Source organism: Erinaceus europaeus, chromosome 4 (assembly GCF_950295315.1).
Source record: "Erinaceus europaeus chromosome 4, mEriEur2.1, whole genome shotgun sequence".
In the NCBI taxonomy this organism is placed as follows: Eukaryota; Metazoa; Chordata; class Mammalia; order Eulipotyphla; family Erinaceidae; genus Erinaceus; species Erinaceus europaeus.
In genome coordinates, this window is record NC_080165.1 from 23,741,027 (window position 1) to 23,812,187 (window position 71,161).

At 43.5% G+C, this 71,161-nt stretch overlaps 3 protein-coding genes across 18 annotated transcripts in view; all 3 read left to right on the forward strand.

The window, feature by feature from the left end:
• Positions 1–3,695, forward strand: part of TNRC6B (trinucleotide repeat containing adaptor 6B) — a 289,108-nt gene extending 285,413 nt beyond the window's left edge. For 9 of the 10 annotated variants that reach the window (XM_060189011.1, XM_060189007.1, XM_060189008.1 and 6 more), the window contains one exon: positions 1,149–3,694. In XM_060189011.1, coding sequence (XP_060044994.1) covers positions 1,149–1,536 — 388 coding nt within the window. In that variant the 3' untranslated portion in view covers positions 1,537–3,694. Of the gene's footprint in view, positions 1–1,148 lie in introns of all 10 variants that reach the window. The other variant, XM_060189010.1, reaches the window with a different exon arrangement.
• Positions 3,696–24,699: 21,004 nt separating this feature from the next.
• Positions 24,700–51,579, forward strand: ADSL (adenylosuccinate lyase). Its single transcript, XM_007523401.3, has 13 exons — positions 24,700–24,935; positions 29,724–29,927; positions 33,048–33,092; positions 34,095–34,174; positions 37,560–37,731; positions 37,917–37,963; positions 38,912–39,002; positions 40,806–40,875; positions 40,967–41,114; positions 45,385–45,475; positions 47,596–47,685; positions 48,636–48,812; positions 51,120–51,579. The coding sequence occupies exons 1-13, from the start codon at positions 24,771–24,773 to the stop codon at positions 51,204–51,206; spliced, it is 1,467 nt and encodes a 488-aa protein (XP_007523463.1). The 5' UTR covers positions 24,700–24,770; the 3' UTR covers positions 51,207–51,579.
• A 4,035-nt stretch (positions 51,580–55,614) lies between these two features.
• The window catches only part of SGSM3 (small G protein signaling modulator 3), a 421,214-nt gene continuing 405,667 nt past the window's right edge, over positions 55,615–71,161 (forward strand). For all 7 annotated transcript variants that reach the window (XM_060189023.1, XM_060189022.1, XM_060189020.1 and 4 more), the window contains exon 1: positions 55,615–55,781. The gene's annotated coding sequence lies outside the window, so the exon portion shown is untranslated. The remainder of the gene's footprint in view (positions 55,782–71,161) is intronic.

A 71,161-nucleotide genomic window follows, 5' to 3' on the forward strand; every position in this document is an offset into this window, starting at 1 on the left:
AAGAAAGAAAAATGACATCACTGCATCAGCAATCACTTGGGTGCTAAGGATGATTGATCTTTCCTAGCTATCAAACATGATGGCATAGCCAAACGTTTGTGTGTGTGTGTGTGTGTGTGTGTGTGTGTGTGTGTGTGTGTGTGTGTGTGTCACAGTCCCAAAAAGTAAGGGATTTCTGCGGTAGTGAGTATTGCTACTGTGCTAAAGACTATTAAACAAAGGTAGTATTTATGAAACTACAGCATTGTTAGTGCTATTGCTTTTTGTAAGAAGATCTGTTTGCCTGTACAGGCTTATTTGAGTGATGATGGAGTATTGTGGGTCTTGCTGGCAAGTTGAGGTTCTCTCTGAAGTAGGTGGGACTGGATCAGATTTTGACCACCTCCCTCTGAACTTCAGTCACACAAATGCCACAACAGAAAACTACACCCAGGTTGAGCTCGTGATGGTGTCACGTGGGCTCTCAGCCTGACATAGGTATCAGGGCCTGAATCACCTTAGTGTGCTGTTCTTTTTTTTTTTTTTTTTTTTTTTTGTTAAGCCTCTGATGGGTGGGGGAAATGCCATTTTTATGACATCAAAATTCAATATACCAAGGGGAAATTAATCTGGTATTTTCTTTCCTTCTTTGGATAGCTTGAATTTCTTGATATGTGATTACTTTAAGTCAGAACTTCTCAGTCACCTATCAGTGTGATGAAAAATGTAGACTCTTACTCAGTATACTCATAGATCTGGGGTGGGGCCTGTGGCCTTGCGTTCCGTGAAGCATCCTGAGCAGCCCAGGTGATGGCGCAGTGGATAAAGCCTTGAAGACCTAAGCAGGAGATCTTGAGCTCCATTCTTGGCATCAGATGTACTAGAGTGGTGCCTTGGTACTATCCCTCTAATTAAAAATAAAATATTTATAATAAGAGAAAACACAAAAGCCACTTGCCAGAGGACCAAATTTTGTATATCAAGAACTCAGAATAGGGCTGGTGAGACAGCACAATGGTTAGGCAAAGAACCTTTCGTGCCTGAGGCTCTAAGATCCCGGGTTTAATCCCCAGCGCCACCATACAACAATCAAAAAACAAGAATAACACAATAATCAGTCCTGTGTGTGCACTTCCCTGCAATCCATGCCTCTTTCCTTGTCCTTCCAGGTGTGTGTTGGGAAACACTACCATCCTGGCTGAGTTTGCCACTGATGATGAAGTTAGTCGCTTTCTGGCACAAGCTCAGCCCCCTACACCTACAGCAACGCCGAGCGCACCCACAGCAGGTTGGCAGTCGCTGGAGACCAGCCAGACCCAGTCTGATCCCGTGGGACCTGCTCTGAATCTGTTTGGCGGGTCCACAGGGCTCGGGCAGTGGAGCAGCAGTGCTAGTGGCAGCAGCGGAGCCGATCTTGCTGGCGCTTCCTTGTGGGGGCCCCCAAACTATTCTTCTAGCTTGTGGGGAGTCCCCACTGTGGAAGACCCCCACAGGATGGGCAGCCCTGCTCCTTTACTACCTGGTGACCTTCTGGGAGGAGGGTCGGATTCAATCTGAACTTAGAACTTTCAACTCTGACCTCGTGACCTTTTTTGGAACAGCAGCAGCACTAACTTGACCTTTTCGTTTTTTTTTTCAACTTGCAATAAATACATTTTTAAAAGGAAAAAAGAAAACGGAGAGAGGAAAAAAAAAGGTGGGTCATTGACAGACTGTCTGAGCACATAGTTGCCTCCCTTACAACTTCAGTTTTTTCGTTTGGAATATGAATCCAAAAAGAGAACATATCACTCTTGAAATACTTGAATCATGAACGCCAACCTAGAAAGACAATGTGAAGCAAGTACACATACCATTTAAATTTAAACACAAAAAAAAAATTTAAAAAAATTAGTTTCTAGTTTTTCACTTTTTTCATGTTATATGGAAGTTGTTGCTAAGAAACATATATACTGAAAAAAAATAGCTTTTTAACTTTGTTTGCACTGGGTGTGTTTCCGTCCTTAGGTCTACCATGTTTGGGAGGGAGGGGAATTCAAAAGAATTGTTGGGGTGGGGGGAGGGAAGACTTGACGGAGCCTCACTTTAAAAACAAAAAAACAAAAAATCTTTAAAAAAAAAAAAAGGAAAAATTTGTGATTGGCTGGTTGATAAATACCAGTGTGTTCTGGCACATGTAACTGCCCAGGCATGCTCGTTCTTGTCTGTGTGTGCACGTGTGTTCATGTGCATTTGAGTGCGTCCTTCTCTGTGTGTGTGTGTGAAAGAGAGAGAGAGAGAGACTGTGTCCTCCTCCTTCCCTACACTGACTTCTCCGAAAGCTGCATTGCTAACAGTCTGCAGGCTGGCTGGCCGGCCATCTGCTTCTTCTTTTATTCTTTTTTAACTATGAGAACACACCTATGGGGGGAGCCCCTGCTACTGAAGCAACTCTGTTGGGCTGCATTTAAGATGTACAGAGAGTTTTTTAAATGATTAAAGCAGGAAGCTCCTTTACATTTGCAAACCTGCCCCAGTGCTGAGTTTTCTCTAGCTCTTTCTTTCGACCTAGCAGCAGAGTGGAGCACTGCCAAGTCCAAAAAACTTAGGAGAGCAGGAGGTACCTCTTGGAGCAACCGTGTGTTTACTTTTTTCTGGTTGTTGTTGTTTTTTCTTTTTTTATTTAAATGAATGGCCCTTGGGTACACCTATATCCCTGTTAAGTGTCCTACAAACCTTTCTGTTAGTTTGAGTGGGAACAGACGATAAAGCAGTTATTATTTATGCGGTGTCCCAGAAGCAGAACAGCTGCGCTCCCCCTTTTTATGTAATCAGGTATGAGATGCTCATCAGAAAGTCAGGTTAATACTGAATCAGATATTTCTATTGGTCCTCTTTTTTTCATTTGATGGAAACAGAAACAAGCCGGAAGCAGTCTCCTGGTGGCATCTGCAGCTCCTCCCTCTCTGCTCCTCTCTTGCTGAGTGTTACCTGTGCCAGGCCTCGGCGTGTTACAGCACCAGGCCATCACTGACAGAAACGTTTACTTAACGAATGTTCTTAAACCAGTGTGTACTTCAAGCGTTTCCTTTTGTTTCTGTGTTGTGTATTTCCTGTGTATGTGGTTTTGCTTAGGCAGGTATAACTTAGCAAAGACTTTTAAGTATTGCACCTTTTTTGGTTTTGACCTCTTTTTTTCTTTTTTTCCTTGTAATGTTGCTTTTTAAAAAAAAAAAAACTTTGGTATTTAAAGACTTTTTTTTTAAGCATCATGTAATAGTACTCTGGGCCGAATGGGGGGCAACTTTTAATCCACAGTTATCACCAACATGTATGTACTTATGTTGGAATCAAAATGTATCAAAACTGCTTTTTGTGAAGAGAGTTACAGCAGCCCTAAAGGGGTTTCCCTTTCTACAAAGCAGATGGCTGGTGGGTGGGTGGGTGGGGTGGGGGGAGGGGCGTGTGCCGGTAATGTGCTAGCACTTGTGTGGACATCCCAGTCTGCATTATACTGTTTAACATAAAGTGCCGACATTCTGTACCAGCAAATACCTGCCCATTCCAACCCTTGGTGGGAGCAGACCTCTACTGTCCTCCATAACTTGCTGCTAGTGAGGACAAGGGAGTTTTTCTTTCTTTAGCATCTTCAGTGAAGGATACAACAATGCCTAATGTATTTGACTTTTTTGCTTCTGTCTGTGTGTGTTGGGTGTGTGAGTGGGTGGGTGGGTGGGTATATATAGGAAAAGGCAAAAACATTGTATTTACATCTAAGTGGTTTTGTGAGACAGAGTATGGGAATTCTGTAGACCTCTCGGCTTACCCTTTTCATTATAAACCCAGCCTCAAAAGAGATTGACGTGTAATTCAAGGGAGGGCTTATGAGCCCTTTGTGGGTAGGATGGTCAGACTTGAGATTCTACCATTGGTTTGGTCTCATTGAATGCCTTGTAGAAAACTAACTGTGCCCTCCTCCTGCTCTCTGGTTTTCATCACCACCATGCCCCTTCCAACCCTGTTCATGGACAAAGTATCTCCTTCCAGCCCCACTGACTGCTCTCTGTATGAACCTCCAAGGAAAGAGCAGCTGTGTCCAGACATTTACAAAAGGCAAAATCTTAGTGTCCCTGGACCAGGAGCATGTTCTGAAGCTCCCTTGAGCCAGAGGTGACCCTGTCCACTGCCGCTCTTGATTCCTTGCTGTGTCCTCCCCCACTCCTCCTTCCTGTTTCTTCCTTGACCTGCACTATGGGTTAGTTGAGTTCCTTACGATACTACGGTGAAAGCCGGGTGCTAGAGCCCCTCTTGTTTACAAGACATAATGAGGGATTTGAAATATGTAAAAAAAATAAATAAATAAACATGAGAAGCTAAAATGTTCTTCCATCATAAGCTTAAAGGGAAAAAAATTTAAAAAATTTTTAAAAAGACCAAAAAGTGCATATATATATATTTTAGATGAAGACTAACTCTGGGAGCATTTAACAGTGTTTTTTTTATTTTATTTTACTTTCCTGCTTTAAAATTTGCAAGCATTCTCAGGAATTCTAGGGTAGGAAGCCAGTTTTTGATGATGGTTTATTTAACCGTATCTTATCCTAGATAGGTGGCTGTTACTTTCCTGTTAATAAACTTTTGCAAGTTCCTGAAACTTCAAAAAGCTTAAAAAATTTTTACTTAAAAAAAATGTAAAAAAATAAGTCTCCAAATGTTGTCATACTGGGGATCGCACATTTTAAAACATGTAGGAACATTTTTTTAAAAATTATCAATTTAGCAGCACCAGGGAAATTCATTATCTTAATAAAATATGGGAGAAGGATTAAACTTTATAAGAGCTCAATTGTGGACTTATTTGAAATCATATGTAATTTAATAGGTGTGTTTGGTGTATCCAGATGGGCATGCCATCACTTTGTTTCTATTTAAGACTGAACTGATATCTTCCCTAATAACTTCATTATTTTTTTTTTAGGGAATCCTTCTCCCTATCTACCCCCCCCCAAGCAACAAAAGAAAGAAACAACAGCTTAAAAAAAAAACTTTAATCTGTAAAATAGTACAGCTGGATTGCTGAGAATCTATGTAAAGAGTTAGGAAATATAGGTTAATAATTTTTGGAACAAATTATAGGCATTACTAGAGAAAAAATATCTATCGACTGTTCTGTTAATGAAGAATGTCTGTCTTACCTCCATTTGTTACGAGAGGAGGAGAAAATAATAGAAGAATCTAATAAGGAACAAGTGATTTTACCTTTTTTTTTTTTTTTTTAGCTCCCAGCTACTGTTGTGTTCATTTTAATTGCTGTTTTGAAGATCTGCTGCTTAATTATCCCTGACCCTCAGCCAGAGATGTGGAGTATTTCCTTTCTGTTTTTGGTGATATTGAATTCTCCTTTTGTATTCCCTCCTGGGGCTAGGGGTCAGAATTCCCCAGCATGACCACAGCTTCTTTTAAACATCTAAGCTTCCCAATGGGAAAGAAACTCCAGCTCGACAGGTAAAGGGAATGGGTGGGGTTGCTGCCTGCAATTTCTCTAAAACCGCTTTAGTGCCTTCGTACATACACCCAAACATCCTAAGCAGGGGGGGCATGTGTGTATGTGCATGTGGTCCAGTCACTCCACAGACATTAAGTCATTTGCCCATTAAGGAAATTGGAGTGGTTCTGGACAGGCCCCTATAGCAGTGGGCTAAATATTAAATAAATAAGTAAACAAAACAGAGACCAAGGAAGTTAAATATGCTTTTATGTCTTGATAATGTGGAATGCCAAGATCCTTTCTTGTGTGGCTGCCCTCCATTACTCTATTGTGACAGACCTTCTCCAGGTCTGTCATTGTGACAACTACAGTGATTTGGAAAGTCTGCTTGTGTTGGGCCAATAGAAAAGGTTTCCACTTTTTCTGCTCTTTTGTCCTGCATCGTCTTCTCCCTTTCCTTCCTCCACTCTCTGTTATTCTGTCGACTTGCTGGAAGTTTTGCTTTGTTGGTTGGCAGTGACCTAAGAACAGGATATAGTGAGGATGTAATGGAAAAGAAACACTCTTTTCTTCCCATGGTATTCTTTGGCAATAACGATGTCTGCTGAGAGGTTAGGTGACTTCAGTACAGTTAGCAAGTCTAGTGGGAGTGTCTGCTTTTCCACTACGTTTTAGCATGTATACAGAATCTTGCTGGTCACCTCTCATGGCATAGACTTAGTATATAAGCATTGTCTTATAAACTGGAGTTTTCCAATTCCCACAAATTTCCTTGATTTTCATTTTCACTCCAGTACTTCATTTTTAGTGGCACCCATCTCTGAAACATCACAAACTTAGTTTCCACCACGTGGGTAGCCAGATGAAAAGTACTGGTCAGGGAAGAGATTTCTTCCACCAGGTCAGGGCCCTCTGCTGGCAGTTGAGATCCCGTGCCAGGACCTAATTTTAGGTGGTATTTTGTTTGTTTGTTTGTTTGTTTTGTTTTAAGTTCAGCTCTCCAAGACACTGTGAAGAAAGGGATGGCCTTGTGTCATCTCTGATCCCACAGTTCCTAGCCTTGATATTCTTCACTTACAACATTCACAGAAATTAGCTTAGTCATACTACAAGTTTTCGTACCAAATTATTTCATTGATGTCCCCCAGTAAATCCACATTGGTGGTCGTTGCCATTCAGTTTGTTTTATTTTAAGCAGATGCTCTTTTTATTATGACTATAGCTCCTGCTCCAAGAACTAGCCCCCCTCTTCTGACATGAATGTAGCATAAATTAAGCGATTGATTCTTCCAATTTCCTAGATCTAACAGAAACTGAAATTTCATGGGCTTTTAACTTGTTGCAAATATTTACTCTCACTTTACCATTTTTTGGGGGGGGCAGTTTTTGTAGAGTTAACGGCCAGATTCCATATTGACCTCAGATGCTGTGTACCTTTTTTTTTTTTGTTATTATTTTATATTTATCATCTTGACTCCTAAAACAGAATGAAGATGTTTGTATACTGAGGAAAAACATTTAAGCCAAGCTTGTTTTCCTCTGCAGTGTAGACGGTGATTTCAGCAGACTTGGCTGTATAGTAGCCATCTCTAAAATGAGGGAACAATTGAATCTTGTATAGAAAAAGGCTTATCTCCCCTATCCTCAGCATTTAAATTCAACATATAACACTTTGTAGGTTATTGTTTTTTTTTTTTTTTTTTGGACTGGGGGGGTTAAGTAGCTATAAAGTCTTTAACCACTTTCAGCTGGTTAAAAAAAAATCACTTTGTCTAGTGTTTTTGCCAAGTTTTATCACAGTTCATTTCTATGCATTCACTACTACTACTGCTAAAAGAAGCCTTGTTGCTTTCCTTCTTATATGTACAACTAACACTGCATGTGATAGGGCAGGTGTGTGTATACAATGAATCTTCAGGCTTCCAGCCTCAGTGATCATTCAAAAAATAGGTGCCCTCACCCTCTGCTGCACACCACCCCTTCTCTTATGATCTGCAAGTACAGTTTCCACACAGTCTAGAAACAGGCAAAGAGACACAATTCTGTCAAGGTCATTGTCAGTCTATTCAGATGCATAGACTTTCATCTATATTTCCAGAATTGGTGCACACCCATGATAATGAATGGTCCATGATTAATAGTGCCAAAGGTGTGTGTATTTTCAGAGGTGATCCCCATTTTTCCATAATGATGGTGTTTACTTAAATTTGACAGTGGAGGTGCTGCCATCACATCAACTTCAAGACTCTATGAACATATCACTACCTTAATAAAAACCGAGCAGTAGCCCTCTGTGCCCCACCCACAGCACCTCCACACTGTCTGCACCACCAAAGAAAAGAGGCTGTGGACATCTGCAGGGTGGCAACCCAGATACTGGTTAGGAAACAGCAGCTACTCACTGGCTGGGCGTCATGCTATATCATATGCCTACAGTCGCTGGGACTATATCTAGAGTGATTACTAAATATTCTAACATTTGAGCTGTTTTTAAACTATTAACCTTTGATAGCATGGAGTTCTACCACTATCAAAAAAAAATGTAAAAAACTACAGTGGTGAAATTGACCAACTGCCAGTGTTTGCCTCAAAGAGTTTAGCTAGTGAATTCTCTTTCCACTTAAGTATACCCTGAGTTTATATTTAATGAGATACTATGCACACCAGGAAAAATGGTACTACCTTGACCAAAGGGTTTCTACAAGACTATGTTATAGGTTCTTTGTTATGATAGTTGTTCATGGGGTAAGGAAGAGAAAGAAGTATTCTGTTTCAAATTTTAAAGATGATGTTTTCCTAAAGCATTCTGTGTGCCTCAGTTTCATTTTCAAGTTATCAGCCGTCTTATTGAGAACGTATATTCAGTTGTAACTGATCTCTGTCCAGTCATTAGTAAGCCAAGGTGGTTTTTTCAGAAAGTGAAATTCTTCTTGACTCGAAAGTTGTAAAGGTAGTTCACAGTGTGGTTGTAGCAGAGTTGTCGAGTTAAGTACTTTTCTTTCCCTTTTCCTCTAGTTTCATGAACATCTTACTGAATTTGCCAGTCCTTCTCCACAGACTACAGAAAAGTATGCACAGTTCTTTTAGAAGGCTGGTTGTAGGAAGTGGGATGGAAGAGCCTCATAGCCTTACAGCCAGCCTATATGGGGAGGAAGATAAAGCATCCTAATTGTATTCGCCAAAAAAAAGGGCGAGTATTTATACAAAACAAAGCAAAAATCTTTGGAACTTTTTTTTACAAGTTATATACCTTTTAAAGGTAGTCTAATTTCTCACCAAGTGATGCATTCAACATGACACTTCTTGCCAGAAACTTTGATTTAGAATGCATGTGTTTAAAACACCACCCCTAGCCCCTTTTGAATTTTGTCCAAGGAATTGATGACTAAAGTGTAGTATTTCTGAATGTGCCTTTGTGAGTACAGAGACCGTCTGTCTTATGAAGAAGCTTTCTAGTGGGATAAAACAAAAAGGCGGTCAGTTTAGTGTTTTAGGGAAGGCGGCATTCCTCCTGGCAGTCTCCAGGGGCAGCTGCTGAATTTTCATTTGCATTAATATTGCACAGTGTGGAAGAGATTCTGGGACTTGGGAGAGGAATTAATGAGGTGTGGTGCATAGATGCATAGATGGCAGAGACACAGGTTAATCTTAAGAGTTCAGGCTCTCTGCACTGCGCGCGTGTGATCGTGTGCACGCGTGCGTGCGTGCGTGCGCGTGTGTGTGTGTGTGTGTGTGTGTGTGTGTGTGTGTGTGTATTCAGCATGTGTGGCCGCTGTCACTTTCTTTTTTTTGTTTGTTTTTGTTTTTCTGTGAGCACTGGAGAACTGAAATACGGTGTTGCTTTTGACACCTTCATTCATGTCATGAAGGTGTTTTCTAGTTCCTACCATATGCAGAATAGGCAACACGTCCCCACTCTCTGTGTCAGTGTCCTGAGAAGCCAATTCTTTCCCAAATGGAAGTCACATAATATTGCTGTTTTTGCAAACAAGGTATTTATTGCACACAAGGAAAAAGCATTTGGAAAAAAGAGAGATTAAAAGTGTTTGAGAAAGAAAAGCAAAAAACCCAAATTAGGTTTTATTTCTTCAAAGCTATTATGATTACACATAGAAACCTGCAGTGTCTCTTCATGTGTTTTTATGTTTTTCATGTTTGCTTGAACCCGATTCCACCTCTTCTCCTGACTCCCTATCTTCTAAAGAAACATCAAATGAATGCTAAGGGCCATTTCCAGAATTCCTCAGAACTCCCCAAAGAGGAAAGCAGTCCCTCCCACAAGATTCCTTCAGCTTCCAGGAAGACAAAGGGAGGGAGATGCTGTAGCTCTCTGTGCTTCACTCTCATTCCTCTCTAATGGCCTTGAAATGTATTATTATGCAAATGTGAATTTTGATACTGAATTTAAGAAGAGGTTGTTGGATTTTTTTTTCCATTTTTAAAAAAAAAGGTCCCATATGTGGTCATCATTGCTTCTTTATTTTGTCATGTGAATTGTTAACTATGCATTCTGCAAAGTGGGGGTGGGGGGCAAGAAGGGAAAGGAAGCATTGCATCCTTGTTCAAAGGTTTCTGTGTCCATGGTGTCCCCGTGTCCTAGCAGGGAAGGGACGTAACCAGCATGAAGTGGTAAGGTGGGCACAGTGAAATAACCTCTGAGTCCTCCCACAGTCACCAATAGGCCTAATGACCTGGCCATTTGGGGAGGCAAGGGGGCTGTAGTTCTTCTCAGCTAATATGGTACAGGATTCTCCATCCTAACCGTGCAGTGTTAACCCAGAGCAATGGTGGGGCCCTGGAGGCTCCACTGTTCCCTGGAGGAAGTACTCATTCTTTCCTGAATTCAAACCTTCTCAATCTCAGGAAACCATGCCTCACTCATACTGACCTTAAAGTTCATCTTACTGTTAATTTTTAAAAGTTTGTTCCTTTTCACTTTCTCATTTTAATTATTTCTAAGTGAACTTAATTATAAGGAAATCATCTTGTTCTCTGGGGAGGAATGATACTGCTTGCCAGGCAAAAACAAAAAAAAAACAAAACTCTTCCCCATCTGTTACCCTTCAGCCAAGTGTAATCTCTGCTTCCTTTGCATTTGTGCATTTAGTCAACTGTATATAGCTAGTGAGCCATGAGGTGTTTGCCATGGAAAATCCTATAGCTTCCTCTTTATCCTAACAATTCCTTTATTGATCTTGCCTGTGGTGAATCATGGCACCTGCATTGCTCTGATCTTGGCATTATTTGCAACACACAGTATCATAAGCAAGAGATTCTTCTGCCCACATTCAGTGTTTCCATGTTGCAATTTTTGTTGTTGCTGTTCACAGTACTGTAAAGAGTAACAGACTTGATCATAGTCTCCTTGTGCCGCTCAAGGCTGCACAGGCACGATATTTATCAGGGTTACAATCTGGTAGATTGCCTTTAGATGAAAAAGAAAAAGAAAAAAAAATCCTGGCGTTTCATCTGTCTAACACAAAACAATACCTCGAGGTACATTTCCCTTGCAGTGTAGACCTTAACAACTCTCCTGACATCAGTGGGTTATCCTTTTAAAAATATGAATATGTAAATAGGATACTTTTTTTATACAATTTCTTTGCTGTGAAAGTAACCCCAAAATACGATCTTTTCTGCTTCTCTTTTCCTTAAGCCATTAGAAGTTTCAGGTCTTATTCTTCCATGTTTAAGAAGAGAAAGCAGAACAGGTCAGGGGAGTGAACTTTTATTTGTGCGGTGGTGTTCTCTCTGTTGACACACACACACACACACACACACACACACACACACGCTGAGCTTTGATAAGTGTCCTGTCCTAGCATTCTAGCTCCAGTGTGGGGACTGTCTGAGTTTCTCTTTTGCAGAAGATACACCCCCTCTAGGAACTCCAGTTGGTTGTCAACAAGAGACTGAACTCTCAACCTGTCTTGATACACTCTCTTGCCTTTATGAGTTGATGGGTAGCAAGCAGTCCATAGTTCACAAACGGGAGTCCCTACCATTTCAGTTTGGTACTATGGAATTTATAGTCTTGCCATTGTTAGATCTTGGAAGTGTTAACAACTTCTTACTTAGAAGAAAACTTGTCTAAGGAGCTGTGTAGACACCCACTACAAAGGGCAGATGCACCTTCAGAGGTTCCTCCCTCTATGAGGCTTGAAGCTAACATTGGATAGAGGGAATAACATTTAACAAATCCTGCTTGTAAGGTTCTGCCAGCTCCCACTCTTCTAGACTTGAGCACCCATGAGGCAGGGTCCAAATGGATCATTCTGAATAGCTCTTTCTGAGGCGCCTTCTTTTGTCTCCTCTTAAAGATAAAATTTGTTATCTGTCAAGAAGCTCTTCTTAGCTTGAGCTCACTGATCTTGTATAGTGACGACTTCCTTTGCAGGGAAGAAACTTGGTTATAAATGCACACATATTCCCCACTTACCTTCTGATTTGGGTGCTGTCCACCTCTTGGTTTTATTTCTTTTGTTTATTTGAAGGCTCCTTTGTGATGGGCCTCTTTCCTCGGACTGCTCCTACATTCTTCCTGCCCTTATCTTTCCCAAATGTTCCCAAAGGGCTTTGCTGATTTCCACACTTCTTTCCTGGGATGCTCCCCTACCATCACCCTTTGCACACACCAGTGACCAAAGTGTGTCCAGTGATCTCACAGAAGACATCAAACAATGGTGCATGCACCGTGGATGTGCTCACAGAGACACGTGCACAAGATTCTGCACCCTTGGCCTTAACCTCAGTATGATTTAAGGTGCAGGAACATTTATAACAGGTTTAAAAAACAAACCTTGGGGGGAGGGGTTGCTGGGAGGAGAAGCAGACACAACAGCTCACCTGTGCCCACTCTTAACTCTCCAGTATTTGCTTATAACTTCACATTCTGGACATACCCCACCCAACCCCTGTTTTGAGTAACCAAAAACAGACAACAAAAGCAACCTGAGGAGAAGTTTCTGGACTATTTTATCTTTCTCCATTTGGATGGAGTTATAAATGCTGCTTTGGGTTACATAATCCTAGGGGGCTATGTTTACATAGTAAAATACATCCTACCAAATCAGGAAACCAAGTAATGGAAATCTCTTCAGTGAGCCATCACTGAAGTTAAGAGAAGGAAAGGACTTGGGAGTGGGGATTAGAGGGGAGAGAGAAACTTGTGACTTGTGGCTCCCTTCCTCCTTTTCACTTTCACTTCTCTCCTTGCCCCCTTTAAACAAGGTGCAGAGAAAGGCATCAGAAAGAAGCTGGATTTTTAAAGGCAGCTTTCCAACTTTGCACACAAACAGGTAACAGGAAGGTACAGCAGAAATCCTCTCATCTGAAATACTGTCAGCAGAAACCAGACCTGTAAAAAAAAAAAAAAAAAACATAGCTGCATATACCGATGCTCTCTGCAAGTTACCTAGAAGTGTTTTTTTTTTTTATACTTGAAATTGCTTTTACAATATTATTTTGATGGCATTCTTTTCTCTCTTCTGGCGGGCAATAGAGAAAGTGGATTATGGGATGTCAAGAAGTCTGAGGGGAGAAAAGGTAGGATGTGGCATTGTCTATTTTTGTTTTTCCTTTAAACATAGAGGTTTAATCCAACTCCCATATGCTGACATTGCTCCTCATATTACTGGTTTTACATGGACACAGAAACTAGGCACTTTAGAGGTGCACTTGCATGGCAGGCTGGGCCCCCCTTTTCTATATTTTAATTTTACTTTTTTTAGTATAGTGGTACTTAAAATCACTGGTTCACTTAAAAAAACAAACAATAAAATGTTAAACTCTACTAATGTACAAATAAGCTGAAAAGTTGCATTTTATGTGTATTTTTTGCCATAGCAGGTACTGTATTTCTCATGCTGGATTTAAAAAAAAAATCAAAACAAACAAACAAAAAAAACCTAAAGGGTGGTGTTTTATTGGGTTGTGACAGGTTGAGTAATAAGGAATTAAGTCGTTGTCATTTCATTAAAACTGAGAGATGATGTTAATGCATATATAAGCGTTTCTGAAGGGTTTTTTGGGGGGGGCTTTTGAACAGCTTATTTTGTTTTTGTTTAGTTTTTTATTTTCTTTTGGAAAGATATGATTGTATTATGTGCAACTCAGTTGCTTACATTATAACTACAAAATATTTTTGGGTTCCTGGAAAAAAAAAAGAAAAAAAAAGACTAATAAATGTGTTTGGCTGCTAAGCATTTATTCTGGTTTCCTGTTTTATTCTGCCAATTTAATTTGCTCTTTGCTCAATTGTCACACGTTTATATTTTTTCCTAATTTTCTCTCTTCCTGCTTCATACGTTTGGAAAAAAAATCAGAATTTGAATTCAGACCTCCAGTTTGTCTCCTCTTATTAAGGATCTCTTGTAGGGCTTGTCAAGTTAGCTAGTTGGTTGGTTTGTACTTACCTGCGACAGTGGGTGCAAATTCTCTTAAAAGAAATTGATGTTTTCCTACCTTTTGGGATTTTTGTTGTTGTTCATTTTTTGGTTTTTGTTTTTACCAGAGCACTACTCAGCTCTGGCTTATGGTGGTGTGGGGTACCAAACCGGACTTCGGAGCCTCAAGCATGAGAGTCTCTTTGCATAACCATTATGCTATCTATTCCTCTCCCCACCTGCCCTTTTCCTACCTTTTGTTGTCCACTTTAATCCTTATTTGCACTGGATTGAGAACTGGAGAGGTGACACTAGGGAGGATAGGATGCCAACCTGGGCCTCTGCCAAGAAGAGAAACAAGAAGTTAGCTCCATCCTCAACACCCCCTGCCAAGTGCCCTGCTTTTAGTGCTGCACTAAAGCCTTAGCCTAGTGGCTAGATATCCTCATCCTACAGTTTGTTACCAACTAAAATGAAGAGTTATTAGAAGGTGTCAGGCGGTGGTGCATGTGATTAAGCGCATATATCTCAGCGTGCAAGTACCCATGTTATAGCCCCTGGTCCCCACCTGCAGGGAGAAAGCTTCACAAGTGGTGAAGCAGGGCTGTAGGTATCTCTATGCTCTTCCCCTCTCTCCCTCCCCTCCCATTTCAATTGCTCTGTATCTAATAATAAATAAATATAATTTTAAAAAATTATCAGACGTGATCCTGAAATACCTACGTCTTTAATGACTGACTTTAATTCTCAGAATGTTCTGTGAGAAAGCATCTAATGAAAAAAATTGCAGGTCAGAATAGTCACACTGAGTTATTACTTAACTGTAAGCTAGGTGCTGTGCTAAGCTTGCCACGCATATTCACACACTTAACTGACACTTGTCTCAATCACTGGAGAAACTATAATAGAAACCCAGATGGGATTCAAAAACTGTTGTATCAAATGCTTCTGCTGAAAAACACCTGAATGAGAAAATGGTCTCATTTTCAAGTCAGTCTGCTATGGAAGTGTTAAGTCACTTAATTCTTTTTCTCATCAAGACTGGAAAATGTGAAATGAGAAGAGATGAACTAGATATGCAAAGACATCTTGAAGACCTGCTAGTTGCAAGTAAGTGCTATTTTAAAGTATTGTTTTCATTGAGACTACTGGGTGAGATATCTTTGTAAAATAATTTTTATTAGTAGTAGACTATAAGATTACAACGTATAGTTCACAACACACCCACCACCAGAGTTTTGTATCCCCACCCTCCACCTCCCAAAGATAACCATCATAGTTCTCACAAATTTTACAGTTGCTTTCTTCTGTTTTGTTTGGATTTCTTTTTCTTGGCAAGTTCATGTAAGTCAGATCTCTATATTCCAATATGAGTGAAACCATCTGGTACATGTCTTTTATCTCATTTCCCTAAGCATAATCACCCCCTGTTCCATCTATTTTGCCCCAAAGGACACAAGCCTCACCTCTCTTGATTGCAGAGTAGTAGTCCATGGAACATATGGCCCATAACTTTAGTTATTCATCTGTTGATGGGCATTTAGGCTGTTTCCAGTGTTTGGCTATTGTGAAAAATGCAGCTATGAGCACCATGTTGCATATGTCCCTTCTAATTAGTGTTAGGGTCCACTGGATAAATGTCAAAGAGTGGTATGGTAATTCATTTTTATTTGTTTTAAGGACTGTCCATACAGTCTTCCAGAGGGGCTGTACCAGTTTGCATTCTCATGAGCAATTTAGCAAAGTTGCCTTTTTCCACATCCTTTCCAACACCTGTCATTTCCTGGATTGTTGATGGGTGAGTTTTCTTTTTTTTTTTTTTTTTGCCAGTATCTTTCTTTTTTAATAAAAAGGAAACACTGTAGGATAAGAGGGGTACAACTCCACACAATTCCCACCACCAGAACTCCGTATCCCATCCCCTCCCCTGATAGCTTTCCTATTCTTTAACCCTCTGGGAGTATGGACCCAGGGTCATTATGGGATGCAGAAGGTGGAAGGTCCGGCTTCTGTAATTGCTTCCCCGCCGAACATGGATGTTGACAGGTCGATTCATACTCCCAGTCTGCCTGTCTCTTTACCTAGTGGGGCAGGGCTCTGGGGAAGCAGAGCTCCAAAGACACATTGGTGGGGTTGTTTGTCCAGGGAAGGCTGGTCAGCATCATGTTAGCATCTGGAACTTGGTGGCTGAAAAGAGAATTAACATATAAAGCCAAACAAATTGTTGACTAATCATGAACCTAAAGGCTAGAGTATTGCAGATGAAGACTTGGGGAGTGGGGCTATCTGTTCTGTAGATAGCTAGTAGGCATATTTTAGTTATATTCCAAAGGGCCTGTGGCTATACTAGTTGTTTGTTTTTTTTCCCCTTGAGCCTTAAATCTGATAAGCAGGTGGATCCAAGTTATTGTCTGGGGAGATGATGTCATGGCTGGAAAAAGGTCCAGAAAGGTGGATCTGGGGGAGAGAGTAGCTCCCAAATATGGGAAAGGTGTATAAATATTGTTGACTGTAAACTCCATTGATTTGAGGTGATCTGGGGCCCAAATTCAGCTTAGGAGCCCATGTGACCTCTGTATCCCTGTAGGTACGACCTCACATTCTGTGGTCATCAGTAGGAACATTCCAAGCTGCCCCAATATCAGGACCCATCTTCCTCAGGTGTATCATAGAGTATGTTGTCCATCCTCTCTTCAGAGGATGGAACATTCTCTACCATTATTGATCCAAGTTGAGGGCAGGGTCCTATGGGGGGGTCCACAAAGGGGTCTGTTTTGTTGTTCCTGATAGATGTGACTGGTAACAATGTAAGAGAGGGATTTATTCAAGGTCTAGGCCCATCATGTCTGTTTGGGAATCTCAGGACTCTCCGACTAGGGCCCCAGCTGATGGGATGGCCTGATAGTGACTAAAGAGTCATTGTTAAAGTATGCCAGTCTCTTGCCCTTACTCAGCTTTTGCAGTCCTTGCTTTGATAAGGATAGCTTGGGAGTGAGTGAGGGAAATATAATAGGAAATAGGTGAGGAGGGTATTTAAGTCTAAGTAGACACTATTTCATTATGAACTCACTGCAGAATATTGTGTACTTTTGCTTTCAGGTATATATTTTGCCCTCATTTATGGATACATGTGAACATATGCCCTATCTCATGGGACCTCATCTATATCTAGGTTTTGAGACTTTGTTGGGAAGTGAACCACTTGGAATGGAATTAGAGAATCCTATGAAAGGAAAGGTCGGATGAGCTATCTTCTAACCTCCCCAGAGCTTACCACTTTCTGATGTCCTCTTCTACTATCTCTTGTATATATTACCTATCTCAGTCATGGAAATAGATGCAATCAAAAGTGAGTTCTTTTGGGTAGTTCAATTCCAGGCCCTATGTTTTTTTTTTTCCTAGTGTATCTAATTTGTTTAATTTATTTTGGGTAGAGACAATTGAGAGGGGAGGGGTGATAGGGAGAGAGGAAGAGAGACACCTGCAGCATTACTTCAGTGCTCTTGAGGATTGCCCCCTGCAGGTGGGGACCAGGAGCTTGAAAGCCCTATGGCTTTAGTTGCCACCAATATGCTTATGAATGCCAAAGTTCCATTTGCAGCCCCTACCACAAAGTTTATATATAGTTGTCTGCTCAATATTTTGAAACACCAGTGTATTTTAATAGCACTACAAACTCAGTAGCTCTACAGAAGTCTATCCTGTTTACTTCCTGCTCCTCCAGTACTAGCTATTCAGTGATAAGACCTTGAGGCTCTCTTGATGGCCCTATTAGTTATCACAAAGCTGAGCTGTTATATTAATTTTTTAATTGATCTCTTCATATCCTCTTGTCAATTCCATTGTTCAGACTACCTTAAATATATCACTGGGCCTTACCTGGTTCTACTGGTTTCTCACTTGACATCCCGGTGTCCCTGCTTCCATACTATACATAATAGCCAGGACTGATATTTTCAAAAACAGAAATCTGATTAAGTCACCCTCAGGCTATATGGTCTTTGAAATTATTTGGTTTGGACCTGCCAAGGCAACTGCAGGCAGGACTCAATTCAATAAATCTATGAGTTTCTCTCATAGTGTTAAATGCTGGCTTTAAGTTGCTAGTTTTTGTAAGTAACCAAATGATCCTTGGCAGAGAAAGTTTTGCCACCCTGCTCTAGCTTAGACTTTTTTTTTTTTAATATCTTTTATTTATTAGCTAGGGATAGAAACAGAGGGGAGAGATGGGGCTAGCTGGCGGCACACTTGGTTGAACATACGTTACCATGCGCAAAGACCCAGTTTCAAGCACCTGGTCTCCACCTGCAAGGGACAAAATTCACAAGTGGTTAAGTAGTGCTGCAGTTTTCTCTGCCTCCCCCCTTTTTAAAAATTTTTTTTTATTATCTTTATTTTGTTTGATAGAAACAGCCAGAAATTAAGAGGGACGGGGTGATAGAGAGGGAAAGAGGCAGAGAGATGCCTGCAACACTACTTCACCACTTGCAAAGCTTTCCCCCTGCAGGTGGGGACCAGGGACTTGAACCCAGATCCTTGTACACTGTAATATGTGCACTCAACCAGGTGTGCCACTACCTGACTCCAAGGCTTTTTTCTTTTTTTTTTTATTAACGTTATATGTTTTTATTTATTTATTTTTAAAGATTTTATTTACTAATGAGAAAGACAAGAGAGAGAGAAAGAACCAGACATCATTCTGGTACATGTGCTGCTGGGGATTGAACTCGGGACCTCATGCTTGAGAGTCTAGTGCTGTAGCAACTGCACCACCTCCCGGACCACAGTTTTTATTTATTATTGGATAGAGACAGAAAGGAATTGGGGGAGAAACAGAAAGACACCTGCAGTCCTGCTCCACCACTCATGAAGCTTTCCCCCTGCAGGTAGAGACCAGGGTCTTGAACCTGCAACCTTGCGTACTGCAATGTGTGCACTTAATCAGGTGTGCCACTGCCCGGCCCCTGTGTCTCTCCTTTTCTGTATCCCCTCACCTCTCAGTTTTTGTCCATCTTATCAAAATAGAAGAAAAAAAATAAAGCAGGGAGGGAGAGAGAAAAATACACCTGCCCCGCTGTTTCACCTCTTGCAAAGCTCATCTCCCACCCCCGCAAATGGGGACTAGGGGCTTGAACTTACTTTCTTGAGCACCATAATGTTTGCTCAACTGGGTGCACTACCACCTGGCCCCTAGAAAGTTTTTTTTTAATTTTTTAATTAGTGATTAAATATTGATTTACAAAAATACATGTCAACAGTGGTATAATTCCACACTGTTCTTAGCACCAGAGTTCTGAATCCTCAACCCCTCCATTGCAGTCCACCGTGGTTCTAAGGCTGCAGACATGGGTTCATCATCATCTCTACAACTATCTATCTTCATTTGCATTCATTATAATTGTCTCACTTTTCCTTCCAGATCCAGTCCTCTCTTCCTCGCCAGGCGATAGATAACTTTATTGCTACATCCAAATGCCCCTCCCCTTTTCCTCCTCTTTCTCCTAGTGGAGTTTGGAGTTCAGAGCCCTCTTATCCTCTTCCTCCTGTCACTTCTTCACTGAGAGGATGGATCAATATTGTTTTGAGGCACAGAAGGTAGGAGTTCTGGCTTCTGTAATTGCTTCTCCGCTGTACATGGGCACTGACAGGTTGACCCATACCTCCAGCCTGTTTTTTTTTTTTTTTAAGACTTTAAAAAAAATATTTTATTTTATTTATTCCCTTTTGTTGCCCTTGTTGTTTTATTGTTGTAGTTATTATTGTTGTTGTCGTTATTGGATAGGACAGAGAGAAATGGAGAGAGGAGGGGAAGACAGAGAGGAGGAGAGAAAGATAGACACCTGCAGACCTGCTTCACCGCCTGTGAAGCGACTCCCCTGCAGGTGGGGAGCCGGGGTTCGAACAGGGATCCTTATGCTGGTCCTTGTGCTTTGCGCCACCTGTGCTTAACCCGCTGCGCTACAGCCCGACTCCCCTCCAGCCTGTTTATATCTTTCCCTGGTGGCCTAGAGCTCTGGAGAGGTGAAGTTCCAGGACACACTGGTAAGGCCATTTGCCCAGAGAAGTCAGGGTGGAATAATGATAGCATCTGCAACTTGGGTATCTGGAAGGGATTTTTTTTTTTTTTTTGCTTGCTTTTTTTCAAGAGAGGGGCAGAAGAGTGAATAACCACAGAACCAAAACTTCCTTTTTTCTTTAATTGTTTTTATTTATTTAATGGATAGAAACAGCCAGAAATAGACAGGGGAGGGGATGATAGAGACCAAAAGTCACCTGCAACAATGAGTCACTACTTGCAAAGCTTTCCCCTTGCAGGTGGAGATGGGGATTTGAACCCAGGTCCTTTTGCACTGTAACATATGCTCAACCAGGTGCACCACATGCAGCCCCTCTGAAGCTTCCTTCATTGTGGGGGTGAACTTGGCTTGGACTTGGATCACATACATGGCAAAGTACACGATCCAAGTGAGCTATTTCACCAATCCTAGCCTATAAATTTTTGTAGTGACTTTCCATTGCTCTTTAGTGCTTCTTTATACAAATATAGACAAGGTGCAATGCAGTGGGGCAGCTGGTTAAGCACACACATTACAGTGTGCAAGGGTCTGGGTTCAAGCCTCTGGTTCCCACCTACAGGGGGAAAGCTTCACAAGTGGTGAAGCAGGAGTGTCGATGTCCTTCTCCCTACCCTCTCTATTTCTGTCTATCTAATAACATAAAAATCTAAAAACTTATATTTATACAGATATAGACAGACCCGGTATACAGTTTGGAAAGATTCTTTTATTTACTAGAGGTAATTGTTGGCGGTCAATACAAGTTGATTTGGAAGGAGTGAGAGAAGAGAGGTTGCACAGCAGTATGGAGTTCTGACCAGGGAGCTAGGAAATGAGCTTCTAGTCTTACCTTTATGGCTCATGCATGCCTGCGGAACCTCAGGCAAGTTTCACATGTGGGATTAAAATGCCAAAAAGTTAAGTTGCTGGCTCAGCCTCCATCACATTAGAGGAAGCTTTAGTACTATGGTTGCTCTCTTTCTCTCTCCCCTACTCTATGAGAAACAACTGGAGAGATCAAAGATGCAAGATAAAATAACTGATGGAACTGAGTCCTCTTTAAATGAAGACTTTGGAGATTGGGGGTAGAAACTGATTTTGATGAGTAAAAGTAGAAAAGCAAAGCAGAGGCAAGAGAGAAGACTGGATGACCACGGAGCCAGTGAGTTTGAATTAGAGTGAAAACAGTAAACGTTACAGCAATGCCTTCCCTGAAACACTCCATTCTTGGGTCAGCCTCAGGGAGTGAATTCTCAATCTTTCCAGAACTGTCTGCCCTCACCCCCTCAAAATCAATCCTGTGCAGCTCAAGATGGAAAGAGGAAAAAGACCTCCATGATTCTTCTTCTCCTAGCATTTGCCCTTCTTCCGTAGCCAGTCAACAGCGTCAGGTTGAGCTTGATGTAAAGATTCGAGACCTCCTTTGAATCTGGAGAGGTAGCAGTTGTTGACTATGTGGGTCATAGTCTGTCTGTAGCCGCAGATGATCCCAGGTAAGTAATGGACCAATGTATTTTGGCATGTATGCTGCTAAATTCTGACTACGGATTCTGGACAAGGGGAGGCTAAGGGGAGGTATGAAGATGACATGGAATGAGTAAACGAGGTGTGAAAGAGCAGTCCAGGTTCTGAGTTCAAGCCCAGCAGCACATGTACCAGAGTGATGTCTGGTTCTTTCTCTCGCTCCTCCTATCTTTCTCATCAATAAATAAAATCCTTAAAAAAAATGGGGGCTGGGTGGTGATGCACCTGGTTAAATGCATATATTACAGTGTGTGGACCTGGATTCGATTCCAGTCCCTGCTCACCACCTGCAGGGAGATCACTTCACAAGCAGTGAAGCAGTTCTGCTGGTGTCTATCTCCCTTTATTTTTTAAAATATATTTATTTATTTTCCCTTTTGTTGCCCCCCACCTTTTTTTGCTTCCAGGGTTATTGCTGGGGCTCAGTGCCTCCACTTACAAATCCACTGCTCCTGGAGGCCTTTTTTTTTCCCTTTCTTTTTGTTGTCCTTGTTCTTATCATTGTTGTGGTTATTATTGTTGTTGTAATTGATGTCATCATTGTTAGATAGGACAGAGAGAAATGGAGAGAGGGAAGGAAGACAGAGGTGGGGAGAGAAAGACACCTGCAGACCTGCTTCACCACTTGTGAAGCGACTCCCCTTGCAGGTTGGGAGCCGGGATCCTTATGCCGGTCCACGCCACGTGTGCTTAACCCACTGTGCTACCACCCAACTCCCTCTTTCTCCCCTTCTATTTCATCCATCTCTCTCAATTTCTCTGTCCTAGCCAATAAAATATAAAGAAAAAAAAACAAAAAAAAAAGGAACAAGTGACTACCAGGAGCCATGGATTCATAGTGCTAGTACTGAGCCCCAGCAATTAATTAATTAAAGGGGAGGTTGGAAAATAAGTCATTATAAAATATAAGATATTGATGTCAAGAGATCTCATATTCCTGGAGTAATAGGTTGTTGGGTATGAGGAATTTACTTTAGCAAATATTGCTGACATTAAAAAAATGCTTTCCTGGGCTGTGTCCTTACAGTGAAGAGCTCAGAAACAGGTGATTTTAAAACAACATAGTTTCTGCTACTTTGGCACAAATGGACATGTTTCAACCATCTGAACCCCGATATCTGTAGTCTAGTCTCCTGCATTTAACTCTTAGCTCTCCCACTTCTATATGAGCAGTCTCAAAACTCAACCTATCCATGCTTTTGTCTGTTGAAAAATGGGTATCAGTATCATGGTAAGTGATTGGCCAAAGGTCTTGTATTATCTCATTTAATACTTGAAAACAACTCAAGATCTTCTTCTTCTTCTAGCGTTTGCCCTTCTTCCGTAGCCAGTCAACAGCGTCAGGTTGAGCCTGATGTAAAGACCTCCTTTGAATCTGGAGAGGTGGCAGTTGTTGACTATGTGGATCATTGTCTGTAGCCGCAGGGGCAGTTCGGGTCGTCTCTGGCTCCCCAGCGGTGGAACATAGCGGCGCACCAGCCATGGCCGGTTCGATAGCGATTGAGGAGGGCCCAATCATAACGTGCTAGGTCAAAGCCAGGTTGACGCTTGCAGGGGTCTGTGATGAGGGTGTTTTTTCTTTACCTCAGCTGACTGCCAACTCTGTTTCCAAGAGTCTGGAACAGAGAAGTTCAGTGTAGGTGCAGGGGACCAGATTGGATGACGAGACGTCAAGCGTTGGACAGGGTGGGCGAAGATATCCGCGTATATTGGCAGGTCCGGTCGAGCGTAGATGTGGGAAATGAACTTAGATGATGCCGCATCCTGACGAATATCTGGCGGGGCGATGTTGCTAAGAACTGGCAGCCATGGAACCGGGGTGGAACGGATGTTCCAGAAATTATCCTCATGGAGGAATATAATTTGGAATCGACCAAGTGGACATGGGGGCTACAGAACCATACTGGGGCACAGTATTCTGCAGTGGAATAGCATAATGCCAGAGATGATGATCGCAGTGTGGAAGCGCTTGCTGGCCAGTCTTGCAATGATGTTATTCCTCGCGCCCACCTTTGCTGCAGTTTTTATGAGATGTTCGTGAAATGACAGAGTGCGATAGAGTAACGCCAAGATAGACTGGCTGGGCTTCATGCCGGATTCTCGTATCGCCAAGCTGCACATTGAGCTCACGCGAGGCCGAGGCATGGTGTAGATGGAAAACAGATGATACCGTTTTTGCAGTGCTAGGGATTAGTCGCCATTTTTTACAGTAATCAGATATCAGAGACATGTCTTTCATGAGTGTTTCCTCGAGGATGTCGAACTTGGATGCCTGAGTTGCACAGCAGATGTCATTGGCGTAGATGAACTTCCTTGAAGAAGTTTCTGGAAGGTCATTGATGTAAATATCAAGATCTTAAGAAGTATTAAATGAATTCATATGTGTAAAGCACTTGGGTCTGATACTTACTAAGACCTCCATAAACCTGAATTGTTTTTATTAATATAAGTCAAGCAAAGGAGAGAGAAGGTCATGGAATTTTTTTTTTTTTTGCCTCCAGGGTTATTGCTGGGGTTCCGCGCCAGCACTAAGTATTCACTACTCCTGGTGGCCATTTGTTCCTTTTTATTTATTTAATTTTTTAAATATTTATTTATTTTCCCTTTTGTTGCCCTTGTTGAAGTTATTATTGTTGTTATTGATGTTGTCGTCGGATAGGACAGAGAGAAGTGGAGAGAGGAGGGAAGACAGAGAGAGGGAGAGAAAGACACCTGCAGACCTGCTTCACCGCCTGTGAAGCGACTCCCCTGCAGTCGGGGAGCCCGGAGCTCGATTTCCTTTATATTTATTTATTTTTATTGGATAGGGCAGAGAAATTGAGAGGGGAGAGGAAGACAGAGGGAGAAAGGCACCTACAGACCTGCCTCACCACTTGCCAAGCGACCCCCCCACACACACTCCACGGGGAGCCGGGGGCTCGAACCAGGGTCCTTGCGCTTCATGCTATGCGCTTAACCCCGTGCGCCACTGTCCCCCCAAGGAACATTTTTTTTACCGGGATTTCTTTTTATTTTTTCGCCAGAGTATTGCTCAGTTCTCGCTTATGGTGCTGCCTGGGAATGAACCTGAGACCTCAGGCGTGCAAGTCCAGCGCTCTAATGCTGCTGCTCCACTTCCTGGCTTCACAGCAACCTTTAAAGACAGGCTTTTGTGGACCGTCTTTCCAGAGGAAGGCGCAGAGAAAGTTAGCTTTTGTCAGCGAGCCCTCCCAACTAATGGAGCCCCGCGAGAGGCGGGCAGAGGGGAGAAGTCCCACCCCCGGAAAGCCCCGCCCCCGCCCCGCTTCCGCTTCCGCTTCCGCTGCGGCTGCCGCCGGGTCCCCCAATCACCTCCCTCGTTGCGTGGTGCTGGTTGCGGCCATGGCGGCCCACGGTGACAGGCAGCAGGCGGCAGGCGGGCACGACAGCTACAGCTCGCCGCTGGCCTCCCGCTACGCCAGCCCGGACATGAGTTTCGTGTTTAGCGAGCGGTACAAGTTCCGGACCTGGAGGCAGCTGTGGCTGTGGCTGGCGGAGGCCGAGCAGGTAGCGGGCGGGGAGGAGGGGCCGGGCGCGGCCCACGTGTGGTGTCTGCGGCCCCGCGGGTGCAAAAATAGCCCCGGAGCAAGCTGAAGCCACCTGAAGGTGACCCAGGGAGGGACACAGTGTCAGAGGAAGCGTCGCCGCAAGCGAGATGGCAGTGTCTTCTCAGTGGCATTAAGAAGACGATCCGAGTACATTGGAGCCCCCCCCCCAAAAAAAAAAAACCCTTTCATCTTAGATTTATCACTTTTCCCATCGCCTCCCAATAAAATAAATAGTGTGGTCTGGGAGGTGGTGCAGTGGATAAAATTTTGGGTACTCAATCATGAGGTCCCGAATTCAGTCCCCGGCAGCACGTGTACCAGAGTGATGTCTGATTCTTTCTCTCCTTTCTCATGAAAGAAAAAAAAAAAAAAATATATATATATATATATACATAAATATACATATATATATAATTACTTTTTACGAGAGCACTGCTCAGCTCTGGTTTATAGTGGTACAGGGGATTGAACCTGAGACTTTGGAGCCTCGGGAATGAGAGTCTGTTTGCATAACTATTATGCTATCTACCCCTGTCCAATAAATTCTTTTATTATTATTTTATTTATGTATTTATTTTCCTCCAGGGTTACTGCTGGGGCTCGGTGCCTGTACAACTAAACCACTGCTCCTGGAGGCTATTGTCCCCATTTTATTGCCCTTGTTGTGGTTGTCATTGTTATTGTTTTCATAGCTGTTGTTGTTGGATAGGACAGACAGAAATCGAGAGATGAGGGGAAGACAGAGGGGGAGAGAAAGATATACCCTGCAGATCTGCTTCACTTCTACTGAAGCGAACACCCCCCCCCCCCCCCCCCCGCAGCTGGAGACCTGGGGGCTTGAACCCGGATCCTTCCGCAGGTCCTTATGCTTTGTGTCATGTGCGCTTAACCAGCTGCGCTACCGCCCAGCCCCCATAAATAAATTCCTTAAAACAATTAAATAAATAAAGCTACTTAATAACAGTGACAGGCACTGTCTTGACATCTACATATCCATATCTTTATATACATATCTAGAATCTTCACATCAGCCCTTTGTAGCAAAGGGCTATTTCTTTTCTTTTTTTTTATATTTATTCATTTATTCCCTTTTGTTGCCCTTGTTGTTTTATTGTAGTTATTATCGATGTCATTGTTGTTGGCTAGGACAGAGAGAAATGGAGAGAGGAGGAGAAGATAGAGAGAGGGAGAGAAAGACACCTGCAGACCTGCTTCACCACCTGTGAAGCAACTCCCCTGCAGGTGGGGATATTTCTTTTCTTTTTAAGAGTTTATTTATTTATTCATGAGTAAAACAGGCAGAGAGAGAAAGAACCAGACATCACTCTGGTACATGTACTGTCGGGGAGTGAACTCAGGACCTTATGGTTGAGAATCCAGTGCTTTATCCACTGTGCCAACTCCCAGACCACGGGCTGTTTCTTTTCTAAATATATCTATTTATTTATCTTAATTTGATAGGACAGAGAAGGTGAGAGGGGAAGGGGAGATAGAAAGGGAGAGACACCTGCAGCACTGCTTCGCTACTTTTGAAGCTTCCCCTGTGCAGTTGGGGGCCAAAGGCACAAGTCAGTGCTTGGTAATGCATGCGCTCTACTGGGTGCGCACCACCCACCGGTCCCCAAAGTGCTGTTTCTGCCTCTGTTTTGCAGAAGATGAAATGGTAGCGCAGAGAGATGTCAGAAACAGTGAGCTCAGGCAGCAGTAACAGATCATCGTGTTGTGGGGATCAGAAGATAGCTCATCCTTAGGGCTCTTGTCCTGCCATGTGGTAGATAGGATTTCAGCCCACATAGGGATGCCCTTGTGTCTGTCTTTCTTATCTCTATGAAATTAAAAAAATTGAAAAGGTCAGCCCAAGAGCAGTGAAATCTCTGCTCCAGGGGCCAGGCAGTGGTGCATTTGGTTAAGCGCACACATTATAGTGCGCAAGGATCCAGGTTCAAGCCCCTGGTCCCCACCTGCAGAGGGTAAGCTTCACGAGTGGTGAAGCAGGGCTGCAGGTGTCCCTCTGTCTCTCTCCCTCTCTATCTTCCCCTCTCAATTTTTTTCTGTCTCTATACAATAATAAATAAATAAACATTTAAAACATTAAAAAAAAAGAAATCTGTGCTCCAACACACACACACACACACCCAACCCAAAGAAGTGTATTGTGATTAGTGATGTGTTAGGGTAATACATAAGATAACTTCTATTTCATGTGATATTTATTACATAAATGAGGGTGGTGGCTTCCAAAAACTTTGCCAGGGTCATAGCTAGACATTAGCTGGGAAATGTAGGGTGGTTTGAATTTATTGGATGTAATCTTACGGATTTAGATGATCTAGTGTTTCAACATTATCAGCATAAAGTATGTAATAACCACTAAGTTAAAGTGAGAAAAAAAAAAACTTAAGGGAATGAAAGATTTGGAGGAATACAAATTAGGAGTGGGCAATGGGTTTGGACAAGTTGCTTGAAAGTTGCTAGCAAGCCCTTCAGCCACACTACCCCTGCTGCATTGCTTAGAGAGTAGCACTTGAGCTGGAGTCACTGACTTGACTGATTTCTATTATGTGTATATAGCCACATCTGGCTGGTAGTTACCTGCCATCCCGGACAAGCCAAAATCCTGGATCTTTTACAGCATTAGACCTTGGGGGCTTTAAGGGAGGGTTTGTTTTGTTTTGTTTTGACAGGCAAAGAGAGAGTAAAAGAGACCACAGAACAGACACTTCCTTCAATGCAGTAGAGGAAGCCTTGAACCTGGGTTACGCACATAGCAAAACAGCGCACTATCCTACTGAGCTGTTTTTCTGACCCTCAGGGGAGTCTTGAATACACTACCGATTTATTTATTCTTGTGGGCTGCTAGCAGGTTTTTGCCAGCCAGACTTCCAGTAATGAATGAATGTAGACTGTGTTGTGAATTATAACATGTTGATTTTTCTCTCAGTATTTCTGGGATTGCTTACAGCTGCACTGGATTCCATGTATATAATTTGTTGTCAGAACTACTTGTAGCATTCCTTCTTTTAGTTCCTATGTAAATGTGTCTAGATCAAATGTAAAACTATGATCTGGAAGGCTGCGAAGAGACTGTCAGCCTGGGGCTCCAAAGACCCAGGTTCCATCTCCCCTGCATCATAAGTCAGAGCTGAGCTGTGCTCTGGAAAAAAAAAAAAAACAACCAAACAAAAACCCACATACAAAGCTGTGGTTGGGATCTCATACTTTGGATATTTACCAGCCAAACAAATTAAGAAATTAACACAACCAAATTCTTCTTATGGTGTATATATTGTACGTTGGAGGGAGAGGCTAATAAGTTAGTAAGCATGTTATATGGTATAAGTGCTACAAATAAAATTAGACTAAAAGAATAGTAACAGAGAAGAAAGATGTTTCATTCTGAACTCAGGGAAGACCACTCTGAAGTGGTAATAGTTGAACCCAGAGAGTAGCAGTCAGAAGGGCAAAGAGCCAGAGACCATGGGAGAGGGACAAAAGAGTTATTGTTATGTACGAATGTGTGCATATAAATACACAGATATGCCTGTACAGACACTGTGTATATATATATATGCACATGTGTATGTAACATACATTGAAAGATGTTCCTCCCCATTTACTCCTAGCTTGGTGATGCCAGAGATTAATCTAAGAAATGGGAAGTAAGGCATACATACTAACATATGCCATCTTTTTCCTTGCTATCAATTCAGTTCAGATAATTTTGACATCTGAAGGTTTTTGTTGGTTTTTTTTTTTACCAGAGCACTGCCCAGCTCTGGCATATGGTGGTTCCGGGGATTGAACCTGGGCCTTTCAGAGCCTCAGGCATGAGAGTCTCTTTGCATAATGATTATGCTATCTACCCCCACCCCCCAATCTAAAGTTTTATGACATTTTTAAAAATATTTATTTGTCTGGCATAATAGTGGATAGTGCACTGCTTTACCCTATGTGTGACCTAGGCTTGAACCTGTCCCCTCCATCGTTAAAGAAAGCTTCAGGATTGAAGTTATTTTTCCCTCCCTCTCAGCTTCTCTGTCACTATTTATTTATTTAAATTTATTGGATAGAGACAGAGAAATATTGAGAGAAGGGAGGGGAGATAGTGAAGGAAAGAGACAGAGAGACACCTATAGATCTGCTTCACCACTCATGATGCTTTCACCCTATAAGTGAGGACCAGGGGCTTGAACCTGGGTCCTTGTACACTGTAACGTGTGTGCTTAACCGGGTCTGCCTGGCCTCCTCTGTCACTATCTGAAGAGAAAGGAGAAAGAAGAAATAAAGAAAGGAAGAAGAAGGAGGGAGGGAGGAAAGGAAGAAAGTTAGAAAGAAATGTTAAAAAGATTTATTTCTATTCTCTTTTTTTTTTTTTTTTTTGTCACCAAGGTTATTGCTGAGACTCAGTGCCTGAACAACTCTGTTATTCCTGGTGGCCATTTTTTTTTTTCAGAGGGAGATAGAGGTGGAAAAAAACTGCAGCAAAGCTCCACTGCTCATGAGGTTCCCTCCCGCAGGTGGCCCCATGGGGTAACCGATGGCATAAACCCAGGTCCTTGCACTCTACTGGATGAGTCATCTCCAGGCCCACAATTTCTTTATTCCATATGAAAGAATTTCATGTCAGAGAGAAGCGAGAACACCATTCTGGTGTATGGGATCAAACCAGGATCCTCAGGCGTGCTTCCCCAGTTAAACTTTACCTGATTATAGAAGTTATATGATTTGATTTTTTCCTGTCCTGCAGACACTGGGATTACCTATCACAGATGAACAAATCCAGGAGATGAAATCAAACCTGGACAACATTGATTTCAAGATGGCAGCTGAAGAAGAGAAGCGGTTACGGCATGATGTGATGGCTCATGTGCACACATTTGGCCACTGCTGTCCTAAAGCTTCAGGGATCATTCACCTTGGTGCCACCTCCTGCTATGTTGGAGACAATACTGTATGAGCCTCTGTTGCTTGTTTCTCCTTAAGAGTCAGTATTTATAATGTACTATATTAGACTGTTGGAAAAGTCATGCGTATTTATATAAAAAATGTATCATGACTTTACCAACAACACAATTTTTTTTTTTTTTTTGCCTCCAGGGTTATCACTGGGCCTCAGTGCCTGCACTATGAATCCACTAGTCCTGGAGGCCGTTTTTCCCATTTTGTTGTTGCCCTTGTTACCCTTGTTGCTGTTAATGTTATTGTTGCCATTGCTGTTGTTGGATAGGACAGAGAGGAGGGGAAGACAGAGAAGGGGAGAGAAAGACACCTGCAGACCTGTTTCACCCCCTGTGAAGTGATCCCCTTGCAGGTGGGGAGCCAGTGACTTGAACCAGGATCCTTGAGCTGGTCCTTGAGCTTTGTGCCATGTGCGCTTAACCCACTACCCTACTGCCTGGTCCCCCACAATTGGTTTTTAATATGATTTTATTAAGTTTTAGAAAGTGACTCCATGAATCTTCAGTTGTGTGGTTGTCTCAGTGCTCAGTTTTCTGTTTTTGCTACTTTTCTCATCTAAACTTCAAATCCCTGGTGACTTCCATAAAACAAGGCCTACAGATTTGCCTATACACTGGTATGCTGGACAGAAGCCAAGGACTTAACATTTGAGTGGTCTGGGGAATTTTTTTTTTATATTTATATTATATTATGGAGGTGGGAAGGGGAAGATAGTGGGGGGGAGACACTTGCAGCACTGATTCACCACTTGTGAAACTTTTAATTTTTCATTAGTGATTTAATATTGATTTATGAAGTTATAAGATAACAGGGATATAATTCCACATCTTTCTCACCATCAAGAGTTCTGTGTTGGAAACTGTGATAGTTCTCCCAAGATCACAGTTATGGGTTGACTATTAGTTCTATAACTATCTATATTTATATATATTTGTACATTTTTTTTCCTATGGGCCTTTCTAAGTCAAACCTAAGAAGTATCTGAGCGTCCTTTCCCCGTCTCCCTTCTCTGTTTGGGTCCTGATGGAATTGGAGTTAAGAAACCTCTGGTCATCTTCCTGTAACATTTATTTGCCCCTCTGGGAATATGAACCAACATTTGTTATAGGGTGCAGAAGGTGGAAAGTCTGCCTTCTGTAATTGCTTCTCCGCTGGACATGCACTTTGGCAGGTAGATTCATACCCCCAGCCTGTTTTTATCTTTCCCTGGTGTACAAAATTTTTTACAGCTTTTTTCTGTGACAAAAGATTTACATTGGAATTTGTAAGTTAAACTTTAGTTAGTGAAACTGTTTTACAGTCAAGCATGAAAAGGAAGCATGCACTTTCCTGTGCAGGTATTAGGTGCCTGGCACTATTCTGAAAATTTTATATTTATTACTCAATGTGTTCTTTACAGAAACTTCAAGAGAGGGGCCACGTGATGGCACACCTGGTTGTGCACACACGTTGCAGTGCACAAAGATGCAGGTTTAGTCCTCCACTCCCCACCTGCAGGGGGAAAGCTTCACAAGTGGTGGAACAGTGCTGCACATGTCTCTCTCCTCCCATTCTCCCTCCAGCACACTATAGTTTTAGACCACATCCCTCAACCCAAGAATTTTCCTCATGGCTATTAGCAGTAAATCCCTGTTCCCATTTGGCATTCCAAAAGGCCATTGGCCTGCTACATGCTTTTTGATTCAGGAACAAGCTGTTTTTTTTTTTTTTTTAAGTTGTCACTGAGGCTTAATCACTTTGAGTCAACATTTTCAGATAGAGACAGAAGAAGAGGGGGGCCAGGCGGTGCTGCGCCTGCTTAAGTGCCAACCCTGGAGCTGGCCTGCTGGGGGAAAGCTACAGGAGTAGTCTACAAGTGCCGGTGTTTCTCTGTCTCTCTTTTCTATCTCTCCCTTTCAATTTCTCTCTGTCTCTATCCAATAATAAATTTTTAAAAATTTTAAAAAGACAGAAGAAAAGGGTAGATCACATAATGCAATGAGATTCTCATGTCTGAGGCTCCAGAGTCCCAGGTTCAATCCCCTGTACTACCATAAGCCACAACTAAGAAGTACTTTGATAAATAAATTAAAAGAGAGAGAGAGAATATTAGTACAGTGTCAAAATTCCTCCAGGGCAGTGGAGCTGGGCTCAAAGCTGGCTTGTGTAAGTTGAAAAGCAGGTTCACTGTCGAAGTGAGCTATCTCCTAACCTCTATGTCAGTACATTTTTAAGTTTCCCCAAGTACTTTTTATGTCTTGAGTGATATGTAAAATTCATGTTAAATGTGTAATTGGCAAGTTAGATAATATGATAACAATCCTCTCAGCTGGAATATCTTTTTTGAAAAAAAAGTACCCAGTGTATAAATGGTTGAACTCAACAATTGCTGTTTTATATAACCACACATCAAAGATGCTTGAATTACCTTTTTTTTAGACAGAGAAGAGAGGCAGAGGAATGAAAGAGATCACAGCATTAAATATTGATTCAGTATAGTTGAGCTGGAACCTGGGCCGCATACTTGGCAAAGCAACACACTGTCCAAGTGAGCTATTTCACCACTTTGCATTTTCTAATTTCTCTCAAGAACAACTTTAAATTTCCTTTTGTCCCCTCCTTCGTAGTGTAGCTCCTATAAGCCTACAAATCCTGTTAGAATCCACTTAGAATTCCCAATTTGAATCAGGTTTTTGGGAGAGTGTCTGGTTGCTGCCTTCAGGTCTAGGTCTCTATCTTGACTCCACCCCACGACTTTAAATTTCCTAAACCCTGTTCTGATTCAAACCTTTTGTTGCTATCTTAGCGATAGACTCAAGAAAGAAAGGAACTAATAGAATGTTCCTTGTGAGAGGTTCTCAGAGACTCAGCCGCTGGTCTCTGGGAAGGTATAAACCTGTTGACCTGTCCATCTTCCCAGTATTCAGGATGAGGACCTATTCTTTATCATGTTTTGGTTGTTTCAGGTCCTGTATAAACTGAGTTTTATGAGTATGAACGTTTTACACAGTGGGCTGCTAATAGTAACGGGGCTAGCTAAGAAACTGGTGGTGGTGGCTGAAATGCATTATGTTTGATAATATTACTTGGGCAACATTGTTTCATGTAACACCATTACATTTTTTCTTTGCAGGACCTGATTATTCTTAGAAATGCATTTGATCTGCTCTTGCCAAAGGTAAGGAATTGGCAGACATTTCCTACCAGCCAGCCCTATGACAGGACATGGCCATCATTTATGGGCAAATCAACACAGTGCAAATCTAAGTAAATTGGCAGTGAATGCTTGTTAAAGCGTGGCTTTCTTTGTTAAACTTAATTATTGTTAAAAAAAATTTATTGACTTCTTAATGAGAAAGACACTGGGAGGAACTAGAGTTTTATTCTGGCATTTGCATTACCAGGGATTGAACTCAGGACCTTAGTATAAGTCAGGTGCTCTATTGCACAACTTTCTGGGACACAAACATAACTTCCATGATGATGTGCAAACAATAGCATGTAGTTGAAATATATGGGTCTTATTTGTGGTTTTGTCCAGTTTGTTTCTCCATGATCAACTTAGTAGTCTCAAAATTGTATGGAAAGTCTGTGAAGGATGGGGGTAGCATAATGGTTATACAAAGAGACTCTCAAGCCTGAGGCTCCAAAGTCCCAGGTTCAATCCCCCGCAGCACCAGGATCCAGAGCCGAGGAGTGCCCTGGTATTTAAAAAAAAGAAGGAGGAGGGGGTCGGGCAGTGGCGCAGTGGGTTAAGCGCATGTGGCACAAAGCGCAGGGACCGGCGTAAGGATATCGGTTCGAGCCCCTGGCTCCCCACCTGCAGGGGAGTCGCTTCACAGGCGGTGAAGCAGGTCTGCAGGTGTCTATCTTTCTCTCCCCTTCTCTGTCTTCCCCTCCTCTCTCCATTTCTCTCTGTCCTATCCAACAACGAATTGCGTCAACAAGGGTAATAATAATAACCACAATGAAGCTACAACAAGGGCAACAAAAGGGGGAAAAAAATGGCCTCCAGGAGCGGTGGATTCATGGTGCAGGCACCGAGCCCAGCAATAACCCTGGAGGAGGAAAAAAAAAAAAAGGAGGAGGGGAAAAAAGTCTGTAACTATCTAAAAATTTAGTTGCTGGTCATGTAGTCAGCTCAGCCTTAATTCACCCTTTCTACCATGTTGTCTTGTAGCTTGCCAGAGTGATCTCTCGGCTTACTGATTTTGCCAAGGAACAAGCTGATCTTCCTACCTTAGGTTTTACACATTTCCAGTAAGTGCTGTGATTACTCTTGGGGAATTAAGCTTGTATATGTGCATCTCATTTTCCATTATTTCATCTCTACCTTCTCTGCAGATACTTTTTTCTTTTTTTAATGGAGTACCAGAGAATGAGCCCAGAGCCTCAACTTGTCAGACAGCCTTGGCTGAGTGTCCTCCCCAGCCAATGTTTTCATTCTTCTGTTTGAGAAAGAGGGCTAGACATGGCACCACTCCACCATCCGTGGAGCCTCCTTGGTGCTCTCCAGGGTGCTCCCATGTGGTGCCAGCGTTCAAACCAAGGGCCTCACACATGGAAAGGCATGATCTCTACTAGGTGTGTTGTTTACCAACCCTTTTGGAAACCTTGAGGTGATCATTCTGAAAACAGAACTTGTTGTTGTGCGCGGGCCGCGGAGAAGAGAGAGGGGGTCTGGAGCGAAGAGGAAACACAAATCTTTATTTGCGCTGGCACCTCAGAGTTGGGCAGAGTTGGGCCACATGGAAGTAGCGAAAATGGCCGCCTCACACAGTAACCTTTCCTGTGTCTGAGCACCCAAGTGGAGCGCTAGCAAGAGCGAGGTGCAGAAGAAGAAGGGCTTTTATAGGAGTAGCTTTTGCGAGAATGGGAAGGGGGAGGAGTAACCATAACACTCCAGGATAGGATAATAACTCTCGTGAGAATGGGAGGGGGGAGGAGTAACCAAAGCACTCCAAATATCGCGGGGATATAGACAATGCCCTGAGGGCACAACATGGCTGAACAGGCACTCCGAGAATGTTCCAACTCTCGTGGGAACTAGCAGTAGCCTGAGGGGACAACATGGCAGATGTGACTGCATTGGCACAATTTCCCAGCAAGAACTTAAATTATTTTGGGGAGCTTAGGAAAAATGAACCTGCTACCTGCCTTGAAAACTATCTGGCATGAGAGTAAAATCTAATGCATTATACCTTCATGTTGGTTTTGTTCAGTGTTGTTTGGTTAGTATTGATGAGGGAAAAAATTAATACCCAGGTGGGGGAGATAGCATAATGATTATGCAAACAGACTTCCACGCCTGAGGCTCCAAGGTCCCAGGCTCAGTCTCCCGCACCACCGTAAGCCAGAGCTGAGCAGTGCCCTGGTTAAGAAAAAAATAATAGGGGCCCTGGCAGTAGCGCAGCTGGATAAGTGCACATGATGTGAAGCTCAAGGACCCTCATAAGTATCCTGGCTTGAGCTCCTGGCTTCCCACCTGCAAAGGGGTCGCTTCACAAGCGGTGAAGCAGGTCTATAGGTGTCTGTCTTTCTCTCTGCCTCCCCCTCCTTTCTAGATTTCTCTCTGCTCTATCCAACAGCAGTAACAACAACAAGGGCAACAAAAATGAAAAAATGGCCTCTGGGAGCAGTGGATTTGTAGTGCAGGCACTGAGCCCCAGCTCTGAACCCTGGAGGCCAAAAAAAAAAAAATTATTAACAGTGATTATGTAGGTTTTCTATTACTCCATAACAGAATACCAAAAACTCAAGAGCTTAACGAAAAAAAAAAAAATAGTAACTAATAATTCCCATTTGGAATGACAGTATGTGGAGCACACACGCTCTCTGCCATTTCTGTGGTTTCTGTATGGGTACTCCAGTTTCTTCCCTCATTCTAAAAATGTTCGTAGGTGTCTCCCAATTGCCTTGAGTCTCAGTGAGTGAGGGTGCATGTGTGTGCCCTGCAGTGGGGGACCATCCTGTCCAGGATTCTGAAGTGAATAAACTGGATAATGAATATAAATTACTATTTTTATTGCCAGAAATAGGCTGTAGAAACCTAACTTTTGTTTAACATATGGTTAAAATGATGTTGCTATATTATATTTCACTTCAAATTGTAGTTTATTTTTTAATTTAGCCAGAACACTACTCAGCTCTTACTTGTACTATAGATTGAACCTGGGATTTTGGAACCATAGACATAGAAATCTTTCTTTTTATTTTTACACCAGAGCACTGCTCATCTCTGGCTTATGGTGATTCAGGGGATTGAACCTTGAGCTTTGGAGCCTAAGGCACAAGAGTCTCTTTGCATAACCATTATCCTACCCCCCCCCCCACCTGGCATGGAAATCTTTTGCATAACCATTATGCTATTTCCTTGGCCCTAAAGTTGCAGGTTTGTTTTTTTTAATATTTATTTATTCCCTTTTGTCGCCCTTGTCTCTTTATTGTTGTAGTTATTATTGCTGTTATTGATGTTGTTGTTATTGGATAGGACAGAAATGGAGAGAGGAGGGGAAGACAGAAAGGGGCAGAGAAAGATAGACACCTGCAGACCTGCTTCACTGCCTAGTGGGGAGCTGGGGACTTGAACCGGAATCCTTATGCCGGTCCTTGGCGCTTTGCACCACTTGTACTTAACCCGCTGCGTTACCACCCGAAAAGTTGCAGTTTTTAAGATCCATTTGGGAAGTATGTGTCAAGAGCCTGAGAAAGTATATTCCTGTTGCCAGGCGTGGTAGCACACCTAGTTAAGCACTCACATTACAGTGCATAAGGACTCAGGCTCACAAGTGGTGCAGGCAGTATCTCTCTTTATACTTTACCTCTTTTGATCTCCTCTCTCAATTTCTGTATCTGTCTCTATCCAACAGTAAATAAACAAATAAAAATAAATTTTAAGAGCTAAAAAAAGAAGGCTATTAAAAAGAAAGTATACTCGTTAGAACCTGGCAGATGTGCATCCAGTAGATTCCACACGTTGCCATCCAAGCCTTCAGGAATGGTGCCCCAGAAGTAACCCTAGTGGACAAAAAAAGAGGGAGAGAAGAAGAGACTCTAGGCTCTAACTCAGATAGTCCAGTTCATGAGAAAAGCCTTGCATACACTATTATTTACAATAGTAAACATTGGACTCATTCTAAGTTTCCAAAAATAGAGAATTTTAAAAAAGTGTCATTTTAGAAAACTAGTTGCAAGTTTCTGGTGGGGTGTTGCTAATGGCAGCAATCGCCTGTAACTCAGTTAAGCCTGTTGAGTCGAAGCTTCCTTCCTGTTAGGGCCTACACTGATTGGTAACAGTGACCTGAAGAACTTGTTCATGAGAAGGAGTCTGTGCTCATTGGTGTATGTAGCTTGTGCTGCAAATGTAGCTTCTGTGCTTGTCCCTACACATGTAGCATTCCCTGTGTGCCAGCTCCTCTTCTCATGCCCTTGGAGTGCTCAGAGAATCTTGGCGTTAGTGTTTCCCAGGAATGGCTTCATGAGCGGTGTCTGTCGCCAAAGCTAGTGGTTATTAGGAATTCAGAAAACTTGCTGATGCTTGGGTATCAGTGTCAGTTCTTGCAATCATAAGGAAACAGCTTTTTTGAGGTAGCAATGAAATGAGTCCTTAGGTTGAGACTTTGATGTGTTTGGGGATTGTTTTCAGACCTGCTCAGCTGACCACAGTTGGGAAGCGTTGCTGTCTTTGGATTCAAGATCTTTGCATGGATCTCCGGAACTTGAAGCGTGTCCGAGATGACTTGCGCTTCCGAGGTGTGAAGGGCACCACTGGCACTCAGGCCAGCTTCCTGCAGCTCTTTGAAGGAGATGACGAGAAGGTATTCTGAAAGTCTCCTGGGAGTCACAGAAACTGAGAGATAAAGGGGACTGGAGGGAAGATTGATCTCAAAATGGCAGTCTCTGGACTGCAGTGGATACAGAGGACAGAAACCTGGGCAGGGTGATGTACTGACATGTGCGTACTAGATATATGTGGATTTCTACAATATGTCTTGTTTCCAAGGTAGAGCAGCTTGACAAGATGGTGACAGAAAAGGCAGGATTTAAGAGGTAGGTAAATGGGGAAAATGGTGGTCTTTTTGTTAAGTGATATCTCTTAATTTAACCCTGCTGTCTTTGTTTTGTTTTGTTTTGTTTTTTTGCCTCCAGGGTCATTGGTGGGGCTCCGTGCCTGCACTAATTCACTGCTCCTGAAGTCCATTTTTTCCCATTTTGTTGCCCTTGTTGTTGTTACTATTACTATTAATGACATTGATGTTGTTGTTGGATAGGACAGAGAGAGAAATCGAGAGAGATGGGGAAGACAGAGGAGGAGAGAGAGATAGACACCTGCAGTCCTGCTTCACCGCTTGTGAAGCGACCCCCCCTGCAGGCAGGGGGCCAGGGGCTTGAACCGGGATCCTTATGCTGGTCCTTGTTCTTTTCATCATATGTGTTTAACCCACTGCGCTACTGCCCAACTCCCTAACCCTGCTGTTTTTGATTTTTTTTTTTTTCTTCCTTGGTTCTTCCACCCCTTTCCTGAAATTTCTGGAATGTGTCCAGTTTCTTCCTTTATAAAAAATACTTTATTACTTATATAAGAAAAAAAAACAAACTATTTCTGCAGCTTTGTTTGTTTTGTTTTGTTTTTTAATAGCCTTACCTGTGTTTTAGCTGTTCTTGTTTCTTTACTGAAGACCTCCATTGAATCAGTTTAAGTCTGACTATTTCCATTGAGGGCTTTTAGGCCTCACCATTGGTCTTTCTTCCAGTCACTTCCATAGAGTTTACCACAGGTCATAGGTACACTGGACTATGTGTTCTTTTTATCTCAGGACAGCTGTCTAGGTATTAGTAACAGGGGTAGAAGAACAATTTGTTTAGGAGTTACTGAGCTCCTCTGAACTCAGTGTGACTTACTATGTGCAAGCCAGTTTTTTACATAGGTCTGTTTTTGCTTGACACGGTCAGATTTTGCAGTGTATTCATTTAAGACTGTTTTCTAATTATTTATAGAGCTTTCATCATCACAGGGCAGACTTATACACGTAAAGTGGATATTGAGGTGTTGTCTGTGCTGGCTAGCCTGGGTGCGTCTGTGCACAAGGTGAGTGGTCAGGTCATAGGGGCAGACGTGAATTTTACACACCATTTATAGCTCGGGCTTTTATTTAATTTGAGTCTTGGGCGATGCCAAACTTACAACCATTTGTAGTCCATAAATGAAGCTTTTACATTAAGATATGTTAAAGTGAAGATCCACATTTGGCCTTCTCGCTTAAAGTTCATCATGGGGCTGGAAGCTAGCTCATTAGGTAGAATGAAAGCCTCTTTGTATATCAGGCCCTGAGTTCAATCCAAAAGAAACTCCATGGGTCATAGAGTGGTGCTTTGTTCTCTGACACTCCCTTTCTCTTTTCTTAGTATATAGCAATAAAATACTGGGGCTATGGTCAGAGAGATAGCACAGTGGTTTATGCAGCAGACTTTTTTGTTTTTTTGCCTTCAGGGTTATTGCTGGGGCTCGGTACTTGCACCCCGAATCCACTGCTCCTGGGGGCTATTTTTTTCCCTTTGTTTCCCTTGTTGTTGTTGTGGTTATTATTGTTGTCAATGATGTCATTGTTGTTGGATAGGACAGAGAGAAATGGAGAGAGGAGCGGAAGACAGAGAGAGGGAGAGAAGGACACCTGAAGATCTGCTTCACTGCTTTTGAAGCGACCCCTCTGCAGTTGGGGAGCTGGGGGCTCATACCAGGATCCTTACACCGGTCTTTTGTGCCACATGTGCTTAACCAGCTGGCTGCCGCCCAACCCCCTGCAGCAGACTTTCATGTCTGAGCCTCAGCTTACAGATTTAGTCCTCAACACCTCAACACTTATGCTGTCAGAGCTATACCTAGATCAGAGTAATAAAATAGAAATAAAATTCACTCAGGGGAAATAGTTTACTTCCAACAGTGCTCTGCTTTGCCATGTAGATTCAAGCCTGCCCTCCGCTGTATTAAAGGAAGCTTTGGTGCTGTAGTCTCTTTCATTTCTCTCTGTCACTGTCTCCACTTGAAAAATAAGTAAAAAAAAAAAAAGAAAATATATATATTGGGCCCAGAGAGATTGCTCACCAGGTAGCATGCCCACATTGCATGCATACATTGGACGTGCTATGATAAAGGAAGGAGCTTCATTCAGTGCTATAGTGTCTTCCCAGTTGTCTTTCTCTGCTCTCTTGGTCTGTCTGAATAAAAAGGTAGTGGGGGACATAGTGATATGCTTATGCAAAAAAAACTTTCATGTCTGAGGCTGCAAAGTCCCAGGCCCAATGCCTTGTACCACCATAAAGCAGAGCTGAGGAGCAGTGCTCTTATTAAAAAGAAAAGGGCGGGGGGCAACAAAAGGGATTAAATAAATAAAAATTCTTAAAAGTATATATATTTCTTTTTTAAAAGAATAAAAGGGGGGAGTGGGGAGGACCTAGAGTGATGGCATGTATATGTGCAAAGCTCTGACCACAAAAATCAAACAAACAATGTTGTGCATGCAAGAGGCCCTCGGCTTATTCCCTGGTGTCAGTAAAAATACTAACAGAGTTTCTATACTATTGGGTTTTCAGAAAAATCATGATGCATTTTTGCATAGAAAAAAAAAAGGTATCATGACTTTCCTGACTGCCCAATATCATAAGCAGTGTCTCTCAAAACCATTTATGTGCTTCCTGAATTTGACATCCAAGCTCAGGAGCCAGAAACCTAGTAAGATACTCCAGTGATGCTAGGGAAAGATAGAAGGTTTTCAGCTCACCATCAGCACACATAAAGACATGAAGAGCTCACCTCCATCATTCTAGACCTTGCTCCCTCAGACGCCTACATTCCAAGAGTGTGGGATGATGCTGTGCCCCTGCTTTCCCCCAGATTTGCACTGATATACGGCTCTTGGCCAACCTCAAGGAGATGGAAGAACCCTTTGAAAAGCAACAGATTGGTGAGTAAGCCACAGAGATGATGGGAGGTGTGCACACATGTTCTTGGGCACTCAACTGTCCTCTGAAGTCTCTCTGTCTCTGTATGGACAGGCTCTAGTGCGATGCCATACAAGCGGAACCCGATGCGTTCAGAGCGGTGCTGCAGCCTTGCCCGTCACCTCATGACCCTTGTCATGGACCCTCTACAGACAGCCTCTGTGCAGTGGTTTGAACGCACATTGGATGACAGTGCCAACCGGTCAGTGGCATGAGATACCATGCACGACAGTGGGGAAGTGGGGCCAGCAGAGGACTCTGAAGCAGGGGCACATTTAGAACATGTTTGCATTCTATCCTTCCCCATACAGTTGAATGAGGAGTCCAGGGCATAAAGAGAGCATCCTGATATGTTGTGTGTATGAGGCTGTCTTTGTAGGTACAAAAAGGACAAAGTGATAGAGAAGTAGGGGAAAGTTTTACAAAGAATATGATGCCATTAAAAAGCAAAAAGTAAGCTGAAGACATGCCCATTTTCCTGACTCGTCTCCATGCAGGATCCCATACATAATTAATTATTCGGAGATTCAAACCTTGTGCTTTGAGTGACCTATGGTTTACATCACCTACTATCCTTTAGGAAGCTGCTATAATAGAACACTGACCACTGGATTCTCTGCCTTTCACCAGTTCGTTAACACAATACATCCAAGGAATTTCAGAACGGTTTATATCAGCAAAAAGCATAATAATTTAGTAAAAGGGGGAAAGGAAGAAGGGACATCTGCAGAAAGGCTGTGCCACAGAAAGCAAGACCATCAAAACTCTTCTAACAAACTTAGAATATTTTAAGTGGGATAAGCACACCTGCCACAAAGTGCAAGGACCGGTGTAAGGATTCCAGTTCGAGCCCCTGGCTCCCCACCTGCAGGGGAGTCACTTCACAGGTGGTGAAGCAGGTTCTCATGTGTCTGTCTTTCTCTCCGCCTGTCTTTCCCTCCTCTCTCCCATTTTTCTCTGTCCTATCCAACAATGACGATATCAATAATAATAACTACAACAATAAAACAAGGGCAACAAAAGGGAAAATAAATATTTAAAAACAGAACAAAAAATAAACCTGAGGATAGGTAGGTACCAACAACTGTAGTGTCTTAGCACATTGATATTTAAAAAGAGAGAAATTGAGGGGGGTTAGAGAGGTAGAAACACCTGCAGCTCTACTTCACCACTACTGAAGCTTTTCCCCTGCAGGTAGGAACCAGGTGTGCTACCACCTCGCCCTGTAATCTAGCTTTAACTCTCTCTGAAACAAAAAGAGTGAAAAAGCTAGCCCAGGAGCAATGTGCACATACTTTAGACCCTAGTGCTGGAAAACTAAACTAAACTAAAACACACAACAGAAAAGAACCAGTGCTTCATTCTACTGTAATTTCTTGAGTGGAAAAGGATACAGAATTAACACTAGCTTACCAAAAGCTAGTGTTAATCATCAGGCTTATCAGTGGAAATACAATGCACACTCATTCAGAAATAAGCTATGGAATACTTTTTTTTTTTTTTTGCCTCCAGAGAGGCATTAGGAGTCGGTGTCTGCACTATGAATCCTGGAGGCCCTTTTTTCCCTTTAGTTGCCCTTGTTTTTTTTTTTTTTTTTTTTTTAATCGCTGTTGTTATTATCATTGTTGTTGGATAGGACAGAGAGAATCAAGAGAGGAGGGTAAACAGAGGGGAGAGAAAGATAGACACCTGCAGACCTGCTTCAGTGCCTGTGAAATGACCTCCCCCCCCACTGCAGGTGGGGAGCTGGGGGCTCTAACCGGGAACCTTATGAGGGTCCTTGCACTTTGTGCCATAACCTTCTTAACCTGCTGCACCACTGCTCAGCCCCCTATGAAATACTTTTTTGTCTCCAGGGTTATCACTGAAGCTCAGTGCTTGTACTGCGAATCCACTGCTCCTGTAGGCTATTTTTTCCCTTTCGTTGCCCTTGTTGTTTATCCTTGTTATTACCATTATTGCTATCGTTGTTGGATAGGATAGAGACAAGTGTAGAGAGGACAGGAAGACAGAAGGGGAGAGAAAGACACCTGCAGACCTGCTTCACAGCTTGTGAAGTGACCCCCTGTGCAGGTGGGGACCCAGGGGGCTCAATTACTCTGGTCTTTGCACTTTGTGCCATGTTCACTTAATACACTTTGCTACCACCTGGCCCCCATGAAGTACATTTTTAACAGGATATGACCTAACTAGATGTGTCCTCTAAAACATTCTGCAGAAACCTGGAGAATTGGTTGTAAGGGGGTGTGGAATCCAGTCAGAGCAAATTTGAAGGCTGCTTAAAGAACCCAAGGCTACACTGACAGAGGCCATGTGAAGGGAGAGGACGGTGTGGGTGTAAAATCAGTGGCAGCCAGCCAGCCTTCGTGCTTGCCTAGAGTTGCTATTAAGATTTATCATGGGAGTCGGGCAGTAGTGCAGTGGGTGAAGTACACATGGCGCAAAGTGCAAGGACCTGTGTAAGGATCCCTGTTCGAGCCCCAGGCTCCCCACCTGTGTGTGTGTGGGGGGGTCACTTCACAAGCAGTGAAGCAGGTCTACAGGTGTCTATCTTTCTCTCCCCCTCTGTCTTCACCTCCTCTCTCCATTCCTCTCTACATTTCTCTCTATCCTATACAATAACAACAATGTGAAACAACAAAGGCAACAAAAAGAAAAAAAAAAAACCTCCAGTAGCAGTGGATTCATGGTGCAGGCACCAAGCCCCAGCAATAACCCCAGAAGCAAAAAAATAATAAAAAAGATTTATCATGGGGCCTGTGGTCGCAGGTTCAATCCCTGGCACCATCATAAACCAGAGGTGAGCAGTGCTGGGGGTGGTGGTGGGGAGATTGGTTGTGGGATTTCTGTCTTATTGATTTGGAAGAAGAAAGATGGGTCACTGCAGCTCTACTGGAGCCAGCTTAGAAATTGTAGTCATGTGGTCCAGGAGGTGGCGCAGTGGCTAAGGCACTAGACTCTCAAGCATGAGGTCCTGAGTTCGGTCCCTGGCAGCACATGTACCAGAGTGATGTCTGGTTCTTTCTCTCTCTCCCCTACCTTTCTCATAAATAAATAAATAAAATCTTTAAAAAAAAAAAAAAAAAGAAATTGTAGCCAAGATTCTTGCTCTTGGTACATCTGTCAAACTGTCACTGTCTGAAATACAGGCTCAATATGTGTCAAAAATGCTTCATCAATACACAAAGGATAAAGGGTTCATTAAGTTAACCAAGTGAACTTCCTGAAGTTGGTCATTCCAAGATAATTGCCACACAGCAGAAACAATGTTAACTCTTTGTAAATGAGATAAAACTATACACTTCAAAAAGGAATAAAAACCAGTGATGGAGTGCTAGGGCCATTTATTTAGTTGGGAGTTACAGGAAAAGAGCAGATCTGAGACGGTGAACAGGGTGAACAAGCGGCAGTGAAAAAGTTGCTGCATTCAGCCTTCATTTTGGAGTCATCACAGATGAAGCAGGTAGAGCTGTTAAACTGGATGTATATGTGGTGTTTGGGAAAGTGGCCTGGACTGGTGGTGCTTGAGGGTCATTAGGGTAGCAGGGTGTTTGAAGGCAAGAGAGTCAAGGAAGTTAAGCATGTAGCATAAGAAGGCAGAGAGGGGCGTCGGGGTGGGTAGTGCAGCTGGTTAAGTGCACATGTTGCGAAGCCCAAGAATCCTAGTTCAAGCCCCTGGCTGCCCACCTGCAGGGTGTTGCATCACAAGCAGTGAAGCAGGTCTTCAGTTGTCTTTCCCTCTCTCTCTTCCCCTCCTCTCTCAATTTCTTTCTGTCCTATCCAACAACAACATCAGTAACAACAAGGGCAACAAAAATGGTGGGGAAAATGGCCTCCAGGAGCAGTAGATCTGTAGAGCAGATAACCAACCCCAGATATCCTGGAGGCAAAAAAATTAAAAAATTAAAAAATTGAGATAGGGTAGCCAGGGAAATAGCTTGGGCTAAGAGTGCAGAACTTAATTGCATGCGCTTTTTTTTTTTTTTAATATTTCATTCATTTTCCCTTTCTGTTGCCCTTGTTTTATTGTTGTAGTTATTATTGTTATTGTTGATGTCATCGTTATTGGATACGACAGAGAGAAAACGAGAGAGGAGGGGAAGAGAGAGAGAGAGAAACATAGACACCTGCAGACCTGCTTCACCGGTTGTGAAGTGACTCCCCTGCAGGTGGGGAGCCAGGGGCTTGAACCGGGATCCTTAAGCTGGTCCTTGGGCTTGGCGCCATCTGCGCTTAACCACTGTGCTACCGCCCGACTCCCTGCATGAACTTTTGAGCTCAGTTCCCAGCACTGTATAAGCCATAGTAGTGCTTTAACTTCCTCTTTCTCATTAAGTAAGTATAACTTTAAGGGAAAAGACAAAATAAAATAAACAAAAAAGCCAATAGGCAGCTTCCTTTAACAAATATTTCACTGAAATTATTTGTTTAAAAGAATAACTGAATTTATTGCTTTTTTTTTTTTCTTTCAGACGAATCTGTTTGGCTGAGGCATTTCTCACTGCAGATACTATACTGAACACACTGCAGAACATTTCTGAAGGACTGGTGGTGTACCCCAAAGTAAGAGTCTGTTAGGGAAGGTTGGCATGTGCGATGGGGATTGTAACCTGCTGTGCAGTGAGTTTGTTGGGGGAACTCTGTTCTTGTACAGTAGGAGCTCTTCCTGATTGGAGCTCAGTCTTAAAAGTGTATCTTCATTTTTTTCCCCCTTTTGTTGCCCTTGTTTTCTTTTTCTTTTGTTTTCTTTCTCTTTTTTATTTTGTTGTAGTTGTTGTTATTGATGTCATCGTTGTCGGATAGGACAGAGAGAAATGGAGAGAGGAGAGGAAGACGGGGGGAGAGAAAGCTAGACACCTGCAGACCTGCTTCACCGCTTGTGAAGCGACTCCCCTGCAGGTGGGGAGTCGGGGGTTCGAACTGGGATCCTTAAAATGGTCCTTGCCCTTTGCGCCATGTGCGCTCAACCTGCTGCGCTACCACCCGAGACTCCCTTGAAACAACTTTTTAAAGGTCATTTAGAGGTCTGCCAAGTGGTGACACACCTGGCTGAGTGCATCTGTTACCAAGTACAAGGATCTAGGTTCAAGCCCTGGTCCCTGTCTTCAGAGAGAATGTTTCATGAGTGGGGAAGCAGTGTTGCAGGTGTCTCTCTTTACTCCTCTCTGTCTCCCATCCCCTCTTAATTTCTCTCTGTCCTGTCAAATAAATATTAAAGAAGAAGAGTAGACGAGGAATCATTCTTTAAAAAAAAAAAAGTTAGGGGATGCTGACAGTGGCGCACCAGGTTGAATGCCCATATTATAGTGCACAAAGACTCTGGTTCAAGCCCCGACTCCCCACCTGCTGGGGAGATGCTTCACAAATGGTGAAGCAGATCTGCAGGTGTCTTTCTCTGTATCCTGTGACCCCCCTACCCCACTTTGAATTTCTCTCTGACCTATCAAATAAAATAAAAAGAAAACAACAAACAAGAAAAAAAAAGTCACCAGGAGCAGTGGGTTCATAGTGCTGACAGGAAGGGTATATGCCTTCCCATACACTTGACCCAAATGTGAGACCTAGCACCTGACAGCAGAGTACTATGGCAACCTGAAGCTTTGGTGCTGTGCTTTCTCCCCATCCATCTTTTCTAGCTCTCTAGAAAAAAAAGAAAATGGTCCTGAGCATTGAAATTGTGAAGCCAATTTCAGCCCCCCCTCTTAAAAAAAACAGGTCTATTCATGTCAATATTCCTTTTTTAAAATCAAAACTAGGGTCTGGGTGGTGGGATAGAGTACACGTTAACATACACAAGGACCTAGGTTTAAGACTCCAGCCCCCACCTTGAGGAGGGAAGCTTCATGACCAGTGGAGCAGTGCTACAGTTGTCTGCCTCCCCCACCCTTTTTTACTTCTCTCCATCTATCAGAAATAAAATTTAATGGGTCAGGTGGTAGCACAGCAGGTTAAGCACACATGACACAAAGCCCAAGGACCGGTGTAAGGATCCCGGTTTGAGTCCCTAGTTCCCCACCTGCAGGTGGGTGACTTCACAATCGGTGAATCAGGTCTGCAGGTATCTATCTCTCCCCCTCCTCTCTTGATTTCTCTCTTATCCGACAACAACATCAGTAGCAACAATAATGACAACAACAAAGGCAACAAAATGGGGAAAATGGCCTCCAGGAGCAGTGGATTCGTAGTGCAGGCACTGAGTCCCAGCGATAACCCTGGAGGCAAATAAATAAATAAATAAATAAAACATGCTCTTTTTTTTTTTCCTTCAGGCACCATGAATCCACTGCCATTTTTCCCATTTTGTTGCCTTTGTTGTTGTTGTTACTGTTATCATTGCTATTATTGTTTAGGACATACAGAAATCAAGAGAAGACAGGGGGAGAGAAAGATAGACACCTGCAGGCCTGCTTTACTGCCCGTGAAGCAACTCCTCTATAGATGGGGAGCCGGGGGCTCAAACTGGGATCCTTATGCCAGTCCTTACAGTTAGCACTGTGTGTGCTTAACCACTGTGCTACCATCCAGCCGCCTGGTTTTTTTTTTTTTTTTTTTTAAATACAGAATATACTAAGCCTTCTACTGTCTTCATAAAGGTGTTTTGGCTGCTGTGCATTTTTGTTGGGTATAGGTGATATCTTATTGTATGACTGTAAATTGACTTGAACCTTGACCCATTTGTCTAGGTAATTGAGCGGCGCATTCGGCAAGAGCTGCCTTTCATGGCCACAGAGAACATCATCATGGCCATGGTGAAAGCTGGCGGTAACCGCCAGGTTAGTGACCTGCTCCTGGGTAGATTGAGAGTGTGCCGTCAGTTACTGTATTGATGCAGAACAGTGATCCTATTCTGTTTTGTCTCTGGAGGGAGATTGTGGAGAGCTTAGTTTATGTAACTTGAACCATTTTATCACTTGTAGAAATTATCTGCTCCTAGTGAAGAAATTGGGCCTGAATTTTCATTAGAAATGATGAAATGGGGGCCAGGCAGTGGCATATCTGGTTAAGCACACACATTACAGTGCAAAAGGACCCAGGTTCAAGCCCCTGGTCCCCACCTGCAAGTGAAAAGCTTCACAAATAGTGAAACAAGGCTGCAGGTATCTCTGTATCTTTCCCTCTACTTCCCCCTTCCCTCTCAATTTCTCTCTGTCTCTAATAAATAAAAATATAATTTTTTATTTTTATTTTTTTTTAAAAAATTTTTTGTATTTATTCATTTATTCCCTTTTGTTGCCCTTGTTGTTTTATTGTAGTTATTATCAATGTCATTGTTGTTGGCTAGGACAGAGAGAAATGGAGAGAGGAGGAGAAGACAGAGAGGGGGAGATAAAGACACCTGCAGACCTGCTTCACCGCCTGTGAAGCAACTCCCCTGCAGGTGGGGAGCCGGGGGCTGGAACCGGGATCCTTTCACCGGTCCTTGCATTTGGCGCCACCTGCACTTAACCCGCTGCACTACCGCCTGACTCCCAAAAATATAATTTTTAAAAAAGAAATGATGAGATGTGAGTGGGCAGCACACAGGAGCATATGAAGCTTCAGCCAGGCTCCGGCCACTTTCATCCTAGGAATGTGGTGAAGGTCTTGTTTGAGTATAAGGGGAGCCACCTCAGCCCACAGGCTCTTGGTGGGCCAGCCACAGAAAGCATTCATTGCGCTCAGTAGTTTCCCAAGATGTTCCACTGCCCTGCTAGTAGCTAACTCTCTCCTCCCATCTCCCCAGGACTGCCATGAGAAGATCAGAGTGCTTTCCCAGCAGGCAGCTGCTGTGGTCAAGCAGGAAGGAGGTGATAATGACCTCATAAAGCGCATCCAGGCCGATGCCTATTTCAGTCCCATTCACTCACAGTTGGACCATCTACTGGATCCTTCTTCTTTCACTGGCCGTTCCTCCCAGCAGGTAAGTCTCTGAATGCTCTGTGACGCTCTCTTTCTGCATTCCTGGGCTACAGAGCCTGAAACACAGTCTTTAATATGTCTGCTTTATGGGCAGGATGATGAGAATGGAGTTAGTTTGATTTCAGAGCAGGTTGGTGGCTAAAATAGAAAGGCTTGGGGGATTCTTTGTTCTGTTTGTGTCCTTTTGGCTTAGAACACAAATGATAATAGACAAAGATTAAGCTTTACTGAGTTTACCTGAGTTTAATCCTGATTTCTGGCATTCATTGGCTGGCAGGATATAAATACATCTGTCCTAGAGTTGTTTGTTTTGAAATAATCTAGCATTGGGCATGGTGTATAGTAAGTATTCAGTCAATGTCCACCCCCCCCCCATTGGTCTTTTGAAGACTTCAAGAGTTCATTCAGAAGCATTTATCAAATGTAAATAGGTGCTTAGGATGTGTTTACTGTGTTAAAGATGAAGAGATAATTGTTATCTTCAGGGAGTTCTGAACTCAGTGCTGAAGATATGTAAATAGGTCATTAGCACCAAGTATTTTAAGAGAAAGCATATCCTTCTTAGGACCACGAAGGAGCAGGTAACCGTAAAATAGTGGAGACTGGGAAAGAATTCTAAAAGAAGACATGGGAGACCTCTTGGAAGAAATGATGTCTGAGCTGACTCTGTGACAAGCTGGAGTTAGCTTGTGAACAGCGTGCTGAGTAGAAATGGCAGATGCATAGGCACCTAATATAGGAGAGAAACTGATTGTCTGAGTGATGTTGAAGTGTCTGGTGCACCAGAAGCAGTTAATAGGATTTGAAATAGAAGACTAAACACGAGATCTGTCATTTATATTCAGAGCAGTCTGGTGTTTTTTGTTTTGAAAGTCCTGAGCTAGAAGTGGGGAGACTAAGGAGCCTGCTATAATTGACCAGGCAATAGTTGATGAGGGCTTTCAGCCAAGGCGTCGGTAGAGAAAGACAAGGGGAAGAGAGCAGGTAGCTGTCTGGGGGCTTATCTCTTGGTAGCTGGAATGAGGAGGAAAGAAGCAGTGATTTTAGCTTGGGTGAGAGAAACTGAGAGAACAGTAATTTGTGAGGGAGAATAACATGTATGGCACGGTAGGTTGAACTGGAGAAAGATTGCTCTAAGACAGTTGAGAAAAAGCAGTGCAGCATTCTGGTCAAACAAGCAAGCAAAGCAAGTATGTGTTTTGGGCCAGGAGATAGTCCACCCTGTAGACTGTACACGTTACATGCAAGAGGACACTTTGCACCGAGCTGGGAACCGTGGGCAAATGCCGTGCACAGCACCAAAGGAAAGCTCCGTGAGTGCTGGCTCTGTGCTGTGTTGTCTTTTCTCCCACCCAACCCCGCTTTTTTTTTTTTTTTGTCTCTTTAAAATTAAAAGAAAATAATAAAAAAAAGTCTACAAGTGGTGGAGGTGGGGGTGTACATTCACAATAGTGGAGGATGGCCTAGGCTGGGGGTGAGAATGTTTTGCAGAAAACTGAGAAAATTTTACACATGTAACAACAACTATATATAGTGTAAACCATTAACCGCCCCCCCCCCATTAAAAAAATTCATAAGAAGCAATGAAATCATTTAGGTGTGGGACTACGGCATGAAAAAAGTTAGGTCTTAACTTTTTAATATTTCTTATTTATTGGATAAAAATCCAGAGGACACACACACACTGCTGCAGCACTGCTTTACTGCTTGCATAGCTTTCCCCCTGCAGGTAGGGACTGGGGGCATGGACTTAGGATCCTGAGCACTATAGCATAGGTGCTTAACTGGGTGTGCCACCACCTGGCCCCCAGTGTCTTAACATTTTAAATCTTGAGGCTAGGATGGTGAATCAGTGATGGGTCATAGGACTTAGAACTGCATATAATAAAATGATATTCTGGTGTTTCTTTCTCTCAGCTTACTCATATTCTTTTTTTAAAAATTTTTTTGATTTTCTTTTTTTAATTTAATTTTATTTATTTATTCCCTTTTGTTGCCCTTGTTGTTTTATTGTTGTAGTTATTATTGTTGTCGTTGTTGGATAGGACAGAGAGAAATGGAGAGAGGAGGGGAAGACAGAGAGGAGGAGAGAAAGATAGACACCTGCAGACCTGCTTCACCGCCTGTGAAGCGACTCCCCTGCAGGTGGGGAGCCGGGGCTCGAACCGGGATCCTTATGCCGGTCCTTGTGCTTTGCGCCACCTGCGCTTAACCCGCTGCGCTACAGCCCGACTCCCAGCTTACTCATATTCTGTGTCACTTAATTTAAAAACATTTTAAGACTTATAATTGCTTTCCTCTTTGACAGGTACGGAGATTTTTAGAAGAGGAGGTATATCCCCTGCTAAAACCATATGCAGATGTAATGAAGGTGAAAGCAGAATTATGTCTGTAGAGTTGCAAGATGATTAAAAAGGTTATAATTGATTTTCTTAGCTTTGATCGCCAATTCATGGAAAATGTTACTGTAGTGCCTTGTTTTACCATAAGAAGTGTTAACGTGTTGGTCTGGGAGGTGGTACAGTGGATAAAGCATTGGACTCTCAAGTATAAGATCTTAAGTCAGTCCCTGGCTGCACATAAGCCAGGGTGGTATCTAGTTCTTTCTTTTTTCCTCCTATTTTTCTCATGAATAAGTAAATAAAAATCTTTTTTAAAAAAATGCTAACCATAAATCTATCACTTTTTTCTTTCCATGGTACTTTCACATTATGTAAGGTTCAAAACACAGATTTGAGTAATAAATTCAGCTCATGGTTTGTGCTCTCTTTTTTTCAAGGTGTATTTTTTAAAATTTATTTTTCTAAGGATTTTATTTACTTTAATTAGATACAGAAGGTGGTGCTGGGCACTGAACCTAGGACCTCACAGCCTCAGGCATGGAAGTCTTTGCATAAGTCGTTATGCTGTCTCGCCAGCCCTCGAGTATATTTTCTAGCTAGGCAATTCCTTTTCACATGTTCTCTTAATAGTGAGGTAGATAATAAGCAAATCCCTTTTCTGAGGATTGATTTTATCTGAACCTATTGATATCAACATAACATGGGATTGGTGACTCAATATGGTTGGATACCTTTATTTCAGTTATCTAAGTAATGAAATTTGGAGCTATAGTTAATTCTCAAAAGAAACTGATAATGACCTGTGTGGGGGCTTACTCAGTTTAAGTTATAGCAACCTCAGCTTTACCTTTTTATTTATTATTGGATAGAGACAGAGAGAAATTGAGAAGGAAGAGGGAGATAGAGAGGGAAAGAGAGACAGAGACACTTGCAGCCCTGTTTCACCATTTGTTAAACTTTTCCCCTGCAAGAATAGACAGGGGGCTTGAACCTGGGTCCTTGTACACTAAAATGTGTACACTTAACCAGGTGTACCACCAACTGGCCCCTCAACTTTATTTTTTGATAAGACTTGTATTTCAAGGAAATACTGCTTGGGCATACTGTCTGCTTTAAGACATCTGATAACTGATTTACCAGCTGTAGTCAAAGGTTACCGAGCTATCACAGCACTCGTGCTCTAGCACAGGCCTCTAAGCCCTTTGCCTTTTGTTTTGCCTCCAGGGTTATTGCTGGGCTCAGTGCCTGCACTACGAATCCACTGCTCCTGTGGAAGCCATTTTTCCCATTTTGTTGCCATTGTTGTAGTTGTTACTGTCATAGCTGTTGTTGTATAGGACAGAGAGGAGGAGAGAAAGATAGGACAACTGAAGACCTGCTTCACCACTTGCAAAGCGACCTCCCTGCAGGTGGAGAGCTGGGGGCTCGAACCGGGATCCTTACGCCGGCCCTTGGTCTTTGTGCCATGTGGACTTAACCTGCTGCTCTACCATCCAGCTCCCAGCCTTTTGCTTTCTACATATTTTTTTCAGCATAGGTAGAAATGAAGAAAGTGTTTTTCCTTATCACATTTACATTTACAGATTAGTTACAACTAGGAGAATTAACCAGTCATTTATTTGGTAGAACTACTAAGATTTTGGTCAGAGATAGCTTACCTGGTAATTCACATGTGTTACCATACACAAAGCCTGGGACCACATAAGAGCACAATGAACAGCACTGGAGGAACTCTGCGAATGGTGTATTGGTGCTATGCTATCTTTCCTGTGTGTAAAATACTGAGAATTAAAAAGTGACCTGGAAACCAGGTGGTGATGCACCTGGTAGAGCCTACGTGGTGCACTTCTCAAGGATCCAGGCTCAAACCCCTAGTCTCCACTTGCAGGGGAGAAGATTCCTAAGTGGGGAAACAGTTCTGTGGATGTTTCCCCTTAACTCACCCCATCTTCCCTCATTTTCTCTGTATTCAAAATTAATTAATTAAATTAAATAGTGACACTGGGCAGGATACACCACATAAAAACAAGTAAGGTTTTATCTCACCCAAATAGATTGAAATGATATAGTTTATAAATAAGAGGAAAAAACTAAGATGGGACCAGGAGATAGTTTTTCCAGTAGCACACACACATTACCATACTTGAGGTCCCTGGCATCCTGTGGGAACACCATGCATTGTTAATAGGGACACTTCACAAATGGTGAAGTGCTGTGGTGTGTCTTCTCTGTTTCTTTCTGAATTAAAAAGGGGAAGAAGAAAAAAAAAAAGCAAGCACCAGAAGCAATGGAATTATTAGGCACAAAGCCCCAGCACCAAGAAAAAGATAATGAATGTAAATAAACCCTAAATTCAGTTTGTACAAGTAGTCCTTGCCAGTGAGATTTGAGAGTTCTAAGATGTATTGAAAGTAGCATAGTATCTAGAAAAACCACCAGTTTGTTAGCTGCTCATGACGTTCAATTTTGGACCCCAGTCTGAGAATAGGGTATATGGAGAGCTAGCCTTCAAAGAATATATCTTTTTTAAAAATTTATTTCCTGTTCAGCGGGGAAGCAATTACAGAAGCCAGACCTTCTACCTTCTGCAACCCTCAATGACCCTGGGTCCATGCTCCCAGAGGGATAGAGAATGGGAAAGCTATCATGGGAGGGGGTGGGTTATGGAGATTGGGTGGTGGGAATTGTGTAGAGTTGTACCCCTCCTACCTTATGGTTTTGTTCATTAATCCTTTCTTAAATAAAAAATTAAAAATAAAAAAAATTATTTCCTTTTGTTGCCCTTGTTTTATTGTTATAGTTATTATTGCTGTTGTCATTGTTGGATAGGACAGACGACAAAGGAAAGAGTAGGGCGGCAGTGGTGCGGGTTAAGCGCAAGTGGTGCAAAGCGTTAAGGACTGATGTTAAGGATCCTGGTTCCAGCCCCTGGCTCCCCATCTGCAGGGGAGTCCCTTCACAGGTGGTGAAACAGGTCTTCAGGTGTCTTTCTCTTGCCCTCTCTGTCTTCTCCTCTCTCCATTTCTCTCTATCCTATCTAGCAACGGCATCAATAACAACAATAATAACTACAACAACAATAAAAAGACAAGGGCAACAGGGAAAGTAAATAATTTTTTTTTTTTTTTAATGGAGAGAGGAGGGGAAAACAGAAAGATAAGACACCTGCAGACCTGCTTCACCGCCTGTGAAGTGACTCCCCTACATGGGGGATTTGTGGGCTCGAACCCGGGTCCTTACACTGGTCCTTGCGCTTTGCTCCACCCACCCACCCACATGGCTTAATCCACTGTCCTTTTTTTTTTTTTTCCCCTGAGCCTGAAATCTGATATGTAGGTGGATCCAAGTTATTGCCTGGGGAGATGATGTTATGGTTGAAAAAAGGACCAGAAAGCTGCATCAGGGAAGAGAGTAGCTCCCTAATATGGGAAAGGAGTATAAATATTGTTGACTGTAAACCCTATCGATTTGATGTGATCTGGGGCCCATATTCAGTTTAGGAGCCTATGTGACCTTTGCATCCCTGTAGGTCTGAGCTCATATTCTGTGGTCATGAGTAGGAACATTCCAAGCTGCCCCAATATCGACCCATCTTCCTCAGGTGTAGCATAGAGTATGTTGTCCAGCCTCCCTTAGGAGGATGGAACATTCTCTACCATTGTTGATCCAAGTTGAGGGCAAGGTCCTAGTGTTTTTCCTGATAGAGATGACTGGTAACAATGTAGAGAGGGATTTATTCAAGGTCTAGGCCCATCATGTCTGTTTGGGAATCTCAGGATGCCCCGACTAGGACCCCAGCTGATGGAGTGGAAACTGATTTTAAACAAGGTCTTTGAGTAGTTAACATGTATTTAACATTGGCTGGGATTCTTGCCCTCATAGGAATTTTAAAGAAACCATGCTTAATTAATTAATGGAAGGTTTTCCATATTTAGAAAATAGGCATTAGAGGCGGTCGGGCGGTAGAGCAGCAGGTGAAGCACATAGACAGACAAGCAGTGAAGCATGTCTGCAGGTGTCTTCCCCTCTCCATTTCTCTCTGTCCTATCCAACAACAATAATGACCACAACAGTGGTAAAACAAGGGCAAAAAAAGGAGGGAGAGCTTCCAGGAGCAGTGGTTTCATGGTGATGCAGGCACCTAGCCCCAGCAATAACCCTGGAGGCAAAAAAAAAAAAAAAAAGAAAAAGAAAATAGTCATTAGGAAGGGCCAGAAACACTGGCTCTTACCTTCCATACTGACCTTTGATACACCGCATATTGCTCCAAGCTCCTTGGACTGCAGTGGGCAACACTCAGCTAAAAGCCTAACTGTAAAGCAGGTTTCTGAATACACAGCTAGGGCCACAGTAAGGTCCTGCGCGCACTGCCTCCCCTTCTCCCGAGGATCCCTAAGACTACAACCCCCAGCATGCCCCGCGGCCATCCCCGCTTGACTCAGCGCGCGTGCGCAGTGTGGCTACCGAGCGCTGACTGGGTCCAAGCGGCACAGCGGAGCCCGGACCCAGGTTGGCACGAAGGTGGCACGGACGCGTGTGGCAGCTGTACGTCACCACCGGGGCGCTCAGTGTGCTGGGCGCGACGTCGGCCGGGACTCGCTAGGTTTGCGCCTATTCTTGTCCCTCAGGTGGGAACGCGGGGGCAGCTGCGGACAGACGGACCGAGGGGTCGAGAAGCGCCGCGGCGTGTGGGCCGGGGAGTCCGGGCCTGTGGCGGCCGGGCGGGGCGGGGGGGTCCTGGTGGCCGCGGGGCCTGCGGGAGCCTGAGGTGCGGGGCCGCTCGGAGCCTCCGTCCCTCGGGGCGGGGCGGGGCGGGGCGGCCCCCGGGAGTCGGGGACCCCGGCCGGTGTCCCAGGGAGGGGGGTGGCTGACGGGCTCCGGAACCTCCTTGCCGGGCGCTGGCCCGCGGGGGCGGCGGGGGAGCGAAGACCCCGGGCTGGAGCTCAGGCGCCGCGGCGGGGGGCGGGGAGCGGGCGCTGACGGGGCTCCCGGCGCACCTGGCCTCATCTCGGGGCGGTCGGGGGGCGGCGGCGCCTCGCCAGGGTCGCAGGTGCGGGGCGTGGGCAGCGGAGAGGCGGCTGTCGGGCCTCGCGGGAGCCGCTGGAGGGGCGTTTGCGGGCGGGTCTCGGAACACCCAGCGGAGGGGGTGTTTCGGGCTGGGCTTGGGTGGCAGCTTACCCTCTTATCCTATGGTTTCGTGGGTATTTTCTATTTTATAAATACATGAAAAAAACTGTCCCCGCGAGTCGGGCAGTAGCGCAGCGGGTTCAGCGCACGTGGCGCAAAGCGCAGGGACCGGCTTTAGTATCGCGGGTCGAGCCCCCGGCTCCCCGCCTGCAGCGGGGTCGCTTCACAGGAGGTGAAGCAGGTCTGCAGGTGTCTGTCTTTCTCTCCCTCTCTGTCTTCCCCTCCTCTCTCCATTTCTCTCTGTCCTATCCAACAACGACAATAATAATAACTAAAGCAACAAGGGCAACAAAAGGGAAAATAAATATTAAAAACAAAACAAAAAAGCAGCCCCCTAGGCAGGACTCACACACAGCTCGCAGCTTCTCACTGGTGGTCACACCTGTAGGGAGCTACGGCCTCGCTTCTGCGTATGTTTGGCTCGTCCTGGTTAGTTTGGGTTGAGGTCCTTCCATAAACCTGCAGCTGACCCGGCCCAGCCCAGAACAGTACAGGCCTGGGAACAGAAACTTCGTGATCCCCCTCCCCATCCAACACTGCTCGGCTCTGGCTTATGGTGCTGCTGGGGGTCGAACCTGGGACCTTCATGCCGTGGCCGTGGCACATCCGGCCCCGGGTTTGCGCCCGCTCCCCACCTGCAGCGGGGAAGCCGGTGTCTCCCCCCACCCCTGTCTCTCTATCTCTCTGCCTCTAGGGTTATCGCTGGGGCTCGGTGCCTGCACTACGAAACCCACTGCTCCTGGCTGCCATTTTCTTCTATATCATTGGACAGGACAGAGAGAAATGGAGAGAGGAGGGGAAGACAGGGAGAGAGAAAGACAGACACCTGAAGCAGACCTGCTTCACCGCCTGTGAAGCGACTCCCCTGCAGATGCTTCCTACTATGTGCGCTACTGCGCGGACCCATCAGCAGGTGTGTCTCTGGCGCTCTCTGTCACTATCTCCCCTGCCCTCTAAATTTCTTTCTGACATGTCAAATTCAAAAAAAAAGAAAAAGGAAAAAAGAAAGAAAATGGCCGGCAGTAGTGCCATAACCCTGGAGGCAAAATTAATTAAAAGTAAAAATGCCAATTTTTATTGTTACTATTTTATGTATTTATTCGTAAAGAGAGGGCGAGACAGACACACACACACACCAGAGCACTGTTCAGTTCCAGTGTATGGTGGTGGTAGGGGTGAAACATGGGACCTCAGAGTCTCAGGCACGAGTCCTTTGCAGAACCATTATAGTAGTTCCCCAGCCCAGAAACTTACACATAAAAGAGTTTACTAGTCTTTGGAAATTACCAGATTGAAGTAAAAGTAAGTGAACAACACAGAAGTAAACCTGATCTTAAAATGGAATATTGAGAAAGGTGGTTTGGGAGGTAAAGTGTTGAACCCTCAAGCATGAGGTCCTGTATTTGATTTTCCATAGCACATGTGCCAGAGTGATACTCTGGTTCTCTCTCTCATTAATAGATTTTTTTTTTTAATCTTAAAAAAAAAAAAAAAAACGAGGCCAAGTAGTAGCACACTTGGTTGAGCGCAAGCACATGTTACAATGCTCAAGGACTTGGGTTCGAGCCCCCAGTCCCCACCTGCAGGGGGAAAGCTTCACAAGTGGGAAAGCAGGGGCTGCAGGTGTCTCTCTCCCTCTCTGTCTCCCCCTTCCCTCTCAATTTCTGGTGGTCTCTATCCAGTAAACAAAGATAATTTAAAAAATTTTAAAAGGACAAAAAAAAAAAGAGGAGTCAGGCGCAAAGCGCAAGGACTGGTGTAAGGATTCCTGTTCGAGCCCCCGCCTCCCCACCTGTAGGGAAGTTGCTTCCTGTAGGGAAGTGTCTTTTTCTTCCCCTCTCTGTCTTACCCTCCTCTCTCCATTTCTCTTTGTCCTATCCAACGATGATATCAGTAACAACAACAATAATAACTACAACAATAAAAACAAGGGCAACAAAAAGGAAATAAATATTTTTTTAAATCTTAGAAAAAAAACAAGTAAAGGAAAAAGAAAATGTCCATCTTCCATGAGTTGGGGACTGGGAGATACCAGTGCTCAGGGCAGGCAAGGATTAAAGTCATCAGACCACAAAAAATAAAGGGGAGGCTGTAGCCCATTGACTCAGTGCCCCCTTATGGACTAACGAAAAAGAAAAAAAGGGGGTGGGGGAAGATTGAGAGATGAGCTCAGGAGAGAATCACCTCCTGACTCTCCTCTTCTGCCTAAATTGGATGCCAGGAACACCTTTGTTTTAGAAACCTAAACAGTGTTCTGAGTTGCTTGTGTTTCTGGTTTCTTTTTTTTTTTTTTTAAGATTTTATTTATTTATTAGAATAAGATAGGAGAGAGAGAGAGAAAGAACCAGACATCACCCTGGTACATGTGCTGCCTGGGACTGAACTTGGGGGGGACCTCATGCTTGAGAGTCCTATGACATATCCACTGCCCCACCTCCTGGACCACTGTCTTTTTTAGGAGTTTTGGCGGGAGTCCAACATCTTGTGCAATTGGTGATGTAGCACCAATTTCATCTGCTTATTCTCCATATTGTCTCCTCTTCTCAGCTGGTGACATCAGTAATTTTCCACAGCAGTCATTCATGAGCTACTGCACACTGTCACCAGGAAGTGGAGAAGCACTGTGCGAAGTACACACAGAGGAAATAAGGATCTGATTTCTTTGCCATCACAGTCTACTCACAGATTAAGGCAGGAAATACGGACTGAAAACACAAGTTATGTTAGAGATTTAGAATACCAGGGTCCAGGCTTCTCTACACAAAAATCCTTGACCTTTGGGAGTCAGGCAGGTTAACCACGCGCTGCAGGTTAAGCGCACATGGTGCAAAGTTCAAGGACCCTGGTTCCAGGATCCTGGTTCCAGCCCCCCGCTCCCCCACCTGCAGGGGAGTCACTTCACAGGTGGTGAAGCAGGTCTGCAAGTGTCTGTCTTTTTCTCCCCCTCTGTCTTCCCCTCCTCTCTCCATTTCTCTCTGTCCTATCCAACAATGACATCATCCTCAACAACAATAATACTACAACAGCAATGAAAGACAACAAAGACAACAAAGGCAACAAAAAGGGAAAATAAATATAAAAAAAATTTTTCAAAAATCCTTAACCATTTCTTGAGTGTCTGCTGTTTGCCAAGTGCTGCCGTTGTCACTTGTGAGGCGCGGGTACTGCCATTCTCATATAGCACGCGTGTAGTTTAGGCACAGAAATTGAATGGCTTCTACGGACATGTGCCAGAGCCAGAATTAAAGTTGTAGTCTGAATCTGACACTCTGGTCGCCATACTGTGCCGTAGCATCTTACCAGTACATATTCTTGTTGGTTTGTTTCCCTCTGTTAGAAATCAGTTCCAGGGCTTCATATATGCACAGTGTGCTATACCACTGAGCTACATCCACGGCCCCCTCATTTCTTTTTTCCTTTTTTTTTTTTTTTTTTTTAAATTTTTTTATATTTATTTAATTTATTTATTCCCTTTTGTTGCCCTTGTTGTTTTATTGTTGTAGTTATTATTGTCGTCGTTGTTGGATAGGACAGAGAGAAAATGGAGAGAGGAGGGGAAGACAGATAGGAGGAGAGAAAGATAGACACCTGCAGACCTGCTTCACCGCCTGTGAAGCGACTCCCCTGCAGGTGGGGAGCCGGGGTCCGAACCGGGATCCTTATGCTGGTCCGTGTGCTTTGCGCCACCTGCGCTTAACCCGCTGCGCTACAGCCGGACTCCCCCTTTTTTTTTTTTAAGATTTATTTATGAGAGAGAGGGAGAGAGAGAAAGTCAGAACATCTCTCTGACACATGTGCTGACACAGCTCAAACTTAGGGCTTCATGTTTGAGAATCCAGTGCTTTATCGACTGCTGCACCTCACAGAGAACCAAGGCCACTCATTTATTATTTTTTTAAAGACTGTATTTATTATTAATGAGAAAGATAGGAGAGAAAGACCCATACGTCACTCTGGCACATGTGCTGCTGGGGACTGAACTCCTGCTTGAGAGTTCAGTGCTTTATCCAATGTGCCACCTCCCGGACCATGGCCCCCTCATTCTTTTTTTTTTTTCCTGATAATATCTTTTTTTTTATTTATTTTTAATTTAAGAAAGGATAAATTAACAAAACCATAGGGTAGGAGGGGTACAACTCCACACAATTCCCACCACCCAATCTCCATATCCCACCCCCTCCCCTGATAGCTTTCCCATTCTCTATCCCTCTGGGAGCATGGACCCAGGGTCGTTGTGGGCCCCTCATTCTTAAAAAGAAAAAACGAGCGTAACGTGCAAGGACCGGCGTAAGAATCCCAGTTTGAGCCCCCAGCCCCTCACCTGCAGGGGAGTTGCTTCACAGGCAGTGAAACAGGTCTGCAGGGAATAAATAAATAAATACTAAAATAATAATAATACAAAAGAAAAAAAAATGCCACTACTATCTCCCTTCCGTTTCCTTTTTTTTTTTTTTTAATGTTTATTCCCTTTTGTTGTCCTTGTTTTTTTATTGTTGTAGTTATTGATGTTGTTGTTGGGTAGGACAGAGAGAAATAGAGGAGGGGAAGACAGAGAAGGAGAGAGATAGACACCTGCAGACCTGCTTCACTGCCTGTGAAGCAACTCCCCTGCAGCTGGGGAGCCGGGGGCTCGAACCGTGATCCTTAAGCTGGTCCTTGCGCTTTGCGCCACATGCGCTTAACCCACTGTGCTACCGCTGCGCTACTGCCCGACTCCCCCTTTTACTTCTTAAGCTTGCCCCCTCCCTCTAAGGAAGTAGTTTTCTTCTTTGTTTTTATGGAGACAGAAATTGAGAATGAAGAGGAAGAGAGGGAGAGACAGGTGCAGCACTGATTTACCACTTGTGAAGATTCCCTGCAGGTGGGGCCGAGGGACTTGAGCCTGGGGACTTGAGCACGGGAATATTTGTGCGCTGACGAGTGTGCCACCACCTGCACCCTAGATTTGTTCTTTAAAAGCAGACAGGAGGGAGTCGGGCTGTAGCGCAGCGGGTTAAGCGCAGGTGGCGCAAAGCACAAGGACCTGCATAAGGATCCTGGTTCGAACCCCGGCTCCCCACCTGTAGGGGAGTCACTTCACAGGCGGTGAAGCAGGTCTGCAGGTGTCTATCTTTCTCTCCCCCTCTCTGTCTTCCCCTCCTCTCTCCATTTCTCTCTGTCCTATCCAACGACAACAACAATAAAACAATAAGGGCAACAAAAGGGAATAAATAAATAAATATTAAAAAAATAAAAAATAAGAAGCAGACAGGAGGGGAGACCATGCAGTTGTGCATCCATTGCCTGGTACATTATCATATGCAGGGAGCAGGGTTCAAGCTCCCAGCCATCCATCTGCAGTGGGGAGGCTTCACGAGTGGTAAAGTAGGGCTGCAGGAGTCCTTTTCTCTCCATCTCCCACTCCAACCTCTCTCAATTTCTGTCTGTCCCACCAAAGAAGGGAGTGGATATGTATGCAGAAACCAAGCTCCAGTAATATAATAATAATAATAATAATAATGCAGACTGTATGCTTTTTTCTCTTTCATTTATTTCTTAGTTCATTACAGTTTGGCTTTTACCCTCAACTTGACTGAAATTGCTCTCATGTGCTCCACCCAGCCATGGATTGAATATCTGTTGTGTGTATCCTCTTCTAGAGTCAAAAAAGAGACTGACCTGACTATTGTTCTGAGGAGTAGGGATTAGTGAGGGAGAAAAAGAATTTCATAAAAAACAAAATAATGTACTAATTGCCGACTGAGCAGTCTTGGCTCTTGGGAGTTGGGGGAGGAACTCTTTGCTAAGAAAAAAACACTGGCCAGCCAAGAAAGCATATCCCTAAACTGTCCCAGACAGTGATGTCAGGACAGTGTGCTTAAATGGGGATTTACAGGAGTAACTCTCCACCCGTGAGAAATGACATAGTTGAAAGATACAGTCTGACATACCTTGAAATTGATACTTTACTTCTAAGCTATAATATTTTTCTTTATCTGTTTGTAACGTGCTTGCTTAACCAAGTGTGTTACCTCCCAGCCCCTTATTTATCTGTTTGTTAGAGAGACTAGAAACTACTAGAGATTGAACCTGGGTCCTCACTCATGCAAGTCCTATGCACTACCTACTGAGCCACCTCTCCTTCTAATTTATAATACCCACCCACAGTATGAGAGTATGACCTTTGTCTTTTCCACCACCTCCCTCACTTCATAGAGCAGTGGAGAGTGGTCAGTAAGTATTTGCTGAGTGAATGCCTCAGAGGATGCTGTGTTCAGCATGGTACACTCAGCTGTACTTCAGAACTGAAGTAAAGGGGCTGCCCAAAACAGCACCACCTGTAGAGTATTGTGCACATGCACCTGGTAGAGCACACGTCATCATACCTGAGGACCTGGGTTCAAGCCCCCAGTCCCTACCTGCAGAGGGAGAGCTTCATGAGCAGTGGAGCAGTGCTGCAGGTCTCTGTCTCAGAAAAGAAGAAGGGAGGAGAGCCACTGAGAGCGGTGCAGTCATCCTCTAAGCATCAAGCTCCAGTCATAACCCTGTTGGCAAAACAAAAACAAAAACAAAAAAAACAGCATGCATATAGGCATATCCATTACCTCCTTTTTTATTTATTTTTTTCTCTTTTTTTCCCCCTCCAGGGTTTGCCGGGGCTCGGTACCTGCACCATGAATCCACTGCTCCTGAAGGCCATTTTCTCCCTTTTGTTACCCTCGTTGTTTTATCATTGTTCTTATTATTATTGTTATTAATTTCATTGTTGTTGGATAGGACAGAGAGAAATGGAGAGCGGAGGGGAAGACGGGGAGAGAAAGATAGACACCTGCAGACCTGCTTCACCGCCTGTGAAGTGACTCCCCTGCAGGTGGGGAGCCGGGGACTCGAACCTAGATCCTTCTGCTGGTCCTTGCACTTTGCACCACGTGCGCTTAACCCACTGCGCTACCGCCTGACCCCCCCCCCTTCTTTTCTTAAAAGAGGCTTAAAAAAAGTTTCATTTCTGGGGGTGGCACGCTCAGTAGAGTGCATGTTAACCCTGAGTAAGGACCTGGCTTCTCGCACCCACTGCCCACCTGCTCTGTGAGTAGTGAAGCATGTTGCAGATGTCTCTCCTCTTTCATTCTCACCCCCCGTGTGTCTCCTGGTATTTATTTATTTATTTATTTATTTTTAAATATTTATTCCCTTTTGTTGCCCTTGTTTTATTGTTGTAGTTATTATTGTTGCCATCGTTGTTGGATAGGAGAGAGAGAGAAATGGAGAGAGGAGGGGAAGACAGAGAGGGGGAGAGAAAGACAGACACCTGCAGACCTGTTTCACCGCCTGTGAAGTGACTCCCCTGCAGGTGGGGAGCCAGGGGCTCGAACCGGGATCCCTGTACCGGTCCTTGCGCTTTGCACCGCCTGCGCTTAACCTGCTGTGCTACCGCCCGACTCCCTCTCTGTTGTTATTTAAAAAGCCACCAGGAGTAGTGGATTTGTTGTGTAGACACTGAGCCCCAACAATAGCGCCTGGTGGCAATACTGTCTCTTTTTTTAAGTTTCATTTCTTTATCTTGTGAGAGAACTAGCATCTCTGGAGAATCAGGCATGGGCTCCTGGTCTGCTGCTGCTGCTGTTTTTTGTGGTGTTAGGACTTTGCACATGTGAGATCCTTCTACTCCTAGACCAATTTTTTCATTCTTTTTATTTCAGAGAGAAATAGAGTTACCTCTCCATCATCTGTGGATCTTCTCCAGGTGCTGTGGTGGTTCAAGATGGTGCCAGGGCTTGCACACTGATAAGACATGTTTCTTGGCCTTGTGGCTCTTTGTGATCATAGTTTATAAGTGAGGAGAGACATTCCTCTCTGTTCAGTTAGGCACTACCAACTGCACCTTCTGACATGCCTGTTTCATTACATACATACTCCTGCTTTCTCTTAAGTGTGGTTGCTTTAAAGATATTTTGGGGTCGGGTAGTGGCACACCTGGTTGAGCTCACATGTTACAATGAGCAAGGACCCGGGTTCAAGCCCCTGGTCCCCACCTGCAGGGAGAAAGCTTCACAAGTGGTGGAGCAGGGCTGCAGGTGTCTCTCTGTCTCCTTCTCTATCACCCCCTTCCCTCTCAGCTTCTGGCTCTTTCTATCTTGTAAATAAAGATGAAAATAATAATAATACAAAGATATTTATTGGGGCCTACCACTGGCACAGCTGGTAAAGCACATAAGTTACCCTGCGCAAGGACCCAGGTTCAATCCCGGTCTGCACCTGCAGGAAGAAGGGAAGCTTCACAAGGAGTGGAACATGCAGGTGTCACTACTTCTCTCTCTCTACTGCTCTCTCCTTACGTCTCTCTCTATCATAATTAAAGTAAATAAGTAAAATTTAGAAAAATGTATTTGTCAGTGAAGAGAGAACCAGAGCATCACTCAGCACATGTGGAGCCATAGATTGAACTTGGGACCCTGTGCCCGAGAGTTCTCTACCTGGCTGGCTGGAGTGTTGTTGTCCTTCCTCCAGGTTTTTTGGTATATTTTTCCCCCTGTGCTAGTGGTGTGAATTGTTTTAGGAAGCTGACTTCTTCAGAATCCTTACATCACTTTATTAATAGGCGCAGTGCCAGGAGTGAGGCTAAAACACCAGGTCAGTTATCAGAAGTATTTTTGGCGAGGGAGGATGTGATTTCCAACTAGGGCTAGGAGTTGGGTTTTGTTTGTTTATTTTGGTTTGACTGTTTGCATCCTTTAGATATCTGTTAGCGTTATAGCAACTATTCTAAAGACATGAAGCAAGTCATTTCCTCCTTCTGTGTTTGAGTTTCATTTGTAGATAGCCTTATTTTGTGTGACTTGAGGATAAGGTTTAAAGTCCAAATACTACTGCACTTTATTTTTTTAAACTCTTGAAGTTATTATAGTAATTACGAGCACCTGCAGTGCTATGCTATACTATAATTACTATCCATTTTAATCTATCACTTTCAACTGAAAATTTCAGCATATCCCGGTTCGAGCCCCCGGCTCCCCACCTGCAGGGGAGTCGTTTCACAGGCAGTGAAGCAAGTCTGCAGGTGTCTATCTTTCTCTCCCCCTCTCTGTCTTCCCCTCCTCTCTCCATTTCTCTCTGTCCTATCCAACAACGAAGACAGACAAGAATAACTACTACAACAATAAAACAACAAGGGCAACAAAAGGGAAAATAAATAAATAAAATATAAAAAAAATAAACTGAAAATTTAACCTAAGTTATGTAACTTCACACTGCTCTGTGTTTCTCATCTGGTAGAGCACAGGCCTTGCACACCTGAGGATCTTGGGTCTGTCATCACAAATACCAACGTGGTGCTCTGGAGCACACACCGCTCCCCCATGGAGAACTCTGTTTTACAGAAAAGAAATAAAGTAATTCGGAGAGGGCAGAGGGTAGATAGCATAACAGTTATGCAAAGAGACTCGCATGCCTGAGGCTCCAGAGCCCCAGGTTTAGTCCCCCACACCACCATAAGCCAGAGCTAAGCAATGCTCTGGTAAAATGAATGAATGAATGAATGAATGAATGAATATGAAATAAGATAAAATAATTTGAAGACACCACAGGAGATGAGAGGTCATACGTACATGTTAACATGTGTCCTGTAAACCATTATTTCCCCCAATAAATTATAAAAATAAAATGAAGAATTTTAATGAGGAGAATGGGTGGTGGCACACCTGATTGAGTGCACATATTACCATGTGTGAGGACCTGGGTTCAAGTCCCTAATCCTTACCCACAGTGGGGAAGCTTTTACTGGTGGAGCATGCTGCAAGTGTCTCTCATTTTCTCTCTCAAAGTAAAAGGGGAAAAATACTACTGGGAGTGGTGGGATTATTGCATTGTAGGCACGGAACTCCATCAGTCACCCTGCTGGCAAAAACAAGCAAATGGCATTTTGTGTTCTTGTGATAGAATATTCTGTTTCTGTAAAAGGACAAAAGAAGTATGGGAGGGAGAGAGCCCTTACATGACAATATATAAAATTCAGTTTAAAGTAGCATTAATAACTTTTATTTTATATTATGGACTCATTTGCTTAGCACATTACCTGACTAAGATAAAAACTTTGCAAGGCAGGAGTTTGTTTGTTTGTTTGTTTGTTTTTGTTTTTTTACCAGCTCTGGTTTATGGTGATGCAGGAGATTTTTTTTTTTAATTTTATTTACTTTCCCTTTTGTTGCCCTTGTTGTTTTTATTGTTGTTGGAGTTATTGTTGTCGTTGTTAGACAGGATAGAGAGAAATGGAGAGAGATGGGGAAGACAGAGAGGGGGAGAGAAAGATAGACACCTGCAGACTTGCTTCACCAACTCTGAAGCGGCTCCCCTGCAGGTGGGGAGCTGGGGCCTCGAACCGGGATTCTTACACTGGTCCTTGCGAAGAAGTTTTGTTTGTTCATATTACCTACAGTGGGGTCTGACCCAGAGTAAGAGCTCATTAATATTCAATAAAGAAGATTGCTTGCATTGAGAGGTCAGAGTAGAAGGATTAGGGCTTCAGTCTGGAGAGGGTTGATGTTAATCCCCCTCTCCCACCTTCTCTCCCCTTGTGTGTACGTGTTTTTATTGCCACCAGTGTTCTCACTGGAGCTTGCTGCTTGCATGACAAATCCACTCCTCCTGGTGGCCATTTTTTCTTTGCTTTCTTTTTTTTTTTTTTCTTTCTCCCAGAGCAATGCTTAGTTCTGGTTTTTGGTGGTGCAGGGCATTGAACCTAGGACCTTGGAGCCTCAGGCATTAGAGTCTCTTTGCATAGCCATTATGCTATCTACCCCCTCTTTTTTTCCTTCTTATTAGTTAGGACAGGTTCAAGTCCTCAGTCCCCACCTGCAGGAGAAAACTTCACGAGCAGTGAAGTAGTGCTGCAGGTGTCTCTCTGTCTCTCTGTCCCCCCCTTCCCTCTCAATTTCTGGCTGTCTCTATCCAATAAATAAATAAAGACAATAAAAAATAAAAAAAATAAAGAAGCTTTTAGCTGATATGATGGAATAGCTCCCTTGGATAGCGCACAGCTTTGCCATGTATACAGCTTGGCCCCCATCACATTGAAGGAAGCTTAAGTGCTGTGGTATCTCTGTCTCCGTCTTTGAAAAGAAAGGGAGAAAGAAAGCTGGCTAATTTTCAGTCTGTTTAGAGGTAAATTTTGTACAATGCATTATTGGCATCAAAGTATATATGTGACATAAATGGATATAAGGAAATGTTGAGAGGACTAGGGAAAGCTTCACGGAAGTGACATATGAGCTGAGCACTGAAGGATGGCTATTTGAAAATGAGAGGTGGCCTTCCAAGCAGGGGAAACAACATGCATAAAGGTACTGGGCTCCTTGGGGGCCAGGTGGTGGTGCACCTGGTGACGCACATGTGTTCCCATGCACAGGGACCTGGGTTTGAGCTCCTGGGTCCCACCTGCTAGGAGGAAGCTTTACAGTTGGTGAAACAAATCTTGCAGGTGTCTCTCTTTCTCTCTCCCTTTCTTTTTTAGTTAATTAATTTTTGTCTCCCCAGGGTTATTGCTAGGGCTTGGTGCCTGCACTACAAATCCACTGCTCCTGGAGGCTGTCTTTTCCCTTTTGTGGTCCTTGTTGTTTATCGTTGTTGTTGTTATTGCTGTTATTGTTGTTGGACAGACAGAGAGAAACAGAGAGAGGAGGGGAAGACAGAGAGGAGAGAGAAAGGTAGACACCTGCAGACCTGCTTCACTGCTTGTGAGGCGACCCCCCAGTAGGTGGGGAGCCAGGGCCTCAAACCAGGATGCTTTTGCGGGTCCTTGCACTTTGCACCATGTGTGTTTAACCCGCTGCGCTACCGCCTGACCCCCAATTTTTATTATCTTTATTTATTGGATAGAGACAGCCAGAAATCAAGAGGGGAAAGGGAGACAGAGAGACAGAGAAACACCTGCAACCCTGTTTCACCCTTTGCAAAGCTTTCCCCCTGCAGGTGGGGACTCAAACCTGGGTCCTTGTGCACTGTAACATGTGCACTCAACCAGGTGCACCACCACCTGGTCTCCTCTCTCCCTTTCAATCTCTTGGTCATATGAAAGAAAGAAAGAAAGGAAGGAAGGAAGGAAGGAAGGGAGGGAGGGAGGGAGGGAGGGAAAGAAAGAAAGAAAGAAAGAAAGAAAGAAAGAAAGAAAGAAAGAAAGAAGCCACCGGGAATGGTGGGTTTGTCATGCAGGCACTGAGCCCTAGCTACAATCCTGGTGCCAAAAAAAGAAAAGTACAGAGGTCCTTATGATTGCAATGAATGTTCCAGGCTGTTACAGCAGAGGCTATGCAAAGGAAGACCAAGAACTGACTCAGGATAGATTGGAATATTATTCTAGTGCTTATTTGATATGAGTGGAGCAGCCAACAAGGTGATCTGGCAGGTACTGTGCCCAAATTATAAGCCTGAGGCCCCAAGTTCGGTCCCCAGAATGTGCTAGAATGGTACTCTAGTTCTCTCTGTATGTATGTGTCTTGATTCCTCTCTGTCTTATTAATAATTGAACAAATAAATCAAGAAACGCAAGTGGGGAGATAGTCTAGAGCAAGAGTGAGACCCTTTTTTCTGCCAAAAGCCATTTAAATTTTTAAATAATTTATTTATTTTCCCTTTTGTTGCCCTTGTTTTTTATTGTTATAGTTATTATTGTTGTTATTGATGTCGTCATTGTTAGGACAGAAAGAAATGGAGAGAGAAGAGGAAGACAGAGAAGGGGAGAGAAAGAGAGACACCTGCAGACCTGCTTCACAGCCTGTGAAGCGATTCCCCTGCAGGTGGGGAGCTGGGGGCCTCGAACCAGGATCCTTAAGCTGGTCCTTGCACTTGGCGCCATGTGCGCTTAACCTGCTGCGCTACTGCCGGACTCCCTGGCCATTTAAACTTTTTTTATAATATATATTTTAATTTTTTAAAATATTTACTTATTCCCTTTTGTTGCATTTGTTGTTTTATTGTTGTAGTTATTACTGTTGTTGTTATTGATGTCCTTGTTGTTGGATAGGACAGAGAGAAATGGAGAGAGGAGGGGAAGACATAGAGGGGGAGAGAAAGATAGACATCTGCAGACTTCCTTCACCACGTGTGAAGCGATTCCCCTGCAGGTGGGGGAGCTGGGGGATCGAACCAGGATCCTTCTGCCGGTCCTTGCACTTTGAATCAAGTGTGCTTAATCCTATGCGCTACCGCCCGACTCCCTTAAATTTTTATAACATCATTCGAGGGTGGTGGGCACTGGTGTCATCATGTGCAAGAACCTGGGTTCAAGTCCCTGGTCCCCACCTGCAGGGAAGAAGCTTTATGAGCTGTAAAGAAGCATTGCTACACTCCAGTCTGTCTCCCCCCCTTCTCTATCTCACTGTTCTCTCTCAATTTCTTTCTTTTCTATCAATAAAAAGAACAATGACAACAACAAAAAAATCAGTTGAGAGCCATCCAAAATTGTCAGCTTAAAAATTAATACTTAGTGTTGCTTTGACCAAAACTCTGGTTGCCTGAGATGGCCAGACCAAATGATTCCATGGGCCATATACAGCACAGAACAGACATTCCCCACTCCTCATCCAGAGGCACATAAAACTGTAAGGAGATGTTTACATTGGCCCAGAAAGTTAGTTGTGAAGGTTGGATGAGTTAAAGGTATTAGTGATAGAGAACTGCCTTATAAACCATTATTTTTTTACTAATAAAACCTTTAAAAAGTATTTTAGAGGGAATCGGGTGGTAGCGCAGCGGGTTAAGCGCACATGGTGCAAAGTGCAAGGACCGGCGTAAGCAACCGTTTTTGAGCCCCGGGCTCCCCACCTGGCGGGGAGTTGCTTCACAAGCAGTAAAGCAGGTCTGCAGGTGTCTGTCTTTCTCTCCCCCTCTCTGTCTTCCCCTTCTCTCTCCATTTCTCTCTGTCCTCTCCAACAACGACAATAATAACAACAACAACAACAAATAACTACAACAAGTAAGGGCAACAAGACGGGATAAATAAATAAAAAGGAGTATTTTAGAGTAAACATCAATAGCAACCAATTTTCAACATGAAAATAAAAAATAGAAACCATAAATTATCATAGGGTTTAGAATCTAAAAGTATTGGAAGAAGAAATAGGAAAATCAAGACAAATTATCTGGGGTGGAATACAAAGAGCATCATTTAAGAAATATAGATCTTGGCGTGGGCTAAGTCAGCTGAAGCTGTTTAACAGGAAACTGGAAATAGCAGGAGTGTCATCTTGGCCACAGATAGAGATAAGTAGTTTATTAGTATAGCAGTGATAGCTAAATCCCATTAGAAATCCATTAGAAGTGAATGAAATAGAAGGCTCATTTGTAAGATCAGGGTCAGTGGGGCAGCTGAGGAAGAAGAGTCAGCAAAGACAACTAAACAGAGAAGAAAGATGTGGGGTCAGAGTGCTATAAGTGGGCTTCAAGAGAGCCAGGTAAATCAGCAGAGTCAAGCTGAAGGAAGCTTAGAAGAAAAGGACCCCATGTAGTGATGAAATCATTGGAGACTTCATAAAATACAGACTTTGAGAAGACAAGCCAGCAAAGCTTGAGGAATGAGTTGTTTGATGGGACATAGGTACAGAGTTCTACTCTGCTTTCAAAGAATATGGCATTGGGGCAGAGGGAAAATAGGAAGGTAGGAGTATTGAAAGGTCCAAGTTGTTTTATTTTGGTTGTTTTATTCAGGCTACAGGAGATCTGAGTGCATGCTCTGGACGTGAAGCTAGTGAAGAGGAAAGAGAAAACGATGATGCCACAAAGTGCTGTAGGAAGTGGGGGGGGGGGCGGCAAAATTGTGTGTTTGCTTTGCTGTGCACACAGTCCAGGCTCA

What these genes read in the sequence shown, in the direction of transcription:
- ADSL (XM_007523401.3), top strand. Translation starts at nt 24,771, where the DNA reads ATGGCGGCCCACGGTGACAGGCAGCAGGCGGCAGGCGGGCACGACAGC. An exon ending in TTGATCTGCTCTTGCCAAAG is followed by an intron (nt 33,093 to 34,094) that starts GTAAGGAATTGG and finishes GTTGTCTTGTAG; the next exon opens with CTTGCCAGAGTGATCTCTCG. An exon ending in AAGCTGGCGGTAACCGCCAG is followed by an intron (nt 47,686 to 48,635) that starts GTTAGTGACCTG and finishes CCATCTCCCCAG; the next exon opens with GACTGCCATGAGAAGATCAG.